Source organism: Chionomys nivalis, chromosome X, assembly GCF_950005125.1.
Source record: "Chionomys nivalis chromosome X, mChiNiv1.1, whole genome shotgun sequence".
Taxonomy (NCBI): Eukaryota; Metazoa; Chordata; class Mammalia; order Rodentia; family Cricetidae; genus Chionomys; species Chionomys nivalis.
In genome coordinates this window covers 76,121,767-76,193,855 of record NC_080112.1, presented here as the reverse complement: position 1 = coordinate 76,193,855, position 72,089 = coordinate 76,121,767, and the positions used below count along the sequence as shown (strand labels likewise).

At 37.6% G+C, this 72,089-nt stretch overlaps 1 protein-coding gene across 1 annotated transcript; it reads left to right on the top strand.

Moving 5' to 3' along the window:
* Positions 1–42,339: 42,339 nt before the first annotated feature.
* Positions 42,340–70,581, top strand: Cysltr1 (cysteinyl leukotriene receptor 1). Its single transcript, XM_057759826.1, has 3 exons — positions 42,340–42,742; positions 64,817–64,902; positions 67,504–70,581. The coding sequence occupies exon 3, from the start codon at positions 67,530–67,532 to the stop codon at positions 68,550–68,552; it is 1,023 nt and encodes a 340-aa protein (XP_057615809.1). The 5' UTR covers positions 42,340–42,742; positions 64,817–64,902; positions 67,504–67,529; the 3' UTR covers positions 68,553–70,581.
* Positions 70,582–72,089: the final 1,508 nt, after the last annotated feature.

The window sequence follows — 72,089 nt, the reverse complement described above, 5'->3', positions numbered from 1 at the left end:
AATAAAAAAAAATCTATTTTTTTATTTTTGACAATTTCCCGTACTTATTGAAAGAAGATCTAAGGGTCTAACATTCTCGGAAAACAGCATGCACATCCATATACCCACACAAGCACACACTGACATCACAGAATTAAAATTTAAAAACTCCTTAAACAACATTGTTTTCATTGATGAAAGTTTTTGTCTTGTAGCATTCACCCTGTAATACAGGTGATGAGACACCTAATGGCTTACTTAGAGCTTTTCTTCATCATGAATTGGTTCATGTAACAGGAAGCGAGTATATAGACTTGAAGTCAGAGAAATCAATCCTTCTAAATTGGTTGTATCATTTGTGAAGATTTAGGAAATACTGTCCTGATAAAGGAAATATTTCACTGGGAGTAGGTCTAGAGAATTTACAACCACACACCATTTCCAGTTCCCAATCTCTGCTTCATGCTGCAGGTTAAGGATTGCCAGTTCTTAGCCTCCTGCTTTAGTTGTCCTGTGTGGCATTTGCTTTATGGTGATCCTGTATCCCTCTGGAATCAATCTATTTTTTTCAATTTCAGCCTCTTTAAAATAATCCATCTCTGAAAAGTCCAAATTCTCTCAACTGATGACTCTTGTTAAACAAATAAGTTTTCTCTGTGAGTTCGAGGCCAGCCTAGTCTACAAGAGCTAGTTCCGGGACAGACCTCAAAGCTACAGGGAAACCCAAAATAAGCTTTATACTTCTTATTAAAAGAGGGAAGAACCAGAACACAGCCATAAGCAAATGAAATCAAAACCAAGCTTTAGCAGTGCAAATAACAGTGTACAATATCTGGGGCTCACTTGCTGATGATCTTCTGGGTACCAAAGGGACAGTCATCACTGCAGCATGTGCAACTTGCCACCTTGTCTCAGGATGACTCCACACCACACCTGGTGCTTCCTTGGCATCTCTGACATTCTCGAGTCTGTACAGCAACTGATGCAGCTTCTTCATCAATGTTGGCCTTTCACAGTGGCAAGCCTTAGTTTCTCTCCGGGAGACCTTCAGTCCTGCAGTTCTCATGCTACCAAAACCAGTAATGCGTCAAAACCTTGCACAGACTATCAAGTTTAGCTGCCGTCTTGAAATGGGTTTCTGGCCACGTCTGACGGAAAGCTTTGTGTGTTGACATTGACAAAATACTCCCAGAAAGTTTCAACTTAATGATTCAGTTTCTTCTTAATTACAGCAGAATTCTCATACCCATCTAATTAGCACTGATTGTTCCAGCATAATAAGTTACTTCTGTGGTTCTGGTCTCTTATTAATTACAGCTTATTCTTCACCCCCAGATGAACAGAAACTACAAATTCATAATTAAACTATCACACAAACTATTCTGATAGTCTTTGCTTGCCTCTGAACTTTCACAAGTCGGGCATCCATCATCTTCATCACTCACCACATTCTTATCTTCAAAGTTCCTACAGAACAGCCCATTAATCTCTGAGCACTGATGGCTTTTCCAGATCAAAGTTTGAAGGACTTCTACAATCCTGCTCAAAATAATATGGTCAGGTCTGTCAAAACAATAGCCCACCCTTGGTACCAATTTCCAAACTAGTTCTTTCTTTCGCTGTGCAAAACATCATGACCAAAAGCAAGTTGAAGAACAAAGAGTTTATTTCATGTTACAGATTAGCATCATGAAATGAAGTCAGGGCAGGAACTCAGGCCAGAACCCTGGAGGCAGAGGCTATGGAGGATTGCTGTATACTGGCTTGTTCTTTATGACTAGCTTAGTCTGCTTTCTTACATAACCCAGAACCTTCTGGCCAAGGGTGTCACAGCCTGCAATCAGCTGGGACCTCCCACATCAATCATTAATAAAATTAATGTTCCAGCAGACTTGCTTATAGGCCAGTCTGATGGAGGCACTTTTCTCCTTATTCCCAGATGACCTTATCATATATGCCAAGTAGGCAAAAATACCTTGTTTGCCACACTATCCATGTATCCAAGATCCGAGAGTCAGCTATGACTAATATTGCAAAGCATCAGTATAAAACATGTACTTGACCACAGAAATTTCTATTAGTCAATGCTAAGTAGTAGAAAAACAAAGTGAGACTTTGACTTGTACCATCTATAACACCAGTAGTCATATCAATAACGAATTGTATTTTATGCTTAATAATGACCTACTATATACAAACTAGCTTTTTATTTTAATTCATCTAATTCAGCTATTATTTAGTTAGCAAACTGTATGTGCTTATTACTTTATTTTTTTCCTTTTTTGTTTTTTTTTTTTCAGACGGGGTTTCTCTGTGTAACAGCCCTGGCATTTTGGAGACCAGGCTGAACTCAAACTGACAGAGATCTGCCTGTCTCAGCCTCCTGAGTGCTGGGATTAAAGTCATGTACCACCACTGCCCCGCTTACTTTTATTTTTATGTGTTTATTAACAGTTCAGTGAAGAAAAACAGATTCAAACATGACAGGGCTATAAGCCCATACTAGTAATGTGGTGGTTTGAATAAAAATGATCCCAATAGGATCATATATTTGAATGCTTAGGGAGTGGCACTATTTAAAAGAATTAGGTGGTGTGGCCTTGTTGGGGTAGGTGTGGCCTTGCTGGAGGAAGTGTGTCACTGCGGGTGGGCTTTGAGGTTTCAAAAACTCAAGCCAGGCCTACTTAGTCTCCCTGCTATCTGTAGATACAAATATAGAACTCTCAGCTGCTTTTTCAGAACCATGTCTGTCTGCATGCCACCATGCCATGCTTCTCACCATGACAATGGAATAAACCTGTGAAACTGTAAAGCAGTACCAATTAAATGCTTTCTTTTGTAAGACTTACTATGCTCATGGTATCCCTTTACAACAATAGAACCTTAACTAAGACAAGTGCAATGTTCCAAGTAGGTAGAAAAGAAAGTGTCTGACTTTGCCTGAGATGGAAGGGCAGGAAGAAACTGAGTTATGTCTTGAAAATGCATAGCACTTTTGTAGAAAAGATATGGGAAGAAGAAAATTCTCTGTATAAGGAAACAGTATGTGTACATACACTGTGGTGCTCATTTTCACTTCAGTGATAGGTTTATCATATTTTAAGCATTTTGTGTAGGAGTAGGAGATGATTGGTGACTAAAAATGAGACTATGAAAATATGAAGAGACTTACAATCCCATAGGCAGTTATGCTTTTCAAATTCTGTCAGTCACAATTCAACCACAAAAGTAGAAGAACAAGTAGGACTACATATTATTTCAGGAAAATAGCTTATACAATAGTACAATCTAGACAAGTTCAAAATGTATTGGGCAGTCTTGAACTCTTGAAGGGCAAGCTGAAGCTGTAATCGAAAGGTTGAGTTCTACACAAAATATTGTAACAGAATGAATGCCCTGATAGTATTTATCATGTGCTATATTATGTCCCCAGTGTGTCATGCAATTCACGAAATCTTGGTGTTACCTTTGTGCATTTTTTCATACATTCAAAGCATTCTTCCTATTTCTAACTTCCACCAGAACAATTTTTGTCTAGTATAGACTTCACCACTGCTGGAAAACCTTTCACTTCCTCAGGACAATAAACCAGAGAAGGAAGGGTCTCATGAAGAGGCCTACTATAAATATTATGAGTTAGAAATGAAAAAGAGAAGCACTGTCAAAAATGGCTAGTTGCTCAATCAATGCCCCCCACCACTCTCTCTGTGTGTGTGTGAATTGATTCCAGACCTTTATACACACTAGGCAAATGTCCTACCACTAAACTACATTTATCACACCTTAATGGTCTTTCATTAAATTAACCAGCTTATTTATAGACAGAATGTCTATTCAGAATCTCATTCAGGTATAATTTACAGTACTTGATATTTTGTTTTAAAAAAGAAAAAAGTACTGTGCATGAATAATATTTAGAAAATAATGTCACGAAACATCTGATTTCATTGACAATTTAGCCTGAGGTGTATTTCCCTGGGACCAGACAGGCTTGTCACCAAGGCTTTCTTTGGAAGTTGTTACATTTATGAAATGCAAACTCTTTCCTACTAAGGGAAATTTGGCCATTAGTAAGGATTTTGTTTTCAATTAGAGGTTCAGGAACAAGTTTAACCTTTTAAAGGAATTGAACATTGTGTCATTTCTTGAGAAGTTATTGTCACTGGAGTTGGAACAGAAAGAAAATAATTCTCATTTATTTCAGTGTTACTAAAATACCACTGCATAACATTGGAAAGTTCCAGAATAACTAACCTATTGGAGAATGGAAAAGCTCTAGATGTTATTTAGAATTTACATTTACATGAAAATTATATAAATTGCATGTAATTATATGAATTGCAATTGCATGAATAGTTAAAAGTTATTAAAATCTTTCACATGATTTCATGCACCTGTTCTTTGTTGCCATGTGAGGTGCTCAGTTCACATTCCAGTTTGTTTTGTTTTGTTTTTCCATTAAAACATGCTTTCTGTACATAATGATTTTGAGGCCAGTCTAGACTACACAATGCCAAAAGAATTAAAAACATGCTCTTTGGATATTCTAATTTGAAACACTCATTGGGAGTGATCATAAATCATAGTTACCTGGATTAACAAAAAAAAAAGGAGAGAGAGAGAGAGAGAGAGAGAGAGAGAGAGAGAGAGAGAGAGAGAGAAGAAAAAAATCATGCTGTCATGGGCATATAAAACAAAAGAAATGTAAGAAATGTTATTAGGATGGAGACTATCTGTTTTCTTCCTTAACATTTCCTTCTTTCTGTTAACTTTGGGTCTAGTTTGTTCGTGTTTTAGCTCAGTAAGGCATAAAATCAGTCTTTTTGCTCTCTTTCTCCTCTTTTAATGTAATAATTTTCAACTATAAATTTCTAATTCAACACTTATTTTCATAAGCTGTGCTTTCATTTTCATTTGTTTCTGGATATTTTCTAATCTCTGTGTTAGCTGACAGACTCAAATCTCTTAGCATGGAGGAAAGTACTAAATTGCAAATATGGTTTCCTTTGCTCTTTCCTACTTATAAAATGAGACTACAGATTGAGTCACTATTTCTCCAAAACCACACTGTGCAGAGGTGGGGGTTCCATGGGCATAGGATGAGTTAAATTCACACAGAATTTCTGCTACATTGAGTATGTTTGTTTGATTACTGTCTGGCTTCTAGAGTTCTTATAAAGGTATTTAGGGAAATTTTCAGTTATTTGCTTAGTATTTCTGTGGGGATGTATAGAGTCAGTTTCAAGACTTTACTATGCTTCCAAATCTTGATGATTTCAATGTCACTCTTACTAGGCATCATGAAAGGTAAAATTCACAAATTGTGGGATGTTGATGTCTTATTAATATGAATGTCTTGTACTTTGTTACCTGAATTACTCTATGTGCTAGATAAGTGAATATATGACTAAGAACTGTAATCAAGTATTTATAACCTTATAAACCAATAAACCATATATTCAACCCAAGAATCTACTCGTATGCCTGTTGTAATGATAGCAACTTGATCAGGAAAATCTCCAAGGTAACTACTATGTCTTTCTGTCTGTTCACAAACTCCAGTGCTTGAAGATTACATAAGGAATTGGTGTTTTCAATTTGAAAAACAGAGATATTTGTTCAGATACATTTGTATACTATACATCTCTCTTTGCAAAACTAGGTTTCCTTAGAGTCTCTGTTTTTACTTCTCCTAAATTGTCCTTTTGTCTATGATTAACTGTCTCATTGACATAAAATATTATAAATTTCTGTTTGGTTCCACTAGAGAACTTTTGGAAACATAAATATCCTTTACGCCTTTCCACATGTCAGTTGCTCCCATGAAGAAATGACTCGACCCATCCTTCTCTCTTTGGGTTATTTAACATGTGACAGTTTTTATTTATGTTTCATAATTTGTACAACACAAGCACTTGAGAAACAGAAGCAAAGAATCACAAGTTTAAGGCCAGACAAGCATCCATAGCAAGTTCCAGATCAGTCAGAGCTACATAGTGAGACTCTGTCTCAAAAAAATGACTAATTCTTTTTCAACCACACCGGAGAAGAATTCTTGGAGTTTATATTTAAATTAGGTCTGAGGAAGTTATTATTAACTATGATGACAGAAAAAACTAGATTCATCAACAAGGTCCAGTCAGTTCTTTTTTAAACAGTTTAAGATTCAAATAAGCATCCTGACATTTCTCTAGGTAATCGAGAGAAAAAAAATGGGGGAAAAAGAAAGAAGGGGAGAGGACGGACAGGGAATTATTGCTACAAATGGGTAGATTTTAGTTCCAGTTTGACACAAAAAGAGAATAAGAGCCTATGTCTTGACTTTCATTATGAATCCTTTAAAATATATTAAAGATGTTGTGCTTTGATTTTGCATTTTTCAAAGCTTTCAAAGCATAATTTGCAGCCAAAGAGGAAGAAACTCCTCCTCACAACCAAGGAAGAGGGATGTTTTGTTTTCAATACCCTTCTTCCTCTTCCTTCCCAGAATCTGAAAGGCTCTGCAAGACCCACAGCTGACCTCAGCCCAATTGAACTTGTCTTAAACTCTTAGCCAAACTTCTCTTGTTCAAGTAGAAAGTGGTTGGCACGACATATACAAGACTCTGACTTTTCTTTTTATGTAAGACTTTACTTTCTTTAAAAGAGAGGAACATATCTGTTTTTAACTGCCAATGTCAAATTAAAAAAACAGCTTAGTTGAGGCAGGACCAAGCTCCTCCCCTTGCTTCAAAACTGGGCAAGGTATTCCAGCATGGGGAACAGGTTCCCAAAAACCACTTAAGCACCAGGGACAGGATTTGATCTCACTGCTAAAAGCCCCACAAAGAGACTAGGCTGCACAACTGTCACACATGTAGAAAGCCTAGGTCAGTCTCATGGAGGCTCCCTAACTGTTGGTCCAGAGTCCATGTGCTTCAACGAGCTCAAGTCAGCTGTCTCTGTGGGTTCCACTGTGATGACCACACTGGTCTTGCCTCAGCAAGTGGGCTTTGTTCAAGCCCATGGGAGGCTAGCCCATTTCTGAATGGAGAGGGAGGAGGGGTGATTAGGGAGAATGGAAAAGTCTAGCTGAGTTAAAACCCTGCTTGGTCGTGCATACTTGTAATCCCAGAACTGAAGAGGCTGCAACAGGAAGTCAAGAGTTTGAAGCCAGTGTGAGATACATAGAAAGTTCCAGGTTGTCTCTGGCTCTAGAAAAACAAAAACAAACAAAACAAAAATCAGCCACAAAAACAGCCTAATCCAAGCCAGGCGGTGGTGGCGCACGCCTTTAATCCCAGCACTCGGGAGGCAGAGGCAGGCGGATCTCTGTGAGTTCGAGACCAGCCTGGTCTACAAGAGCTAGTTCCAGGACAGGCTCCAAAACTACAGAGAAACCCTGTCTCGAAAAACCAAAAAAAACAAAAAACAAAAAAAAAAAAAAACAAACAAAAAAAAAAACAGCCTAATCCAGAGCATTTGCCAGTGCTGGCTAGTTTTATATTAACTTGACACAAGATAGAGTAATTTTGGAAAAGGGATCTCCAACTGCAAAAATGTCCCCACCACATTGGTCTGTGAGTGTGGGGGTGTCTGTAAATGTCATAACCAGCAGAGTAGTGATCAGTGTGAGACAAGAAGAAGTCTGACTTTCTAGAGTCTAACATCAGCAGTTGATTTAGGCACATGTAAGTTCAATACAATTAGGAAAAAAAGGCTTCCTGGTATAACACAAGTCCGTGAGTACAAGGAGGCATAATTATATTGAAACTTTTCTCAAAGTGCACATCGCTTCTTCCATGAAGATGAGTTCTAAAGATAGGATACATATGTTATCTTAAGAGCCTAAAGAAAGGATCTGGTGTTACATAGAGATCACCTAGACTATTAACCACTCTCATCCTGTTTATGGAAGCCCCTCGACATACAGATAGTGCAAAAGTCACCGAGACTGTCAATTGTCTCCAGTCCTGCTTGTGGGAGCAAGCCTGGGGGAAAACTGGTGGTACAGACAACCCAGAGATCACCTAGACTGTCAGCCACCTCTGGTCCTGCTTGTAGGAGGTTGGGAGAACTTGGTATGATCTGGTCCTATGGAGAGTGCAAAGGCCATAATTACCTATCTCAATTCCCAGCCTCCTGACGAAAAAAAAAAAAAAAAAAAAAAAACAGGGTTATGCATCTCTTTTTTTGAAAGGACAATGCTGTGCATTTAACATTCCTAGGTTCCCTAGTCCTTATCCGTGAATTCCAGGACCTTTGTGCTCCCAACACCTGGGCAAGCCTGTGGTGTATTCTTTTGATTGATGCGGGAGAGCCCAGCTCACTATAGATTGTATCACCCCTGAGCTGGTGGTCCTGGGTGCTATAAGAAAGTGAGCTAAGCAAGCCAGTAAGAAACCCTCCTCCATGACTTTTGCATCAGTTCCTGCCTTCAGATTTCTACCTTGAGCTCCTGTCCTGACTACCTTGGATGGCACACTACAAGGTAAAACATGAAATCAACCATTTCCTCCCTAAGTTGACTTTGGTAGTGATGTTTTTATAGTAACAGTAGAAACCGCAACTAAGAAACTACCCTTCAAAGACTAAAATAAGTAATAAATGTGCATTTGCTTATATTTGCATTAAAAAGTGAAGGTACACTTTTATTAGTGGTAACTGAAGAACAAACAATAAGAACTGAACAATTGGAAAACAAAGATGAAAGATAATTTACATGATATAAACTAGTTTACTTTGTTTTAGATTCATTTTGTTCATTTTTTTATGTGTAAGAGTGTTTCCTTGCATGTGTGAATGTTAGCATATGTGTTCCTGATACCCTCAGGAGTCAAAAAAGGGGTCACATTACCTAGAACTAGAATAAATCACCATGTAGGTGAAAGGAACCAAACCTGGGTCCTCTGTAAGAGCAGGCAGTGCCTTAACTACTAAGCCATCTTTTCAGTCTCTATACATTAAATTGTATATGTATATATACATACTTATTTTTCAGTTATGTGAATACCTCAGCTATTCAAAACATCAAATAATATGTTAAAAGTTAAATGTAATTTTCACTCTTTGGGCACCTTTGATTTTCTTCTTCATGACAGTATACCATCTGTATTTCTCGAATCCTCTACAACAAAAATGTATGGCTTACATTAAGCAGAAATATACCTCAAAACTTAAATTACGTGAACATGTAGTTTTGCTTCCTGAGAAAGAGAAGCAGATGAAACCAGGCTGAAATAATCACTCATGGATTATTTATCCTCACTCTTAGTATTATTTACCTTCAAAATAGATGATACCATCCTTATACCTGGGTTCCTACAGACCTGTCTCCTTTTCCATTTACCTCTTAAGGCTCCATTCTTTAACCATGCAAATACAGCATCAAAATACACACAGTTATATAATTCAGATAAAATGTGAAGATACCTAATTAAATTGTAATCTAAGATAAATAATTTTAACATGAAACTACACTAAATTCTCCCTGCTTAATTGAAATTCCAACCTCACTGCTTGGCTTTTGGTTTTTTACTTTAAGTTTTGCAAGTCTGACAACTCCAGAAATGAGCATACTGAACAAAGGATGCCACCTTGTAAAGAGCCGTAGAACATCAAGAAGGTTGCTTAGACAGGACTCGTTAATAAACTTGTTGGAGTGGGAATGAGGGTTCGGATCCTCAGCTAGCAAGCAATGTTAAGAACCTGCCTTCTAAGGAAAACGGAGTCTCTAATGTTTAGAGCTCTTCTTTGACTTAGCTGGAAATTCAAGAAGATGGCTACTCTGGACGTTTCTGCCTTTAAGTCATCTGTATCTGGTTAAAGCACAATGTCTCACTGTAGAGACCAGGCAATTATGAACATTATATGATTAACAAACATTAAGCACTTACAGTATGTTAGGATCAATCTATGTAATTTATATGAATAGATCCATATTCTCTTCATTAATGGTTGTACATACATCTTTTTACTGCCTCTTTTTACATATGAGGAAACAATGTTCAGCAACAATAAGTTATCTAACTTAAAGGGTAAAAATATGGTAATTTTGGAATTCAAATCTAGATTCCATGGTCTTCTAGAGTCTAGATATGTGACAACTTTGTACTCTACAGTGTATTCTGAAATGATAGGCAATCAGAAAAAGAAAAATCCATATGGCCTGGGCTGTTTAGGAAGTACCCAATTGAAGGTGCAGGGATTATGCAGGAGCTTGAAAATAAAGCAAATTTTAACAGGTATAAAGAATGAGAAGAAACTGTATTTTCACTGGAGAAAACAGCTTGAAGAGAAACCTAGCAGGGAAAATTAGAATGAAGGATGAAGATTTATACCAAATGGGTAAATTCATTTATACTAATAGAAGTATGTAAATATAGCATTAAGTATAATTCAAATGTATCTGCTTGAATATTTTAATGAGTTGAAGTGTTAGAATGAAGGATATTCATAGGGATATTGCAATTAATAAGATGGAAGTAATTTTGTTTTCCCAGATATAAACTCAAAAATTGCCTTATTTAGCCGGGCGGTGGTGGCGCACGCCTTTAATCCCAGCACTCGGGAGGCAGAGGCAGGCGGATCTCTGTGAGTTCGAGACCAGCCTGGTCTACAGAGCTAGTTCCAGGACAGGCTCCAAAACCACAGAGAAACCCTGTCTCGAAAAAAAACCAAAAAAAAAAAAAAAAATTGCCTTATTTATTGAGACACAAAGTAAGATAGAAAAATAAAACCAAATTTTAGTCTTGTCTTAATACTTGTTTTGACAATATACAATAGTTAAAATTTTTAATTTTTTAATCTTCTTTCATGAATACTGTGAAATAATCTTTTTCTATAGAGGCTAAATTATCACCGAGCTAGTCTAATTTGGCACTTTTGTTGTCTTTGAACTGACTACACAAAATTTTTAATGTTTGGGGTTGTTTTACCTCACAAGTAGGATTCCTTCCCATTACTTCCCACTTTCCAAATCTGCCCTACCTACTCGGTCAGAGCCTGACATATAGTTGACTTTTATGAGTCCGTTCAGGGTGTTGTGCTTAAAAAACTTGAAGAAACAATGACAATTAAATCAGAAACTACTTCATGCAAGGTAGATTGCTTCAGGAAAAGAGCATTTCCAAACTTTCTAAAATGTAAAAGATATTCCTTAATGGGTAAATTCTGTTGTATATATTAGAAAAAAGGGTTGGAACCAGACACTGTGGCAATCTGTGTTCCCTGTGCTTTGGAAGTTGAGGCAAAATAATCAGGAGTCCAAGGCCAACCTGGACTGCGCCACTGGATGTGGCGATACATACCTTCAGGAGGCAGAGGCAGGTAGATCTTTGAGTTCGAGGAAACTTGGCCTATACAGAGAGTACCAGGGCAGTCAAGGCTGTTTAAGACATTGTCTTAAAATAGCAATATATTTTCTTTTTCATATTTATCCATTTTATGTGTGAAAGTGTTTTGCTTACAAGTATGCCTGTGGACCACATGCATGCATGGTGCCCACAGAGGTCAGAAGAGGGTGTCAGATCTCCTGGGGCTGGAGTTATGATAGCTGAGATTTGCTGTGTGGATATTGAGAATTGGGTTCATGTCTTCCACAGGAATAAGTGCTCCTAATTGCTGAGGCATATCTCCAACCCCCGCTACCTTATTTTCAGCAACATTGTGATTAAATTAGAGACCTGCACCATGGAGGTGCTACAAACACGGTCAAAAGTCTATAGGTGGGGGTGGGGTGGTGCATGGGCCCAAAGGACTGACATACTAACATTGTTTACTAAATGAATTGTCTTCTAAATGTTTGTGGCTACATACATAGACAAATACCGGAGCAGAGAAGTTTCTTTTTGCATAGGGTGACAACTAACTTATACATGTACCATAGCATCTCTAGTACCCCTTCCCACAAAGGCCCAGGGAACATCACAGAAGAGGGGACAGAGTAATTGAATAGCCAGAAGATGAGGAAGGGTATCATGAAATGTTGCCATCCTGATATGACATTACTTTTGTGACCATGAGCACATAGCATCTATGGAAACTTCCCATCATGGATAGAGGAGATGGCTAAGAGGCCCCATCTCCTCCCGAGGAGCTAATAACTTGCAATGGCTGAGGAAAGAGATAAGTGTAATTTTTTTCTAGAAGTGTAGCAACTGGGAAACTAGGAGGGAAAAGGAATAATTCTTATTTTCTGTTTAGTTTTGATCTAACCTATTAAAATAATTCTAACTATCCCCTCTGTGTAATTTGGATTTTTATTGGTAATGATGTGATCTCACCTGAGACGCAATTCATCTCAAAATTCTTGCTAAATATTTCTACTAAAGTAGAAATAATAATAATTAATATTTTACATTAAACTCTGTAAAGTTCTCGACTGGTTAGGCTTTTTGTTTACTTGCTTGCTTGTTTCATAGCTTGACAAAGCTAGGGTTATCTAGGAAAAGAAAATTGCAGTTAAGAAAATTCCTCCATCAGACTGGCTTCTCAGCAAATCTGTGGGCCATTTTCTTTATTAATGATTGATGTGGGAGAGTTCAGCTCACTGAGGGCAGTGCTATTTCTGAATAGGTGAGCCTGAGTTACATAAGAAAGCAGGTTGAGTAAGCCATGAAAAGTCAGTAAGAGTATTTCCCCATGGTCTTTACTTCAGTTCCTGCCTCCTGGTTCCTGCCTGAGTTCCTGTCCTGACTTCTGATGATGGACTGTAAGTTGTAAGCTGAAATAAACCCTTTCCTCTCAATGTTGCTTTTAGTCACAGTGTTTATCACAGCAAAAGCAAGCAAACAAAGATAAATACTTTCACAAACATGACCTAATTGTTTTCTAACATGCTTTGAGTCTAAAAATCTACAAGGCACACCTCCAGTTTAGCCAAGTCATTATCATAACTGACCACTGAGAATGGCACCAGCATTGGTAAGGGAGATATATACCTGTCTCCACAATCTACAATGACCTAAATCTTTGTCTCAGCTCCAAAAATAGAAAAGGCAATTGTATTCTTCTTAGCAATCAAAAAGTCCCTGAATGTGATGAAAGGAGGTAGAATAGACACACAGCACAATCCAAATAATAAAATCTTTGTGATTTTTCACATACATAATTATTGCTAGATATTGCAGCTCATGTTTGTAGTCTCATGGCTCCCTGAGACCAAAAAAAAAAAAAAAACCCTCTGACAATTTTAGATGGAATCTTTTTCTAAACTCTGTTTTCACTATTATGTACCTCTTAAACTAAGGATACAGTAAACAATTTATCTTTTATAAATAAATACATGATATCAGCAGCTTCTGAGATGTGCAGAGTAACTGGAAACTAGGCCTGATCACTATCACTGTAAATTAGGTTAGGTTTCTCAAGCCTGTACAGTCACAGAACAATATCATGACACTGACTACAATATTTTGATTGTCTGCTCAGATGAGTCCTAGACAGTAGAGACATAGTACAGTGTAACTTCTAAAAGGTGTTTTCCACACTAATGCTCAGTTGTTTAGTTAATCCAAAAACAATCCTTCAAATATTAAAATGGCTCCCATTTGCAACTTACTTATCAAAAAAGACCATAGTCCCTCCTAAGTGGTGATAAAAGTCTTTAAGGCCAGTACTCAGGAGGCTGAAGGAGAAGTTACTGTGTTATGAGGTAATTCTAAGCTGTACAATAATTGCCAAACCAGCATGGAATAAATTGAGAGACTTTATCTCAAAAGCAAGCAACCCTCTCATAACCTGTAGGACAAACCTGAATCTGTCTTGGTCCACTCTTACTATATTAAAGTCTACAACAGAATTTGGGTAGGTTTCTATAAGAAATGCTGAAGAACATGTTTTAATATAGAAAACATTAAAATTTGGATGAAAATGCGTACATCAAATGACATGAAATATCAAGAAATACAGGTCTTTCTATTAATGAGTTGTGCATATTTCAGTACATTGAATTTATTTCTCCTTCTTCCCCTAAAGATATCAATAGGCAATGTAATTTCAGACCTCTGCCAGAGGATATATGTGGGCTAATGGCAGGGGCAGTCAGGTAGGGAGTGAGATGGAACAGCATACTGTCAAGGTATTATCTGCCATAAGTTATTTTTGCTCCCTTACTACATGTCAAGTGCTGAAATAATATTGCTAGATGGTTGAATTGAAAATGTTAGGATCCATATCAAACTTTAATATGACAGTGAGGCCTAGGAAACGAACTTGAATGGTATTCCAAGCAAAAATAGGAAGAAAGAGGTGGCAAAAACAACAATAGAGACTTAGAACAGTTAAGCATAAAGACTGATTCAGTAACCATACTGAGATGGTGGAGATAAAGAAAGTTTGGGTCCTTGAGGAAGAGGATAAAGCAGGATATTGAATTTTAAGAAAATCCCCTCAGTTAATCAGCAACAAAGATAAACAAGCATATAATGCAGCACAAAAAGTCAAGGGAGCTAGAATGCTATTTTGTAGGGCTGCATGGATTTTACATATTATACAATCCTGATTAAGGTTAAAGGGCCAATGGCAACATTCCAGCTTCCTCCCAACAGCATTTACAAGAAAAATCAGCTTGCCAGAACCACTTAAATTGGGTTGGGTTTTTTTGTTATTGTTAAAGAATAGCAAACATTTAACAGACTTGATTATTATCCCTAAGATGTCTGAAAGAACATTGTGTGAGCAGCAAGAATCTCTATTTGTCAAGTAGTGAAGTAACTTCTAACCTTGGTAGAGCTCTTAAGATGTTTTCAAGCATCAAGCACCTGAAGGGGTATTCAACAATGAATGCACTGCTGAGATTTTTCAGCTTCCTGCCCCACCCTTTCCCAAGCAGCATGTGTGAAGTGCATTCATAAAGCACTACAGAGATTTAAACAGTGGTGAAGAAACATTATCTGACTTCCCCATTTCTCAATCTTCACAAATAGTGAAGAAAATATTGATAAAACATTTCTCAAATGAAATTCAACCATATGCTTACGGTACAAAACACAATCTAAGTTTCTCTGCCACCGAAAGCTATCATGACATTTCGTCATCTCTAGTGTATAATGTGTTACCAGCAAGAATATTTAGTACAAAAGTCTACAAGAAGCAACGTGTTTTCCTATTCAAGTTGTTCTCAAACGTGTTCACCCTGTTTGGGGAGTTTTCTAGGATGAGCTTCTGTGTGTTATCATGTATGTTAGTAAGGCATCTAAACTTAAAGGTTTAAGAAAACCTTGGGCACAGAAACACTCATTGTTCTTCTGAGCATATTCTGACATATTTCTGGCATGCCTCTGCTCCCTTTCTACTAGTTGATTTTGATTGATTTGTTAGAGTGCTGAAAATTACAGGACTTAGTGTAATCGGGAAGCTGTGTTTCCAAACGTCAGCATTGTAACTCGACAACTACCTTCCTATGAAAATCCATGAATCACAAAAGGGACTTGGCATACATCATTTTTATAAGTGAAGGAATAACTGTTATAATTTTAAAAACGGCAGATCCCAAGGGCAGGCCAGTACAGATGCCTGAATACTAACAATAACTCAAGGGAAATTACAGTCTGTGTGTATCAGTGGTGTTGTTTTTGTCTAGATTCCCTATATAGACCATGATTTCACTTCTCTAGACCAGTCTGATTGTGGTGTTCCTGAAAAAGATGAGGGGAGCACTCTCTTAGCTCTCTCCCCTGACTTCAATATATCCTTGGCTTTATTGTGTTCTTCATTACTTTTATAAGAGTAGATGGACACAGTTATCTGCCTCAGTTAGAGGTTTCTTGAATGGCCCCAGGCTAACAGGTATAATTCTGTTTGACACTCATAGTAATATAAAGCAATACTCTTAGACCAAAATTTGTGCCTACAGTAAATGTGTATATTAATTGGACGCATACAAATATGAATGTATCCTTGGGGTACTAGCAAAAGCTTCCTTCCTCAGAGGAGTATACAATTAAATCATGATTACAGTGCATGTGCATCTAAAAGAATTGACATTAAAAAATACAACAGCTTGTAGAGACCCGTTCTAGGATAAGAGAGATATATAATGATAGTGGAAACGTATTCATTGCAGCATGATGTTAAATAAAATATTGGAAAAAATCTATGTTGAACAATATAGTACTGTTTAAATAAAACATCTATAAGACAAAATAAAAGAGTACTATTAAAATTAGATTATGCAGCATTATTTTTAATATCTGAAGACTAAAAATAACTAATTGTTCCCCACCCCCCCACTCCCCTCCCCCTCCCTCTCCAGTCCAAAGAGCAGTCAGGGTTCCCTGCCCTGCGGGAAGTCCAAGGTCCTCCCCCCTCCATCCAGGTCTAGAAAGGTGAGCATCAAAACAGGCTAGGCTCCCACAAAGACAGTACATGCAGTAGGATCAAAACCCAGTGCCATTGTCCTTTTAAGAAAAAGAAAAAAAAAGCCGATATGAAAGAGCTCTATATGATATGATTCCAACAGTATATCATTATGAAAGAGACAAACTATACAAATAGAAAGACCAGCAATTACCATGAGGTTATAGAGAATAAGGGATAAATAGATACAGCCCCGAGGATTTTCAGAATAATGAAAACAATCGGTATTGAATTATGATAATGGATTAAAGTCTATACATTTGTGTCACACCATAGAATACTAAATTTCAAAAATAATCTTTTTTTTTTTCAAGATCCTACAAATTTATTGATGTTTAAAATGGTATGTTCAACTAAAGCAAGTAAGTAACTGGTTCTAAACTCGATGCCCTGGTAGAGCCCTGAGACATGGGATGGGGCATTTGAATGATGGGGCTTAAAGGCTATCACGAACTATAATTCTATTTACCCTCCAAGTGTTTTGAAAAATGTCCAAAATCCTACTCTACAAAATGAGCATTTTATAAACTCATCTTTAATATAGAAGATTCCAATATAATAATTTCCTTTAAAAAGGTAGCAATCCATTCCACTGTTGTCAACTGATATCTCATTGTGGCTTTGGTTTGATTTACTGATGGCTGTAAGTTCTACATCTAGTCATGTGGCTTGCTGACTGGCCATTCTTGGCTCTGCTTTAGATTAGTTTCACATCAATCCTTTGACTATTTTAAATTGGGTTGCGTGTTTGAGTTATAAAAATGCTTCATATATTCTGTATACTATACCTTTAAGAGATGATTTCCCCCATTCTGTAAGTTATCTTCTCACATTTTTATAGTGCTCTCTGATATACAATTGTGGTTTTGTTTGTTTTTCAAAAATAATCTTAAGATAAGCTATAAACAATGGGTAATGGCATATTATTCAAAATTTGACAGCTGCAATGATGAAAGACATTGTCTATGATATATCAGTACATCAAGACTGAGGGCGCACGCAGGCACGCGCACAGATACACACACACAAATTTTCCTACTTCAATGGGTCAGGAAGTAAAGAAGTGGAAGGAGCAAGCTCTACAATCCCCCTTCAAAAACACATCCCCACTGGGAACATTTTGAGTCTCAACTCTAGTATTCTGATGCTGGCCCCTCTGTTCCTGCTCACTTCATAATGCAACATTCATTTGGTCCTTGTCTAAGAATCCCAGAAGTCTTATCTATTCCAACATTGCTCAAAAGTACAAATCAAAACTCTGATCCTCTAAGACACAAGGCAAATACAACTGGGAGCTCCTACAAAAACAAAAGATCAAGTTCCTTATTTCCAGGATACAGTGGCCAGCATAAACATTCTAGTACAAAAGGAAGAAATAAGAGCATAGAAAGGTGATACCATACCCATATAAGATTGAAATTCTGAAGGCAAACATGAAATCCTAGGTCTCTGTGTCTACAAAATATTATAGCAAGGAACAAGTAAGCCCCTAAGAACTTACAAAACCTGCCAGTAACTTGCTGAGTACAGCACACATGGATACTCTATTGGGCTGGCTATGGATGAGGCCTACATAGTCCCTCGACAGACATTCCAAATCCCTTGTATCTCTGCTTCCCAGAAAGTATTCACTGCTTCTTTGGCTTCACTATCGCAGCTACAACATCATGTTGTTAGTTACTCTTTCAAGGGACTTTAACCCAACCACATACACCACCTGGCCTGCCAGGCTTTTCTTTGAAATATTGGTGGAAGCTTCCATGATCCAATAACTCCTGCATTTTGCAGATCTGTGAAATGACTATCACATAGATGATGTCAAGGTTTGCTCTTATAAGGTACACATGAAGATCTTTGAACATCAGCTACAAAAACCTCTGAATGCCTCTCTGGCAGCAGATGGGGCATTCCCTGAAAGCTCCTGTGTGAGCACATGTCCCAGAACTCTCTTCTCAAGTGAAAATCCCTACAAATGTGCACCCTGAGAGCTTTGAGCTCACCTTTGATAAGTGTGGTCATGCCAACTCCTAAGGTACCTTCAAGGCAGGCATTCTTTTCTATTTTTATGTTGCAAAACTAATGAATTTGTTTTAATACATAGGCATTCAGTGGACAAGTGCTAAGCTCTTTAGCAACTACATCCCTCTGTGCTGCCTTTTGTTCATTTAAGAACGTACTGTATACAAATCACTGAGTGAGGTGATAAGCATACAAAGCTGAAGCAATGGAAGTTCCCCTCAAGTTCATGGTCTACCAGAGAAGTCAAGTGTTCTTGCAATTAAGCACTCTAAGTGCTGTAATAGATAATGTGAAGATTCCTTTGGCATGTTATAATGTCAATATATGCCTCAGCATTTTTGATACCTTTGATTAGTAGAGTAGATAAATATGTGAATACAAAAATATTATATAATATAAATATAATAGGAGGAATCAATCAAAATTGGAGAGGCTCAATTAAGATTATTTAGGGGGAAAGCACTACCCACACTTGTGAATGATTGAACATGAACAAAAAACCTACACCGCCAAAAGAAGTACAGGCCGAAACATGCAAAGAAACATTGGCCTAATGACAATATATCATCATCATCGTATATATGGAGTCAGACAACCCAAGGTTAAAATAAGCAAATCAGCTCCTATCCAAAGAATCAGTAAGTCAATCATCAAAAATAGAAAAATGATAAAGCCTAAACAATAAAAAGACTGACAGTCTCCCATCCAAGTACTAACCAGGCCCAACCATGCTTAGCTTCCAAGATCAGACAAGATCAGGCACGTTTAGGGTGGTAAAAATGATATGTACTCATTCAGAAGTGGATATTAGACATAAAGCAAAGTATACCATAAAATATCAGCCATGGTCCATATCGGTTATAGGAGTCCAGCGAGAAGACAAATGAGTTAAAGAACTGCAACAGGGCATCGAAGAATTGCGCAACCTCTATAAGATACTATGCATGTATCAAAGGCAAATGTTAAATTGGTAATTGCAGGCTGGTGAGATGACTTCAGAGGTAATGGTGTTTACCACAAACTCTGATGACCTGAGTTTAATTCTCAGAATCCACATAATGTGAGAAAATAATTGAGTCCCACAAGTTGTCTTCTAACCTCCATCATACTATGGCACAGAGCACACATACATGCACACACATGTATATACATAATACCAAGCTAAATAAGAAATAAATATAAATAAAATATACAGCTAACAGCTATGAAAAAGGGTGATCCAGGTATAATAATAAAGTAGCTATGCTATAACATCAAAATTTTAAATTATACCTTAAAATACAAGGAAAAATAATGAAGTTAAAAGAACAGCAATCCAAGGTTGACATGGTACACAGTAACAACTCCAAAGGAGTCTTTCTTGAAGCACATAAGCATAGATTTGAAGCTAATTAGAGCAAATCAAACACTTGGAACTTAATCATAAGGAGTTACAGGAACAGCTAACCAGACAACTGAAAAGGTAGCAGTAATGTGGAACCATTGAAAAGGACAAGCAATAGGTTGCAAGGGACAGAAGAAAATATTTCAACTTCAGAAAAAGAAGTCTTCAAAAAAACCCTTCAAATAATTACAGAATCATTTTTGAACTTTAAAAGGACTGGCTCATTAAAAAGTATGCCTTTGTTCACATTAGTAGCCAATAGTTACCTGAGTCTGAGGAAAAGCTAAATGGCTTACAAGTGTTGAGTTTTGTGCAAGGCTCTACATGATCACTAGGATGAGCTTATAAGTGACTGAACAAGTGAATAAATAAGTGGACATAAAGCCCCATTGCAATCAGTACTTCTTTCTCTCTACAGTATAGACAAAAGCATAAACTAAAAGACAGCAACAGAGAAATAAGAAGTTAATGGCCATAAATTTTATTTAAAAATATAACTGAAAAGTAGAAACTGAGCACTTAACTGGTGCACAAATGAAAGATCATCTCCTAAAAGTTTCTGAACCATTGTATGAAATATTATTTCCAAAATGAAGCAGAATGAATATTACTTTTAACAAAAAGATAATCATAAACTAGACACATTTAGTGGGTTCAACCCATGCTTGGAAAAAATAAATTTTAGTTCTCATTCAATAAGGAAAACAACTTTAACTCCTTCCTCTCTTGTTGATTGACATGTAAAGGTTATATAGTTCATGAATTTGACAGAGTTGGCATAGTTCTTTTCTGATGATCACTGGATAAGGCACTGATGATGTGGGATTCCCCTCTGTATGCTGTGAATATCACTGGTGAACAAAGAAACTGCCTTGGCCTGTTGATAGGGCAGAACTTAGGTAGGTGGGGAAAAGTAAACTGACTGCTAGGAGAAAGGAGGCAGAGTCAAAGACAAACCGTGTAGCCCTGCTGGAGACAGATCCCAGAACATTACCGGATAAGCCACAGCAATACACAGATTACTAGAAATGGGTTAAATTAGTATGTAAGAATTAGCCAATAAGAAGCTAGAGCTTGGTGGCTGGAGAGATGGCTCAGAGGAATAGAGCACTGGCTGATCTTCCAGAGGTCCTGAGTTCAATTCCCAGCAACCACAAGGTGGCTCACAACCATCTGTAATAAGATCTGGTGTCCTCTTCTGTACTGCAGGATACATGAAGGAAGAAACCTATATGCATAATAAATAAAAATCTTGACAGACAGTTCCGGGCGGCGGAGGCATCGGCAGGCAGGCCTAGGCGGCGGAAGCACCGGCGCGCAGGCAGGCCCGGGAGGCGGAGGCACCGGCAGGCAGGCCCGGGTGGCAGAGGCACCGGCAGGCAGGCCTGGTCGGCGGAAGCACCGGCGCGCAGGCAGGCCCCGGCGGCGGAGGCACCGGCACGCAGGCAAGTCCGGGCGGCAGAGGCACCGGCATGCAGGCAGGCCCGGGTGGCGGAGGCACCGGCAGTCAGGCCCGGCAGGCAGGCCTAGGCGGCGGAAGCACCGGCGCGCAGGCAGGCCCAGGTGGCGGAAGCACCGGCAGGCAGGCCTAGGCGGCGGAAGCACCGGCGCACAGACAGTTCCGGGCGGCGGAGGCACCGGCAGGCAGGCCCGGGCGGCGGAGGCACTGGATGCAGGATAGTGCGGGCAAGAAACAGTGAAGCCTGCACTGAGAGCAGATTGCCCCGCTACAATTAAATCAAACCCAATAGATAGCATCGGTAAGAGGAGATGGGCAGACGCCAAGGCAAGAATTCACCCAACAATCTGAAAAACAACATGAAAACACCAGAACCCAATGATCTTACAACACAAGGACTTGAACACCCTAACACAGGAGAAGAGGAAAAAACTGACTTTTTTTTTTTTTTTTTTTTGTGGACATGAATCTTTATTACTCTTGAATGAAAACCCAGCAGCGCTATTTCTGGTCATATGATTCACAGTGTTGGGTTGACAACGCTAGAAATTGCCATGAACCTATTTCTCACTTCAGGATTCATGCAAAATTGTGAAATGGGATTCATACACCTCCATAATCAATAAAATAATGTACCTATAAAATATTATGTGTGGGAAGAGTAACAATTTTTTTTTTTTTTTTTTTTTTTTTTTTTTTTTTTTTTTTTTTAGCAATAGAGTCCCTTAAACAACATGTAAAAAACGCCCTCATAGAAATGGATGAGAAGTATAACAAAAAGTTTGAAGAAATGAGTAAATACGTAAATGATACCCTGGGAAGCCAAGAAAAAACGACGATCAAACAGGTAATGGAAACAGTCCAAGAATTGAAAACTGAAATGGAAGCAAGGATGAAAACACAAACTGAGGACCAGCTGGATATGGCAAATATAGGTCAACGAGCAGAGACTACAGAAACAAGCATAATCAATAGAATACAAGAGATAGAAGAAAGAATCTCAGATTCTGAAGACAACATAGAGAAAATAAACAGACTGATCAAAGAAAACACCAAAACCAACAAATTCTCATCACAAAACATTCAGGAAATATGGGACACAATAAAAAGACCAAACCTAAGAATAATAGGGATAGAAGAAGGAGAAGAGGCACAGCTCAAAGGTCCAGAAAACATTTTTAACAAAATTATGGAAGAAAACTTCCCCAACATAAAGAAAGATATTCCTTTGAATATTCAAGAAGCATACAGAACACCAAACAGACTGGATCAAAAAAAAACGTCCCCTCGCCATATAATAATCAAAACACAAAATATACAGATTAAAGAAAGAATATTAAGAGCTGCAAAGGAAAAAGGCCAAGTAACTTATAAAGGTAAACCGATCAGACTTACACCTGACTTCTCTATGGAAACCATGAAAGCCAGAAGGTCCTGGATAGAGGTACTACAGAAACTAAGAGACCATGGATGCAAACCCGAACTACTATACCCAGCCAAGCTATTGTTCACTATCAATGGAGAAAACAAGACATTCCAGGATAAGAACAAATTTAAACAATACGTTGCCACAAATCCAGCCCTACAGAAAGTAATAGAAGGAAAATCACAACCCAAGGAATCCAACATTGCCAACACTGCCTACAATAACCCAGGCATCTAGCGACCCTTCAACAGCACAACTCAAAGAAGGGAGACACACAAACTCTTCTACCAAAAGCAGTAAGAATAACCAGAGTTAACAACCACTGGTCATTAATATCACTTAATATTAATGGTCTCAATTCACCAATAAAAAGGCACAGGCTAAGAGATTGGATACGAAAACAGGATCCAACAGTCTGCTGTTTGCAAGAAACTCATCTCAACCACAAAGACAGGCATCTACTCAGAGTAAAGGGTTGGGAAAAGGTTTTTCAAGCAAATGGTCCTAAGAAAAAAGCAGGTGTGGCCATACTAATTTCTAACAAAACTGACTTCAAACTAAAATCAATCAGAAGAGATCGACAGGGACACTTTATACTCATAACAGGAACGATTCAGCAGGATGAAGTCTCAATCCTGAATATCTATGCCCCTAATATAAAAGCACCCACTTATGTAAAAGAAATATTGCTAAAACTCAAGGCAGACATCAAATCACACACACTAGTAGTAGGAGACTTCAACACACCTCTCTCACCAATGGACAGGTCAATCAGACAGAAAACTAATAGAGAATTAAGAGAATTGTTGGAGGTAATGAATCAAATGGACTTAACAGACATCTATAGAACACTCCACCCAAATAGGAAAGAATACACCTTCTTCTCTGCAGCTCATGGAACCTTCTCGAAAATTGACCACATACTTGGAAACAAAGGAAACCTCCACAGATACAAAAAAATATCAGTGTCCACCTGTGTCTTATCAGATCACCACGGATTAAAGTTAGAAGCCACCAACAATGCTACCCCCAGAAAGCTGACAAACTCATGGAAACTGAACAGTTAACTACTGAACCACACCTGGGTCAAGGAAGAAATTAAGAAAGAAATTAAAGTCTTCCTTGAATTTAATGAAAACAAAGAGACAACATACTCAAACCTATGGGACACGATGAAAGCAGTGCTAAGAGGAAAGTTCATAGCACTAAGTGCCCACTTAAAGAAAACGGAGAAAGCATACATTGGGGACTTAACAGCACACCTGAAAGCTCTAGAAAAAAAAAGAAGCAGACGCGCCCAGGAGGAGTAGAAGACTGGAAATAATCAAACTGAGGGCAGAAATCAACAAAATAGAAACACAGAAAACAGTCCAAAGAATCAATGAAACAAAAAGTTTGTTCTTGGAGAAAATCAACAAGATTGACAAACCCCTATCCAAACTAATTAAACGACAGAGAGAGAACACGCAAATAAATAAGATCAGAAATGAAAAGGGGGACATAACCACAGACACAGAGGAAATTCAGAGAATCATTAGATCTTACTACAAAAGCCTGTATGCCACAAAACTGGAAAATGCAAAAGAAATGGACACTTTTTTAGATAAGTACCATATACCAAACCTAAACCAAGACCAGGTGAACGATCTAAATAGATCTGTTAGTCGCGAAGAATTAGAAACAGTTATCAAAAATCTCCCTTCCAAAAAAAGCTCAGGGCCAGATGGTTTCAATGCAGAATTCTACCAGAACTTCCAAGAAGAGCTAATACCTATACTTCTTAATGTATTTCACAATATAGAAACAGAAGAGTCATTGCCAAATTCCTTTTATGAAGCTACAGTTACCCTGATACCAAAACCACACAAAGACCCAACCAAGAAAGAGAATTACAGGCCTATCTCCCTCATGAACATCGACGCAAAAATTCTCAATAAAATACTGGCAGCCGGGCGGTGGTGGCGCACGCCTTTAATCCCAGCACTCGGGAGGCAGAGGCAGGCGGATCGCTGTGAGTTCGAGACCAGCCTGGTCTACAAGAGCTAGTTCCAGGACAGGCTCCAAAACCACAGAGAAACCCTGTCTCGAAAAACCAAAATAAATAAATAAATAAATAAATAAATAAAAAATAAAATACTGGCAAACCGAATCCAAGAACACATTAGAAAAGTTATCCATTATGATCAAGTAGGCTTCATTCCAGAGATGCAGGGCTGGTTCAACATACGCAAATCTATCAATGTAATCAACCATATAAATAAACTGAAAGAAAAAAACCATATGATCATTTCATTAGATGCTGAAAAAGCATTCGACAAAATTCAACACTCCTTTATGATAAAGGTCTTGGAGAGATTAGGGATCCAAGCGTCATACCTAAATATAATAAAAGCTATTTATAGCAAGCCGACAGCTAATATTAAATTAAATGGAGAAAAACTCAAAGCCATCCCACTAAAATCAGGAACACGACAAGGATGTCCACTCTCTCCATACCTCTTCAATATAGTGCTTGAAGTTCTAGCAATAGCAATAAGACAACATAAGGGGATCAAGGGGATCCATATTGGAAAGGAAGAAGTTAAGCTTTCATTATTTGCAGATGATATGATAGTATACATAAGCGACCCCAAAAACTCTACCAAAGAACTCCTACAGCTGATAAACACCTTTGGTAATGTGGCAGGATACAAAATCAACTCCAAAAAATCAGTTGTCTTCCTATACACTAAGGATAAGGAAGCAGAGAGGGAAATCAGAGAAGCACCACCTTTCACGATAGCCACAAATAGCATAAAATACCTTGGGGTAACTCTGACCAAGGAAGTTGATGGAGGAAGGTCATTGGTTAAATAATAAAAAAACTGCCTAGGTCCATTGGATAGGCCAACCCTTAGGTGGGTGGAATAAACAGAACAGAATGCTGGGAGAAAGAAGCCGAGTGAGTGAGTCGCCATGATTCTCCCACTCCAGACAGACGCAGGTTAAGATCTTTCCTGGTAAGCCAGCTCGTGATACTACACAAAATATTAGAAATGGGTTAGATCAATATGTAAGAGCTAGCCAATAAGAGGTTATAGCTAATGGGCCAGGCAGTGTTTAAAAGAATACAGTTTCCATGTAATTATTTCGGGGCATAAACTAGCCATGCGGGCTGCCGGGTGGCGGGGACGCAGCCCTTGCCGCTCTTATTACAACAGGAAGTGAAAGATCTATTTGGCAAGAACTTTAAGTCTTTGAAGAAAGAAATTGAAGAGGACACCAGAAAATGGAAGGACCTCCCTTGCTCTTGGATTGGGAGGATCAACATAGTAAAAATGGCAATTCTACCAAAAGCAATCTATAGATTCAACGCAATCCCCATCAAAATCCCATCAAAATTCTTCACAGATCTGGAGAAGACAATAATCAACTTTATATGGAAAAACAAAAAACCCAGGATAGCCAAAACAATCTTATACAATAAAGGATCGTCTGGAGGCATTACCATCCCTGACTTCAAACTCTATTACAGAGCTACAGTACTGAAAACGGCTTGGTACTGGCATAAAAACAGAGAAGTCGACCAGTGGAATAGAATAGAAGACCCTGACTTTAGCCCACAAACCTATGAACACCTGATTTTCGATAAAGGAGCTAAAAGTATACAATGGAAAAAAGAGAGCATCTTCAACAAATTGTGCTGGCAAAACTGGAAGTCAATCTGTAGAAGAATGAAAATAGATCCATATCTATCACCATGCACAAAACTCAAGTCCAAATGGATTAAAGACCTCAATATCAGTCCAAACACACTGAACCTGATAGAAGAGAAAGTGGGAAGTACTCTACAACACATGGGCACAGGAGAACACTTCCTACGTATAACCCCAGCAGCACAAACACTAAGGACATCATTGAATAAATGGGACCTCCTGAGACTGAGAAGCTTCTGTAAAGCAAAGGACACTGTCACTAAGACAGAAAGGCAACCCACTGACTGGGAGAAGATCTTCACCAACCCCGCAACTGACAAAGGTCTGATATCCAAAATATACAAAGAACTCAAGAAATTAGACCGTAAAAGGTTAATCAATCCAATTATAAAATGGGGCACTGAGCTGAACAGAGACTTTTCAACAGAAGAAGTTCAAATGGCCAAAAGACACTTAAGATCGTGCTGAACTTCCTTAGCAATCAGGGAAATGCAAATCAAGACAACATTAAGATACCATCTTACACCGGTCAGAATGGCTAAAATCAAAAACACCAATGATAGCCTCTGCTGGAGAGGTTGTGGAGAAAGGGGCACACTCATCCGTTGCTGGTGGGAATGCAAACTTGTGCAACCACTTTGGAAAGCAGTGTGGCGGTTTCTCAGGAAAGTCGGGTTCAACCTACCTCTCGACCCAGCAATACCACTATTGGGAATATACCCAAGAGATGCCCAAACATACAACAAAAGTATATGCTCAACTATGTTCATAGCAGCATTGTTCGTAATAGCCAGAACCTGGAAACAACCTAGATGTCCTTCAATGGAAGAATGGATGAAGAAAGTATGGAATATATACATATTAGAGTACTACTCAGCAGTAAAAAACAATGACTTCTTGAATTTTGCATACAAATGGACGGAAATTGAAAACACTATCCTGAGTGAGGTAAGCCAGACCCAAAAAGAGGAACATGGGATGTACTCACTCATATTTGGTTTCTAGCCATAAATAAAGGACATTGAGACTATAATTCGTGATTCTAGAGAAGCTAAATAAGAAGGTGAACCCAAAGAAAAACATATAAGCATCCCCCTGAATATTAACCTTCATCAGGCGATGAAAGAATACAGAGACAGAGACCAACATTGGAGCACTGGACTGAAGTCTCACGATCCAAAGGAGGAGCAGAAGGAGAGTGAGCACGAGCAAGGAACTCAGGACTGCGAGGGGTGCACCCACACACTGAGGCAATGGGGATGTTCTATCGGGAACTCACCAAGGCCAGCTGGCCGGGGACTGAAAAAGCATGGGACAAAACCGGTCTCGCTGAACATAATGGACAATGAGGACTACTGAGAACTGAAGAACAATGGCAATGGGTTCTTGATCCTATTGCACGTAATGGCTTTGTGGGAGCCCAGGTAGTTTGGATGCTCACCTTAATAGACCTGGATGGAGGTGGGTGGTCCTTGGACCTCCCACAGGGCAGAGAAACCTGCTTGCTCTTTGGGCTGAGGAGGAAGGAAGACTTGATTGGGGGAGGGGGAGGGAATGGGAGGTGGTGGCGAGGAAGAGGCAGAAATCTTTAATAATTAAATAAATTAATTAATAAAAAAATAAAAAATAAATAAATAAAAATCTTTAAAAAAAAAGATGAAGCTAGAGCTAACGGGCCATGCAGTGTTTTAATTAATATAGTTTCTGTGTGATTATTTCAGTTCTGGGCAGCCGGAACAAACAAGCAGCCTCCTTACTACACACTGATCTATGAGTATACCAGTATATCATTAGGAATCATCTTATTGATATTCTTTTTAGATAAGTAGCATTGAGGTTTACCCTAGGTCTCTAGGGTATCTAGTCTCTGGTTCTTAGTCACCCAAGCAGTATTGGATATGAGTTCCACCTTGTGGAGTGGGTCTTAAGTCAAATCAGACATTGGTTGGCTTCTCCCACAAGTTCTGTACCATAGTTGCTCTAGCATATTTTGCAAGAAGGACAGATCAAAGGTCAGAGTTCTTGTGATTGGGTTGAGGCTTACATTTCTTTTTTAGTAGCCTACAAATATCTTCCTGAATCAAAGATACTATATGTAGGAGTGAAGGTGTCCATGTTCAATGAGGTGGGTGGGTGCTGTCCTTAACAATGGGACTCCACTGTCAGTTTGTTAAGAGTAACCATTGTCTTAACAACAACATGGGTCCTTCAGGAATTTCCATGGGGCCCCTTTGGTCAACAACTCAATTGAATGAAACCCAACCCATTTCTGAAACCCTTGTTTGGTGACAAGGGATGACCAATTGGGATTTCATATTTCCTATTATTAGGAGACCTCATTAAGATCACCTTCACTATATTTTAAGAACTTTCCACTACACTAGATTTCTATATCATCCTTCAAATGCCCCTCAATTTCTGCTGTCTCTCCCTACATTCCTTCCTTCAACCTACTCTATCTACCTCCCCTCCCCACCTTATCCTCCCATTTCCATCTTCCCTTGACCTCAATCCACCCATATAATCTACTCTATTTCCCCATCTCAGTGAGAGTCATATATTCTCCCTAGTCCCTTCCTCTATACCTAACCTCTCTGGTGTGTGGACTGTACCTTGATTATCATTTATAATAATTTATAATTATCATTTATCATAATTTATAAGTGGCTAATGTCTACTTATAAGTGAATATATACTGTATTTCTCTTTCTGGGTCTGGATTACCTCACTCAGAATGATTTTTTTCTAGTTCCATCTATTCACATGGAAATTTCATGATGTCATTTTTTAACAGTTGAGTTATACTCCATTGTGTAAATATACTACATTTTCTTTATCCAGTCTTCTGTTGAGGGCTAACAACTATTTTTTTGATTGGACGTAAGGCCCACTCCAAGAAATAGAGCCCATATCTAACATGTTAAAATGTCCAAGAACCTGAGACTAGATAACTCATAGGCCTCTGGGAAACCTCCTATTGTTCTCCTAAAGGAATATAACAATAAAATGACTCCTAATGACAAATTGTAATACCTATGGAACAGAGCATTTCTCAGTCCTCAAAAGAGAAGTTTCTTCTTGCAATAAATGGTAATTAACAAAGAGATTCACAACTGAACAGTGGTAGAGAGTGACAGAATTTGAAAGACTCAGTCTTAAAGATGTCTTTGTCAAACCATTCCTGTCAAGGCTCAGGAATCGTTACAAAAGAAAGGGTGGAAAGACTGTAAAGAGACAGAGGTAGTGAGAGACTCCAAGGAAAAAGCTCTTTCCAGATAGAACAGAACTACTCTTGAACTAGAGAATGTGGCAGAATGAGCAGGGCCTGCACAGATTCAAAAGGACTGAGAAAGGGAAGTAAACATAGACCCCTAGCTCTCACAAAAAAACAATTATATTGATACCTACAGGAAAGAAAAAAAATCAGTATTCCCCAGTAGAGGGTTGCTCGATGTATCAACTATATTTCAGGGCGAGCCCCATGCCCAGAAGTACTTTTTCAACACAAACAGACTTCATGATTTTGTTGTGTGTGTGTGTGTGTGTGTGTGTACTATTTGTTTTGTTTTATTTTGATATTTTTATGTCTGACTTAACTTCCAGTTTGTCTTTCTGTTTTGATTTTTGGTATCTTTTAGTCATTTTCCAGGGAGTTGTTGTTTCTGTTTTTGATTTTGAGAGTGAGGGAGAGAAAGGACATAAAGTTAGGTAGGTAGGGAGATAGGAACGTCTGAGAGAAGTTGAGGGAGGGTAAATATGATTGAAATATGTTGTATGAAAAATATAATAAAATTTTTGAGGGGACAAATAATTATACTAAACCATATCATAAACCATAAAACAAACCTCAGCTAACTTAAAATAATTCAAATAATAGAATGGCCTTTGGTCACAATGGTTTCAAACTGGAAATGAATAACAGAATACAACAAAAAGCTTTATTAGCACTTAAAATTAATACACATATAGGAAATCAATTGACCAAAGTTTATAATTAAATTTTAAAAAATCTTCTGTATGTGATTATATCAGTGTCAATATTCTGAATGTCATATTGTACTATAAACTTTCGGATGCTACCAATGAGGGAAACTTTATGAAGTATATATTTTTGTTATTTTCTAAAACTACTACAATTCAAAAAAACATAAACTTTTTTGCTGTTCTTTTTTTAATTGATTTTTCTCTGCTCTCCTCCCTGCCTCTCCCCTCCCTTCAGCCCTCTTCCAAGGTCCCTGTGCTCCCAACTTACTCAGGAGATCTTGTCTTTCTCTACTTCCCATGTAAAATAGATCTATGTACGTCTTTCTTAGGGTCCTCATTGTTGTCTAGGTTTTCTGGAATTGTGATTTTTGGGCTGTTTTTCTTTGCTTTATGTTTAAAAAACACTTATGAGTGACCACAGGTGATAATTGTCTTTCTGGGTCTGGGTTACCTCACTCAAAATGATGTTTTCTAGCTCCATCCATTTGCCTGCAAAATTCAAGATGTAATTATTTTGTTCTGCTGTGTAGTACTCTGTTGTGTAAATGTACCACATTTCCCTTACACATTCCTCAGTTGAGAAGCATTTAGGTTGTTTCCAGGTTCGGGCTATGACAAATGATGCTTCTATGAACATAGTTGAGTACATGCCCTTGTGGCACGATTGAGCATCCTTTGGATATATACCCAAAAGTGGTATTACTGGGTCTTGAGGAAGGTTGTTTCCTAATTTTCTGAGAAATCACCACACTGACATCCAAAGGGGCTGTATCAGGTTGCATTCCCACCATCAATGCTGGAGTGTTCCCTTTACCTCACAAACTCTCCAACATAAGTTGTCATCAGTGTTTTTGACAAAGAAGAAAAAAAAACCCAATCAAATGGAAAAAAGAAAGGATATTTAACAAAAACATAAACTTTTAATAAGAAACCTAGTCAAGCCTGAAGAAATAGCTCATGAATTAAAAGCATATACCATTCTTGGAGAGGACCCAGGTTCAATTCCCAACACCCACAAGGAAGCTAACAGCCACTTCTAGGCACTGTGATACCCTCGTCCTACTTCTGGAGTGCCTTAAATATGTGATGAACATACTTACACTTGCGCACACATATATACAGACATCTCTACAATACTCTGCTTAACTAACTGAGCTATGGAAGGGTATTAATGGACAATAAATAAGCCTGGGTTTCTAAGTGCAACAAGGCTCTCAGCAGTATTCGCCATACTCAAAAATGAAGCAGCAGTTATGCAATGTGGAATACTTACTTAATATAGAAGGCTCAGCTCTTTCCAAGTAAAACAGGAAGGAAGGAAAGGACTTATAGCTAAGAACCAAAAGGAGTCAAATGAGAGGGTGCTTTTTATCTTGGGAACAAAAAGGCCAGCTCTTCCAGTGTCCATTTTGACTGTTCATGGAATTCATTTGTTTGATTGATTGTTTAAACTAGACTGGACTCACAAAAGCCTAGATAATGAATAGATATTTGAAACAAGAAAGTGTTTCATTTAGAAATCAAAGCAGATTAGAACCATTTCAGAGGAGGGAGAAACCATGATATTTTGGTGCAAAAGAGAAAGCTCAAAATTGCCATAGCCAGCACTAAGATGACAGCAAATAATAATCTCAGAATTATGTGCTCTCAGATTCAAAACACTTTAACAAGCCTCCATTGGTTAACAGTGAGAAAGAGAAAAGTAATAGTTCATTCTCTGTATTAAGAACTTTAACAAATACAAACAGGTAAACTTCTACTTTTTATTGAACATTTGACATTTTATTTTTTCTTGTCTTGTGAGGAATGTGTTCAACTAAAAAGTTAGTTACTCTCTTAGGGGTTTTTTATATTGGTGTGAAAAGACACCATGACTATGAAAACTCTTACAAAGAAAGGGGCTTAGCTTACAGTTTCAGAGGTTTAGTACCATATCATGACAGGGAGCACAGATAGACATGGTGGTAGCTACATCTTGACCAAAAGGCAGCAAGAAGTCAACTGACTGTCACACTGAGAAAAACTTAAGCAAAACAGACATCAAAGCCCACCCCCACAATGACACACTTCCTCTAACAAGGCCATACCTCCTAATAGTGCCACTCCATATGGGGGTCATTTTCTTTCAAACCACAACAATTATCCACAAAATTTTACCCAGCTTGTAAATTAAATACATTTGAGATTGATGTACAGTGGCATGTCTTAAGTTAAGAATAATAAAACTAAATAAACTGAGACCTGATTTCATAAGCATATCAATTGTACATCTAGAGATCCAACTGAGGCATGTGAGGCACACATCATCTTTTCTGTTCTTTAAAATTCAAGAAGAAAAATTTTGTTTATGGGCTTCTTTCTTTTAATTAAAGTCAAAACCACAATCATGAAATCTAGTCTCCAGCTGGTCAAGCATAAAATGCCTCTGAATAGAATATAGACCCACATATTTGTTAAAGTCAGCTGGACTGGGACTGATGAAGCATGTGATCAAACCGGACTCTCTGAACTTGGCAAACAATGAGGGCTGACTGAGAAGCCAAGGACAACGGCACTGGGTTTTGATCCCACAGCATGTACTGGCTTTGTGGGAGCCTAGTCTGTTTGGATGCTCACCTTCCCAGACCTGGATGGAGGGGGTAGGACCCTGGACTTCCCACAGGGCAGGGAACCCTGACTGCTCTTTGGACTGGAGAGGGAGGGGGAGGGGGATGGGGAGAGAGGAGGGAAATAAGAGGAAGGGAGGAGGTGAAAATTTTTAATTAAAAATAAATAAATAAAAATATAAAAAATAAAGATGATAAAGAAAATCATTGTTGACCATCTGCAAGCAAAAGTAAAAATATGTCCCGAAAAATCAAGTGGCTATGGAAATATTTTTAAAAGTCAGGATCCTATTTTGTATTTAAATTGATACCCAGTATTATCTGAGAGCTTACTTGTTCAAATCACCAAGCCAGCAATTCCAAGGTGTGGAAAAATTCTTAGGACTTGAAACCATATGTTATTTTTTGACACACTATCTAATTACGGGTTAATAATTTTACAATATAAATAATCCTTAAAGAACAAGAACCATAATGTAAATCAAAAACTACATTTGTTGAAAATATAAATTTGTGATAGAAAATATTAAATTTGATCCTCATAACATAAGACAGTGGTTTCACTTTGCATAAACCAGGGTATCTGAGGAGCCAAGAAGTTGAATCAGTTATCCAAAATAATGACTAGTCAATGGTAGAAAGAAGATTCAGCCCAGATCTTCCTCCAGAGTTTAAGGTGTTAACTATCCACTCAGGTAACCAACCTCTTGGAGTATAATTACACTTTCTTCTGTTTCCTGCTCCATGCTCTTTGGGAGCAGTTCTAAACAGAAAAAAATTACAGACACTGAATAATTGATTAAATTAAAAATTTTTTCCATTTCTATTTCTGTTTCCATTTTGGTGCTAGAGATGGTACAATGAAACTTGTGTATGCTAAGCAAGCACTATACAGAAAGCTCCAAACCCAGCCTTAAAATGTAGGTGCATATTTTGTCTTTTTAAAATATATTATAAGCTTTTTGTTGCAAGCATAATAATTGGACTCAGTTCCTTGCATAGTGGTCTATATCCTGTTTGTATTCTTTTGAAAGTCTGGGCTTCTTGTCAAGAGGTTAAGGACTTAGCCACAAATCAAATGTTAAACAAATTTGCTTGTTTTCTAAAGAATTTACTGGTTGCTGATGAGATAAAGGAAAGAGGTCAAAGATAATTTATGAGCACATCCCTGGGGGGACTCCCCGGCTACTAGGAAATAACCATGAGATTATTTTTATAGCTATTTGCAGTTCACAAAGGCTTTAACATGAATTGTCCTACTTTGATTCTCATCCTAGTGATGAAGTATCATTATTTCTCTCCTTAGTTTCACTCTATACAATTAGAAAAAGTGACAATTATATCATTTAAGTTATCATTTTATTATTATTTTATGTGCACTGGTATTTTGCCTGCATGTATGTCTCTGTGAGAATGACAGGTCCCCTGATGCTGGAGTTACAAAGAGTTGTGAGCTGTCACGTGAGTGCTGGGAATTAAACCCTGGTTCTCTGGAAGGGCACCCATGGCTCTTTACCACTGAACTATCCAGGTATTTATTATGTACTAAGTCACACAAAAATGGATACAATAAACCTTCTTTGAGTCAAATGAATGCCTTTATTTTACCTTCATGCACTAGTTTTTACAAATAGTGCTTCAATAGTCCTTAAGCTATAGTTAGAAAGAAGGGCAAAGACAGAGAAAGACAAATACAATTGGCAGCTGCTGGTTAACATAGTTCCAGACATAAAGGAGTTTCTCAGTCCCTTCCACTGTCAGTGTAATGTTCTCCATAATCCCAAGTCAAATCATTTCAAAACCTTATAACAAGTCATGTAACATTTGGAATGAAATAAGACATTTAGTAGGAAGATGAAGAACATTTTTTAAATGAAGAAATGTATCTGCACTGTCCTGCTGTGGGACAATGGTCTTTTATCCTATCACTTGTATTATTTTTTAATAAAAACACTGATTATCCAGTATCTAGGCAGGAAGTATAGGCATGGGGACCAGGCAGGAAGTAGAGGTGGGGCAATGAGAATTCTGGGAAGAGGGAAGGTTTAGTCTTCAGTTGTGACCCAGCCTCAGAAGAAGCAAGATTTGACTGCTTTGCCAAAAAGGGTATCAAGCCACGTGGCTAAGTCAGACAAGAATTATAGGCTAATGTAAGTTATAAGAATTAGTTAATAAGGATCCTGAGCTAATGGGTCAATCAGTTTATAACTAATGTAGACCTCTGTGTGATTCTTTGGGACTTAATGGCTGCAGGACTGGGTGAGACAGAAAAACCTTGGTCAACAAATGGCACCTAACATGTGGACAACTGCATCCCCATAAAGCCTGATAGAGCTTGGGAAGTTATTCTAGATAGAAAAAGAATAGAGTTAAGCATGGTTTCTTCTTAGAAACACTTTCTCGGGTGGGCTCTGGTAGCTAGAGGAAAGCACTCTCATTTAAGATAGGCTTACTGACTCAGCTTTAGCTACAAAACTTTGCAGCTCTTTTAAGAGATCCTGCCATGAAACACTTAAATGGTGTTGATGAAAAGCTGATTTCATGCTTTTTGGTGGTAGCAGGGACCTTGAAACACCATAGAATTGTGGCAATAAACATGGATCCAGCCAGTACCTCTGCCTTGAGAGAAAAAAGCTAACAAATGGGCTAGATCCATCCATCAAAGCCACAGCTTTAATCCTAGCCATATTGCTTAGCAAATTAAAGACTCATGTAGTCAGATAAAAAGAAATATATAGTAAAGGTATATTCAAAGGCAAATAAAATTCCTAAATGGTTTATAGTGTGTTTAAAAATATATGTAGGCTTGGAAGACAAAGGAAAAGGGTAAAGTCTTTAAAATAAAAAAGAAAGAAAGAAAGTAGTTGGGTGTAGTGGCACAAACCTTTAATACAAACACTTGGGAGGCAGAGGCCGGCAGATCTCTTTGAGTTCAAGGTGTGGTGGCATACGCCTTTAGTCCCAGCACTTGGGAAACAAAGGCAGGCAGATCTTTGTGAGTTCAAGGACAGCCAGGTCTACAGAGTGAATTCCAGGACAGCCAAAGATACACAGAGAAACCTAGCCTCAAAAAACTAAAAATAAATTTAAAAAAAATGGAGTTTAAAATAAAGACACATAAAGATGGAAAATATACAGAGTGTCTGGATACTGTGTGTTATTGTGTGGTCTTTGAATTGTTTGATGATTGAGAAAGGAGCAACAGCTGCTAAAAATATTTGTTTATAAATTCTGCTGAATTAATCCAAGACACGTATTTTGGAAATACCTTGACTTCAAAATTGAAGTCAAAAGATATGTTACTTTGGAGAAAAGGGTTTGTTTTTGTTTCTACAGGAAATGAGAGGCTTTGGATTCATTCTGGGTTATGAAAAACAAGGTTTGACCAAGGAAGACCTCCTGAGAAATCTCCAATAGGAGCGGACAGCCCAAATGTCTGAGTTATACATCCAGAACAGACTCAAGACTGCTGCCTGAGATGATTAAGCCTCACAGAATATTCCAGTCAGTCAGGACTTGATCAAAATTCTAAATTTTTTAGGTCCCCATAAAATTATCAGTGCCCCTAACCAGTAGGAAGCAGCCTAGAAAACTATGCCCACATTCCTCTAAAATGAATTATGAATGCTTGCCTTTGTTTAGAATGTTGGTTACAAGATGTTATGGATAATGGTCTGGACAAAAATCTAAACAAAGGATATTAGATTCAGAGTTCTTGTTTTTTTTTGTTTTGTTTTTTTGTTTTTTTGTTTTTTTTTTTTTTAGGAGGAGAAGTGCTGTGGGACAATAGTCTTTTATTCTATCACTTGTATTAATTTTAATTAAAATGCTGATTGGCCAGTAGCCAGGCAGGAAAGAAGTATAGGCAGGGCAATGAGAATTCTGGGAAGAGGGAAGTTTCAGTATTCAGTTGTGACCCAGCCTCAGAGGAAGCAAGATTTGACTGCCTTGACAGAAAGGTACCAAGCCATGTGGGTAACTCAGACAAGAATTATGGGCTAATGTAAATTATAAGAATTAGTTAATACGGAGCCTGAGATAATGGGCCAATCAGTTTATAACTTATGTAGACCTCTGTGTGATTCTTTGGTACTTAATGGCTGCAGGACTGGGTGGGACAGAATAACCTCAGTCAACACTGTCCTTTCTGGGCTCTTGTCTTTAGGAGAGAGAGAGACAGAGAGACAGAGAGACAGAGAGAGAAATGAACAGAGATAGGCAGACAGACAAACATAGGCTTGCTTCAAACTTGGTATGTAACTAAGGATGACCTTGAGCTCATCATGTTGCCTCTGCCTCCTGAGTGTTGAAATTACAGATAAATGCCATCACACCTACACACGTGGTTCTGAGGATGAAACTTAGGGCTTTAAACACGCCAAGTAAACACTCTACCAATTCCATACTTTCATTGGTTGAATTTTAAATTCTGTGAAATAGGCATAACTGGTGATATTATCCTTTTTTTCTAATAAGAACACTAAGACTCACATAAAAGAAAAAGTTTATGGATGCTCACCTTACTATACCTGGATGGAGGTGGGTGGTCCTTGGACTTCCCACAGGGCAGGGAACCCTGATTGCTCTTCAGGCTGACGAGGGAGGGGGACTTGATCAGGGGAGGGGGAGGGAAATGGGAGGCGGTGGCGAGGAGGAGGAGGCAGAAATCTTTAATAAATAAATAAATAAAAGAAATAGTTTATCTAAGGATGAAAAACTCATTTTTGGAGAGCATGGACTTCATTTCATCTGCCATATAAAAACACTGAGCTAGATTTAGTCTGCAATCAGACATGTTAGCACTACAGCTAATTTTCATCATAGTTTACTCCACGGTTCTATCTACCTTCAGCATTCTATATGAATGGAATCCAAATGACTACAAATTCATGAGTTATGCCAGGCTGTGGTGGTGCACGCCTTTAATCCCAGCACTAGGGAGGCAGAGGCAGGTGGATTGCTGTGAGTTCAAAGTCAACCTGATCTACAAGAGTTAGTTCCAGGACAAGCTCCAAAGCTACAGAGAAACCCTGTCTCAAAAACTAAATAATAATAATAATAATAATAATAATAATAATAATAATAATAATAATCATGAGTTACAGTGTAAATCAAATCCAGATCCAAGTTCTCTGTCTCCTAAACCTACCTGCTGATTCACCGTGGGAATCATACTTTAAAATCATAACATTTCCTCTCTACATCCCCTTAATGAGCCATTTTTCCAGGAGAATAAGCTTCTCAGTTCCTCTAGCCCATCCTTGAATAATCCAGAGTCTGATTTTTATATACAATTTCCTCCACTTAGAGTGGGTGACATTCCCTGTGAAAGTTAGTACTGCTTCTTCTCTTCAGAGAAGTCTGAGTTAAAGTCATCTGAGAGGACCTTTGCCATGAATCACATAAAAAAAGAATAACTAAGTAATTCCAAGTCACTTTAAATGTCAAGAGATTTGAAGAGCTCCAGACTTAAACTCTCCTAAAATAACTCTAGCAGACTTCCGTTATAGCATCACGTTTACTGGGAATTGATAGCAAATTACTAGGAATTTAACAAAAATTTAAGTGGTTGTCAGGCAGATAATCCCTCTAGCTAATGAAAAGCCCCTAGCCATTAGGTGGTCTTTGGCTGATCCCATTCCTACAATCACCAGTTTGGAGCAAATGCTAAGATGAAAGCAAGTCCAGCTGGCCCTGTGCTGGCTAGTTTTATGTCAACTTGACCCAAAACTAAACTAATCTGAGATGAGGGAGCCTCAGTTGAGAAAGTGCTTCCATAACACTGGGGTATATGCAAGCCCGTACGATGTTTTTTTTTAATTAGTGGTTGATGTGGGATGGACCAGCCCATTGTGGGTCGTGCCATCTCTGGTCTAGTGGTCCTGGGTCTATAAGAAAACAGACTGAGAGAGACATGTGGAGCAAGCCAGTAAGCAGCTTCTATTTTGCATAACTTGTTCTTTGTATTACAATGTGTATTTATTCCTTTGGGTCTATCAGGGAAGAGAGAAAAGAACTATACAAAGGACCTCCCTCATGTTAATCAAATACCTTCCTCCATCAAAATCTTCAAAGTCCATGCAAACTCCACTTTGAGTAGTGTTCACAGATATGTACTAAGAAATAAATACATAGTGGCTTGAAATAAAATTGTTTACTCTTGATCTAGATTCTTTTGGAAAATTTATCAATTACTTATATATAACCTTATACTAGTGATGTCTTCTACCACAAATCAGGTATTACTTATAATACTTGTTCAAAATCATTATTTTAAAATACAGTAGTCACATCCATATGTAGCTATGCTACTGATCACCTGAAGTGTAGCTAGGGGCATAAAGGATGGGTTTCTATGTTTTATTAACTTAAAATTCAAGTTTATATATCTACATGTGACTAGAATAGAAAAATGTATGGGGAATTAGCTTAGATGATCAGCATCATCTGTCCTATGTTGTTTATGCTCTTCTGTTCTTCAGGATTTTCAGTTTCACTCTAATGCAGTCACACTGCCCTTAATTCACTAGAAATAACAACTCAACACTGCTTTGTACTTACAGGTTAGTTCCTGTAGGAGAAAGAATAAATTAATTGCAGGAGACCATGTTTCATAAGCCAGACTAACTTTTTCTCCATTTTCTGTAAACAAAAACATAAATGTATTATGCCTTTCCAATGTGTGTGTGTGTGTGTGTGTGTGTGTGTGTGTGTGTGTGTGTGTGTGTGTTAGGAAATCTGTTGGTAAACTTACAGGACAAGCAACCAGGACAGCTAACTAAATTGTAAGGGGCTGGAGAGAAGTGTGTACAGACATCTTTTATATTCTTCATAGTATGAGTGTATATGAATTTCTCAGATTCTTTCTGTTCCTTTAATTTTCATTAGTTTATTTGGTTCTCTATTTATCCTTGTTTGTCTTTTTATTTGCCTCTGTTTTCTTAAGAGAGGGAGAAGGAAGGAATGGAGATGGAAGCACAGGGGATTATGGAGGATCTGGGAGGAGATGGGGGAGCAGAAACTGTCATCACAATATATTGCATAAAAATAACTTTATGATAAAAATAAATTTTTTAAAAGTAAGCCCATAGGGGACATCCTGTGAGAGCCTCTTTTCCTTTGGCCTAGTTTCTTTTCTGCAATATGAGAAAGCTGAATTGCGTTATTTATGAAACAAACTAACCAAAGCAATGAGCTCACACCTGGAGAAATCAATAATAAAACAGGTGTGTCAAGTCTGTTTGAATTAAAATTAATATGAAATCTAAGGCCCCTTTCATTTTAAGACCCCTTTTAGCTCTGAGTTTGTGTGATGTCCATAGAAGATCTAGTGGCTTACAGTTATTATGTGAATACTGCATACTGAAAATCCTTTAACCTTCTACCCAAGTTGTGCTTTACTAACACAGATTTCCTCATAAACACATATGCAAGTCCCCATTTTCTTCGGCACTTCCTACTTGGTCTTCTCTACCATTTTTTCTGTTTAGTTTATTTTTTTTTAATTTTTTTTATTTTTTATTTTTATTTTTTTTAAAGTCAGAACTAAAAAAACCTAGGAAAATTGTAATGAAAAAATTAAAAATGCTGCAGGATCCCTGATGGCAGTACGTAGCAGAAATGCTGCAAGTCCCCAAGCGGTAGTAGCGGGTTATGTGGCAGCAGGCAGTGAACCCTGAGAGCAGCCAGTCCCAGGCAAAGACAGCTGCCAGTTCTGGAGCAGTGGCTGGTCCAGGACAGGGAGACACATGGCAGCGGTGGTGGGCAAGAGACAGAGACATGGATAGGCATGCCATGCAGAGTGAGGTTGAATATTTATTTAGTCATTACGGAAGGGAGGGGAGAAGGGGAGAAGAGCGGAGGGGGGGGGAGAGAGAGAGAGAGAGAGAGATGGGAGAGAAGGGAGAGACAGAAACTGCCTCTCCAAGAGAGAAACAGAAAAGAGAGGCTAAGACTGCAAGTGGGAAGGAAGATCTGCCTGCCTCAGCTAATGGGGGAGGGAGAAGGTGTGGCTACACTCGGGGATCTGCAGCTGACCCTGCCTGAGACTGACTGCTCTCAGGGCCTGCTGCCTGCCGCCACATGGCCCACTACCACTGGTTGGGGACCTGCAGCGTTTCTGCTGCCTACTGCCACAGGGATCCTGCAGAATTTTTAATTTTTCCATTACAAAAATGAGAAAAGATAGGGAGATAACAGCAGAGAAGGGTCAATTTGCCCAATTCACTATTTTCAGACAGCATGGGGAGATAGATGTGATGAAATTGAATGGAGAAGAAAATGAAGGATTTTTGAGAGGAAGAAAGGAGAAGTGGAACATAGTCAATTATAGAGAACATGGTAGGAGTCAAGCAGCTATATAAGACCCCATGGAGCTGAATGTAACGCTGTTCTTCTCATCACTCAGAAACAGAGACACAACTAAAGAAGTGAACATGTAGGGGAGCACCTTCCAATGGGGCTATCTTATAGCTCTTTACTTTACTATCTAAATATAAATCCCCTCTACCATAAGTCGACATGTCCGTAAATGACTCACACTAGAGGAAAAGTAAAAGTTCATATTTTGTGTCTCTTACAAACTTCATTATAGATCTCTGGGGAGCCCAACTATACTGAAGAAATACTAATGGAAATACCAGTTAGTAAACTTCCCCAAAATAGTATTAGAGTCTGGTCTTGAATCCAAATATTATCGTCTCTTTTAAGTGTACTTGAATGACCTTTTCTCCCAATCATCATCATTGCCACTACATGCAAAGATTCTAGGGAAGAGAATGAAGAGTGATGATAAAGTGATTATAAAGACTATGAATACTATAAGAATCGCTATAAAATCACTTTGCTACCTAAAGAGACAAAATTGGAGTGATTTTTTTCTTGAGGCCCATTAAAGGCCAGAATGCCATTGTTGAACCATTATCTGACAATTTACAAATCCTTCAAACTAGTTATTAATAATGAGGGTATGCTTACAAAGTGTATATGTATACTAGTTATTAATAATAAGGGTATGTTATATATATATGTATGTATTATATCCCAACAGAATTTTCATAGGAAAATTCAATGTATTTTATTTACCCAGTTTATTTTATAGTCTTATCAATTTGTTTCCAATATCAAAATCTGGTCTCAGGCTCTTATGAGCACACACTAGATTGGCATATCCATTTTCTCCTAGGACATAAGGCAACAAAAATTAATGAGCTTTTAAATTTTTTTATAGAATCGCAAACGTCATGAAGAAGGGAAGCACACACAGAGAGGGAGGGAGGGAGGAGGGGAGGAGGAAGGGTGAGAGAGAAAGAAAGAGAGAAGGGAAATATATCTTATCTTAAGATCGAGTTTCACATAATGCCAGTTATACTAGCGTATACTACTAGGCTTATCTTTCCCCGCCTACAGATAGCCTAACCACCCTCCAGACATAAAAATCAGCCAGAACTCGGCTCAGCAGCACACACTCCTCCTTACTCCCCACCTCAGAGCAGCTGCATGACTTCCTGAGGATTCTTTTGCAGTAGCTAGAGATAAACACTCATTTATGCATATAACCTGCAAGTCTCCAGTTTCTATTCTTTCTCCCTCTCTGTTTCTTCCCTTCCCCCACTTTGCACCAGGGAAGTTAAACTCTGGCGTGGTTTAAGCAGCTTGAGGACTAATCAGAAAGAGGAAGAAGAATCGGTATATACTGGCTAGCAAACGTGCCACGTCCTGACGTCTGTCTCTCCTCTTGAAAAGAAGCTTTTCCTAAAGAGCAAGCACGCTGTGAATGGAGTGGACCATCCAGAGGATCCAGATTTGTTCTGCAGCTCACTACCCAGGGCTAGCTCTCCAGGGGACTTACAGGTAAAGCTTTCTGAAGATTTGCATCTTAGGAAGAAAACTTGAAAGGACCTTAAACTGTGTTCAGCTAATGGCAGATTTTACCAAAAACCTCAGAGTTTGGAGTAACTGCTCTGCCTTATCTGCTTTAAATTAGACTGATAATCTGAATTCTTTCTGCTTTGGTTCTTGGCCAGAGATCTGATCATCTGCCAGGCGCAGTACAGCAAACTGTCGAGGCGACACCCCCCATGCCTCCAGCGCCTTTACAATTTAGCCAGAAGTGCAAAATAGACTTTAAGCTCTTCTGTAAGGCTGCAGAGGAACTTTTCTAGGCAGTGGTCGCTGCCTTTAAGGTGGAAAGAGAGTGCCACAGTGACTGCTGCAGGTAAGCCCAACAGTAAAGGCTGACATAGAATTTTCACAAGGAAGTTTTCCACGTTTAAACGTCTCAGCATCCTATAATTGAGGGGGAATGTTTCTCCCTCTCCCTCCTTGCCCTCATTCTCACTCTGGTTTTCATGCTCCCTTGTTTTGACAAATGAAAAGAGACTCAAACAAGTTAAGAGATTTCCTTAATGCACACTTCACTGCTATAAATTGGCAAGTTGACTAAAGACTACAAAAAGAAAGGCATCTCAGCTGCAGATTAATAGAAAAAATTCCTATGATCTACTTTATAACAGAATAAAACACACTCAGTTAACACAGAGCTAAGAAATCATATGACTTAATCAAATGTTTGGCGTAAAAGCATTTTTTCTTCTGAGCAGTCAGAATTACTGACTATTTTCAATGGTATCCAGATAGACTGGCAAGGACTGCCTCTTTAAATCCAGTGCATCTAATTCCCTGTCTCTACAATTGTTTTGAAATCAAAGCTGACATGCCAAGTATATTTAGAGGGCAGCTAACTTGGATTTGTTTGTAGAGTATTTTTAAGAATGATAGAAAACACTTTATAATATTTTATAAAGTACCATGACCAAAGTATATTTTAGCTGAAATTTGTGTCTAAACAATTGTAACTTTTTTATTGATTTTATTGAGCTCTACATTTCTCTCTGCTCTCCTCCCTGTCTCTCCCTTCCCTTTCTACTCTCTCCCATAATCCCCATGCTCCCAATTTACTCAGGAGATCTTGTCTTTTTCTACTTCCCATGTAGATTAGACCCATGTATGTGTCTCTTGGGGTCCTCATTGTTGCTTAGGTTCTCATTGTGATTTGTAGGCTGGTTTTCTTTGCTTTATGTTTAAAAACAAACCACTTATGAGTGAGTGCATATGATAATGATCTTTCGGGGTCTCGGTTACCTTACTCAATGTGATGTTTTCTAGCTCCATCCATTTGCCTGCAAATTTCAAGATGTCATTATGGTTGTCTGTTGTGTAGTACTCCATTGTGTAAATGTACCACATATTTTTTATCCCTTCTTTGGTCGAGATGCATTTAGGTTGTTTCCAGTATCTGGCTATGAGATTCCATCTTACACCTGTAAGAATGGCCAAATTCAAAAATACTGATGACAACTTATGATGGAGAGGTTGTGGGGTAAAAGGAACATTTCTGCATTGCTGGTGGGGGTGCAAGCTGGTACAGCCCCTTTGGATGTCACTGTGGTGATTTCTCAGAAAATTAGGAAACAACCTTCCTCAAGGTCCAGAAATACTATTTTTGGGTAGATATCCAAAGGATGTTCAATTGTTCCACAAGGACATGTGCTCAATTATGTTTATAGCAACATTATTTGTCATAACAATTGTAAGTTTATCATAACTGTGGCATCAAGTTTAAGTCACCAAAATACTATTTCCTCTCAATATTTTACAATTAATATGCCAATTGTGACTAAAAGCTACCTGTGCCTACATAGTAAATAAGCGCAATCATATATACTATATTTACATCTATCTCTCTCTTTTTAAGATGCTGTTTCCCATTCTCTGCAAATCCTAATTATGCTAGCCATTCAGGTCCTACAAAAAATAATCTAGACCATGATCCTATCAATCAAAACAGAAAAGTTCACAGATCAGGCCAAGGTTGAATCTGCCATATCAATGTCTTCCTAATTTACTGCCATCCATTTTCACTTCCCATTACCTGCTTTCTCTTATCTTTAATCAAACTTCTGATGCACTTACAAACTCTTTATCTGAGAAAAAAGAAAGATTCTTCCATGGCTCATGAACTTAAATTTTCCTTTGGGGTATCAAGGACTGATAATGAGGAAATCTAACGGGAATACACTGATACTCAAGGGACATGCACAACTTTGGGACTTTGATGCCATGAATGGTAACTATAATAAATTCTCAATTAGCATAGCTCCCTGTGGACTGCAACTTTTATCTTTTGAGTGGGGGCAACAGGAGGAATTGAACCCAGGCTTCTGAGTGTGCTTAGCTACCACGGAACTACTTACTTTCGTCTATTTTACTATTTCTCCTTTCCTACCTCAAATTTATTATAAGCCAATAAAGCAAGTATTGTTCAAGCTCAATGCAAACAAAGTCTTACCTCCAAAGTAGGTAAGACATAGCCCCTATGTTTAGGGGAAATTACAGTGCTGCTGTGACTATAAAACATAAAGAATGTAACAATGTGAGATAATTAAACCAGTAAGTTCAGAGGTACCAGGTTATTAATTTAGTTTTTTAGAAATTAAAATACAATTACATCATTTTCCATTTCCTCCCTCTAATCCTCAAATATACCATTTCTCTCTCTCTCTCTCTCTCTCTCTCTCTCTCTCTCTCTCTCTCTCTCAAATAGGTTATTTATTTTTTAACTTCCCCAACCAGAAATAACTAGCAGTTTGTCTCATACACATTATGAACACAAATATGACCATTAAATACTCTAACATATTCAAACACTGGAAAGGTCTGCCTCAAGGTCTCTTTCAGCTGGAATTCGTTAAGTGTTTTTTGTAACCTTCCAGTAGATACTCCAAATTGTCCTATGGATATCTCAATAGGAAGGAATCTAGACCAGAGAACTAGGAGTTCATCCTAGCTTTGGATTTGGCATTCAACCAGCTTTGTTCTTTCTAACAAGTTACCAATTATCAGTATTTTTTGGTTTCTTTGCATATCAAATGCCATAAGATAATGATAGGGGTGTTTTTTCAAATACATTACAATGACATAAGTGAAAGCAACTTCACAATTCAAGTCATCATCCAAAGGGTTTTGCTTAAAGTGCATTCAATTCAGAAACAGAAACATATCACACAACCGAATGCACATGGGAGAGCACAGGGCTCGTTGCTTCCCACTCTCTATTCACCTGTAAGGCAAAGGCGTGCTGCTATGATCTAGCCCCAGGTTTGCCATTAGAAGTGCATGCCAGTAGCTGTATGCTTTAAGGTGAATTCTGAGAATAAAATAGCATTTAGGAAGTATTTACTTGCTCCATACTACTTTTATTAGCCTACCTTCATTAAACCTGCTGATTCTTACAATCAAAATCTAAGTATCAAAATAACATTTTTCCATTACATTTTAGAATGTAATACAAGTACTCTGCTACTGTGTCCTAAAACCATTTGTATAGCAGATAGTCATAATGCAAACTGTTTTCATACAAATAAATACATACATTATATATTTATGTATATAATATACACAAATATGTATCATATATTGAATAGCAAAATAGAGACACCTTACAACTACTTTTACCCTTAACTCAATGTCATCTGGGTTTTTGGCCATGTGAACACATATATAATATGATTCAACGACTGCTGAGAAAAACTTTCCTAGCATGAGCAAACACCTGACAAATATGCTATTCACCTCTATAGAAGAGATTGATTCACAAAGTGGAGGGCCAATCTGTTGGTATTTACTGAGGAAATACAACTTCTATAAAGTCTGGCAGATTCATTGCAAGTAGTGGCATGCCCAGAAAAAAAAACAATAGAGGAAGCCATTTAATCCAGTTAGATAAATATGGACATCATAAGTACATTAATCCATATTACAATTGTGATCCTAAAACATCCTCAAATTACAATTACCTCTGCTTTTCAGAATTCTTCATAGATTAGTAGAGGGCTCTTGTTTAAACATAGCTTGCACTGCAACTTAATCTTGTACTCTGCTTATTCGTGCTGTTCTACCTCGTGTTATTACATCATGGTTGGTTTCCCTTTTGATGAACAAAATGTTATTTTTATTCTAATGCTTGTGGAATGAATACATTCCAAACATTTGAAGTTCCACTTTAACCAAATTGGCAAAAAACAAAAAAGAGTTGAGATACAGACTTAAGGAGTCTTGGAGCCAATCAGGGATTTTTGTTTGTTCAAAGTTTTTGGTTTGTTTGCTTGGTTGGTTTTTGCTTTTTTATTTTTCATCAATTCCATATCTATAAACATGAGTGAAGAAGGAAGGGGAGCAGAGAAAATGTATATCTCAATAAAAAACAATAAAAATGAGTGAAGAATATAATTTGGCATCAAAATTTTCAGTTTTAAAGCCCAAGATTGAATAAGTATTCTCATCTGTCAGATCTGTAGCCTTTGCTTTTGCATAGGATTATACTTGTGCTGTCATGAACTAAAACAGGCTAAATGAAGCTGAGCTAACAATAACAATGCTCAAATAGCTCTGGCATATCTTATGTACTTGTTCCAAAGTTCTTAGGTAGTCTCTGGGTGTCATGCTGCTTTTCATCCCAAGATGATTAACCTTAATGCTTGATCTTAACTTGAATTTTTATTTAACATAAACTATTTTCTTGATAACAGATAGTTTGCCTCCAAGAGTCAGAGGTCCAAATACTAAGAGGCTAAGAGCATGACTGAGAACTAACTGTGAGCAACAGTGTTTCAGAAGATTCCAAACTGAGGTTAATTGGCACAGAGTTATTTAAGTCTGGAAGACCCTGGTCCATCTAGCTTGTCCTTACAAAATGTTCAAAAAGATGTAGATTTTCTGTACCATATTTCTATCATTCAATTAAGGGGTAGACATACCCACCACCACATACCAACACTTATGCACTCATCAAGATCTCGGTAACCTTTCCATTCCTTGCATTTCCCTTCTGGTTAGTTCTTGCCTACAACTTTGACCTGACTACTGTGTGCAGGGAGATACACAGTATCTTCAGCTCTGAATGCCACCAACTAAGGTTCTTTGAAGCTTCATAGTGTCCTGTGTTTACATTTCAACTATCCAACAGTAGAGCTGCCTGTCTTAAAATAAGCTCTTGTTAAAGCAACATCTGAGAGCTGTCACCAGTGCCGTCTCAGCACAACTGGAGCTTTTGATACCAGTGGAAATGCTGTTAATCATATTCTTGGAAATACCAAGAGGGAAAAAAAACTTACTTATTGAAATGATAGGCTAGGTACATTATTCTCTCTCGGACCCAAGATCTTTTATTATCACCGTGGGAAAAAAACATAGCTACAGCTTACTTTATATAGGTAAGTCCTTATGAAAGATGGGTTACCTTGCTCCAAACAATCAATAGCCTACCCCTCAAGAAGCATTTTTATTCCATAGTTTTATGAAATCAAACACTGGGATGGGGCCTTGAGGTTATTGAGCTCAGGAAGACAACTGGCTTTTTTTTTTTTCTGCTGCCCAAGAGGATTTCACTAGGAACACAAGATTCCTACATGTTGAAGTGCATGATATTAAAATATTGATGGCTATATTATAGGTACAGATAATAGGCATAATGTACGTACCAAATGAGAGAAGTGAAGGATTAGGCAGCCAAAATCAGTATCAGAAAGTAAAACCTGAATTGATTCTCATATGAGTAGAAATAAACAAGACTTTTGTATTTCTATAGTGTTTTCAGTTTATAAAACACTCATATTTGCTGCTTTTCCTATTAGTTTGCATATCCATCTAATATTAGTGAGTGGCTGCTCTATCAAAAGATTAATACAGCAGAATTCCTATTCGGTCTGACTTAAGACTTACAAGTGAAGCAACACTACAGTATTTTTCATGTCACAGTACTAAGTTACATAGAGAAGAAGAAGGCACTTGGGACTTATTCAAACAAACTGGGGCTATGCTGAGCTGCATCTTCACAAATGTATTACCTAGATCTTGCCACTGCCCAGCAAAAAATGGAGGAAGTATCTCTTGGAGGAGACTGAGCCCCAAGTCTCAGCCTACTCCACTTCCCCTTCTATTTTGGCCCTAGCCTAGCCACCCCACCCCTGCTGGCAGACCTCCAACAGCACACACACAGACCATCATTTACTAGAAAGGTAAGGGAAGTCTTGAGGAAGCATTGAACCCAAAACAATTATAAAACTGCATCCAGCTACTGATTTAATCTTTTGATCTCTGTTTTCAATTTCAAAACACACATCATCAGCCTCACCCAGGCTCATAATCATAGACATCATTATATCTTAGATTGTTATCAACTTCAGACCTAATCAGTTTTGAACTCATAGTGCTCTTCACTTTTTAAATATTTTTCAAGTATTTTTAATAGCCTCTACCCCTTTAGAGGCATCCAAATTTCATTTCTACTTTACACAATTATTTATATTTCTGCACAACGGCACCCACATTCCACCCCCCAAAAATGAGATTCTTGCTTTGCTCCCTAGACATCCATCTTTAGAAGTTAAGTGCACTAATAAAAAAGCACTCAAAACTTTTGTTACTTTTCTGAAATTGACCAGTTAGGAAAAAGGAGCAAAACTTAACAAAGTACATTCACTCTTATTTCTGGGTTCATATGTGCCCAAGTAGTCATGCAAACAAGAGTACACACACACACAAATTACCGCACAATGATAGATGAAGTAGTAGAACATGGACATGGGTACATTCACAGAGGATTCAAGGACCTTGAAGTATAAGCAATGATGTCTCATTCTCCCAGGCTCATCTGGGACGTACAAAAAAAGATATTGTATTCAAGTGCCTTCAAGTAGACAACAAATGAGGAGATAAGGATCCTGAACTAAGGTGATAAAATAGAGTCAAAGATCTATTTCAAAATCAGACCCAACAGAACTTGATGAAAGATAAGGGTGGGGTGGCATCAAATATGACTACTAGATTTTATGCACCCATAATTATAAAGCTACTTATATAATAAAGAAAAATACAACAAAAAAGTCTCTTGAGGAGGTAACTTGAGAGGGAACATAGTTGAAAAATTTAAAAAGTCAAATGATTCATGCATAGCAGTTGAATAGAAAGCAGAAAATGAGAGAGTAAAGTTTAAGCAAGTAGATTCTCGGTAAGAGATTTCTGTCATCCACATGAAAGTTGATAAATACTACAGAAGAAAAGCAAATAACAGAAAACTGAGCCAGGACGTTGGTGCATACCTGTAATTTCAGTACTCAGTATGCTAAGGCAGGATTATGAGTTCAAGTCCAGCCTGAAATACATAGTGAGACCCTGTCTCCAAATCAAAACAAAGAGAACAGAGAAACAAATGCTAGCATTTTGCACATCTTGATCACAATGATGACCTCAATAGGCTATCTGCAAAATATCGCTGATGAGATTAAGAGCAACACATAAGGATGGATGCAGCCTTGTGGAAGCAGAATTGCTCTGGTTGTCATTGTATGCCAAACCAGGGTATGATAAAGGCTACCTTCCAATGCTGGCTTTCTCAGTAGTTGCTTGCCTGCCTGTCTGCCTGCCGGCCTGCTTGCTCACTTTCTTGCTTGCTTGATTGACTGATTGGTCGATTGTTGAGACAGGGTATCATTCAGCACCCCTGGATGGCCTGGAACTATCTACATAGCTTTTCTCTGCTTCCTGAGTACTGGGGTGAAAGGTGTGTGCCACTATGTTGGGCTAACTGTGTGTTCTTGAGCAAGTCATCACCACACTATTACCAACTCCAGGCTTCAGTTTTGACACATGTTCCACTGGAACATGATCTCAAAGACACCTCCAACTCAAACTAATGACAATTCTTGAAATAACTAAGGGTGTATTGCCCGTAGATGAGTTAATAACGTAAGTTTCTTTTAAACGTATGACATAGAATCTTACCAGTTATGCATGTGTTTCTGTTGCAAATACAAAAGATTCTGCCACCACTCAAGAGACAAACTGAGGAAGTAAAATGAGAAATTAAGTAGTTGAAAGAGGAAATGTGAAGATGTAACCTTTGTTTCTAAGGAACTTGCAATATAGTCGAACCTACTGCCTCAGTTCCAGCTATAGTAAACCATAATGCAGCTGCAACACTTAGACATTTTCCTTTTCTTTTGTCGGCATTCCTTTTTCAGTGTGTATCCTGTTGTAAGCATCTAATTACTCATAAGATGAACTTAACTCTTCTAGAATGGTGTTCAGGATCTTTATCAACTTTCTATGACCTTGTTCCTGTATTATTCCCCAAATTGATTTCTCACTTTTGATTTTCTTACTCCATTCAAGCATACCCACACTACCAAACATATGCACATGCATACAAATAACGTGCAATTTCAGATATTTTTCAGTATATTTCCATTACAATTCAGTTCAATCAAATTTCCATATCCACTAAATGTGACACGCTCTGTCACACCACTGTGCTTCACTCATTCTTCTTTCTCTTTGTTACTTTCCTTCCAATTCACTTTTACAAAAACTTTTCTAATATAGTCACTGCTCATAAATTATTTTATTATGTTTCACTTTCAATTTTTGGAATTTGGTTTTCTAAGGCAGGGACTTCGTATGTAGGCCAAGTTGGCTGAAAGACACTATATAGCCCATACTGGAGTTGAACTCACAATCTTCCCACTTTTTCAAGTTTTATGATTATAGTTATGAACTATACTATCCTGTTTATCTGTGTATCTGTATATTTCCATTGCAGCAACTTTAATGACATTGTACATTAACTTGATAATACATCTGTATCTTTCTCTAGAAAGTAGAAAAGCCTTAATGGTGAAGGTGTGTTATTGTTTTTCAAAGACCTAACAGAGAAAGTAGATGTACTAAATGGCTAATAAAATATCTTTCAATATAACTATCATATTACCACAAAGATAGAGAAGTATTTTTGGAGGATGTAAGAGATTGGCTTAAAGATGGTTTGAATTACATCTGATATGGAAGAGGAAAAAGAATACTTTACATGTGGCAATGTGGTCTGAGCAAAGAAAAGGAAAGCAAAAGACAAATGGAGCTAGTCAGAAGGCCATGTTTATAAGATGTCCATATAATTAAAAGGGAAAGTGACTATAAGGCTAAAAGGGAATATTTTTGTACTATTGAATAGTTGATGGAGGTGGGTCTTGTATTAATCTGTTGCTTTCATTGGTTAATTAATAAAGAAACTACCTGGCCCATTAGTTCCAGCCTCTTATTGGCTAGATCTTACATATTGATCTCACCCATTTCTAATATTCTGTGTAGCACCATGAGCTGGCTTACCAGGAAAGAGCTTAACCTACGTCTGTCTGGAGTGGGAGAATCATGGCGACTCACTGACTCGGCTTCTTTCTCCCAGCATTCTATTCTGTTTACTCCACCCACCTAAGGGTTGGCCTATCAAATGGGCCTAGGCAGTTTCATTATTAATTAACCAATGAAAGCAACAGATTAATACAAGAACCACATCCATCATTTCCCCTTTTTCTGTTTAAACAAAAAAGAAAGGCTTTCACTTTAACATAGTAAGATTACATATAGCAAAACAGTTATCAAGCAAGAATTAAAGTTACAATATTTATATCTATTTTATCTTTTATCATAACTAAGGAAAACTATAACTATAACTAACCATTCTTCAACTCCATCAAAGACTCCAGAAGGATATAATATTACCTAAGTAAACAAGAAATAAGAAACTTCAAACTCTAGAAATGACAGAGACATCTCGCTGCCTGGACAGTCACTCAAAGTTCTTTTGTACCATTGAGGCATCCATCTTCAGCCTAAAGGCCCATAGTATCCAACAGACATTTTCATGAAGCAGGAAAATTCCAAAGACAGTTCAGTCACTTTTTGCTGTGTCCTGCAGAATGTCTCGCAGACTCTTATGAGTCAGGAACCCCGAAAAACCATCTCACCTTTAGGCAAGTTCAGCAGTCCTCTCTCTGCGGGTTCTTTGTGTCCAGTTTATGCATCAGTCCATGCAAGAGCAGTTTCTTGCCCAAATGGCTATCAAACTCCTTAAGGAGCCTCTTTGGTGCCCATCTTCCTAGAAGTAGATTGGTGCTGCCAGGAGCAGACGTGTCTCATTATCATAAAAAGCCCTAAGTTATTAAAACATTAAATGCCATATTCTGCAGTCTTTGAAAGATATGAAGAATACCTATCTAGCTGAAATATATCTATGCACATCTAGAAAATCTAACTAACATGACTAAAAGCTTGACAATTATCGATGATTACCCATTAACAACCTATATACATTACATTTTTAAATGAACTATACAATCACAATACCTTAATCAAGATTAAAAAAATGCGTAAACATATAACAAAATTGACCTTTAAATCCACACCAATGCAAATTATTCATATCTATATCATATCCCCCTTTAAATGTAAAAGAACATTTATAAACAATATTTGGGAATATGGGCACAGTTTTTTCTCTCCAAACTGCTTCCTGCTGTATGGGGGCGCTGTTATTCAGGTCTTTTATGGGATAACCTGTGTGCCAGGGTCATTTCAGTTGGCAGTTGAGTGAAGTAATTTTTTGAGGATGTTCACAGTAACCTTTCAGGAGGGCGTGGTCTATCATACCATATTGGGATAGAAGAAATCCACAGGGTCGCATCCTCTGTGAAAACAAAAGAAGACCCTCTCCAAAGCATCATATCCTTAGACCCATATTCTGAAATCATAATACCCTTATATCCATTCTGGTTTAGCTTGGCAGCCCATATAATGAAATGTCTCTCTGCACTTAGCTCCTTTACAGTCAAAAATTTTAAAGAAAACACAATAATACAAAGAATCCAGACTCTCTGTGAATTTTCCATTTTTATGTGGCTTATTTTTCTTTATTTCTTTTAATCTATAACTATCTGTACTCTGTCTCTTTAAAGACTTTACCCTTTTTTAAGACATTAACTTTATTCTTTTTTTATGACAAATTAGCAAAATGTGTTTTACTTATTCATAAAACACAATATAAATTCAATAATTTATAGTGAATTATTAAGGTACAAGCTTGTGAAGATTTAAATTAGCTACCATACTTTGAGTGGCCTTTTTCATTTCTCTTTCTCTTTTATTGAAAATAGTTTTTTTCTCGCATAATATATCGTGATTACAGTTTCCTCTTACTCTATTCCTCCCCATCGTTTTCTACTGAATTAATTTTTGTAGACCATATAAGACACAAATCAAACCCCATTATTCTAACACCTTCATTTGAAAGGCTATAACTTTTTAACTTATTAAGCTTTCATGTTATCAAGATTATATTTATCAAAAGGCATTATTTTGCACTTTCTGTTTGTGTTGTTAATGTGTACATATATATGATCACTAGGACAGGACTGCAGAGTCAGGTCGAGTCAATCCTTAAACATTATTCTTTCCGAGTTGCTTTGGATAGTCTATGCCCTTTGCCTGTCTCTATTTTTAATCAGCTTCTCAGCTTCCTAACACTTGAGAACAAAAGGCAGTAAATTTGTTTAGTTTGTAAGAGAATATTATTTCAGTTTCTAAAATAGAATTTTTAGAACAATTTCAGATGCACTACAAAATTGAACATAAATATGATAGGAATTCATACATACATACATTTGTCTTGTTTATTCATTATTTGGGGGAGATGTTGAGATTTAACCAAGGCCTCAAAGACATTAAGCAAGCCTCCTACCACTGAGCCATATCCTGGCCCTCCTGGCCCTTATAATCATAGGCCCTTCATCCAGACTGACCATTTGTTAAAAACATTTTGCCTACATTGGTAGATCATTGACCTAAGTTTTATAAATGTTAATTAGGTACACTTCTGGTGTGATGCATCAAGACAAATACTGGGTAGTCTTGCCCAACCTTAATAATAATGGGAAGGTGCTCCCTTGCTCTACATCCTCTCCAGCATGAGCTGTTACTTGTGTTTTTGATCTTGGCCTTTCTAATAGGTGTAAGATGGAATTACAGAGTTGTTTTGATTTGCATCTCCCTGATGACTAAGGTTACTTTATTCTTTATATATATATTTTTCTCTCTCTCAAGCCTACGTACATTCATCCAACAGTGTCTGAATCAGTTCTATTGTGAATCTGTAATTTTTTTACTACCCAGGAGCATTTCTTAAAATATTAAGCACTTCTTAAAAACTTAAGTTGCACCATGTACAGATAATACGGTACCGCCTGTGTCCTGCCCAGTCGAAACCTTAACTGCGCTGTTATTATAATAATTATGGTAGTTCCTGCCTGAGACCAGCATAGTTCAGCATGGCAGAGCTGAGCCGCTCCTGCCTAAGAGCCATTTGGTGCCCCTGAGCCACACACAGTTCCAGGCACACAGCAGTCCACATTGCCATCAAGCAAGCCATAGCACTTTACTCCAAATGCTCCATTCAAAAGCTCTGTCTCCAGCAGGAGCCAGACAGAGATCATGATGGCAGCACATCCCAGAAAGCCGGCATTTTAAAACAGCCAGTTTTTTCCTGTTGGTGAGTCAGGACAATTTCTTTGCGGCACGCAACCCACAAACAGCAAAAAGCTGTCTTAAATTCTCTCTCTGTCCTTTTTAAGCCCTCTCAGCTTTTACATGGAGTTCATTACCACGCTGGGTGCCACTAGGCCCATTTGATAGGCCAACTCTTAGGTGGGTGGAGTAAACAGAACAGAATGCTGGGAGAAAGAAGCCGAGTCAGTGAGTCGCCATGATTCTCCCACTCCAGACAGACGTAGGTTAAGCTCTTTCCTGGTAAGCCAGCTCATGGTGCTACACAGAATATTAGAAATGGGTGAGATCAATATGTAAGATCTAGCCAATAAGAGGCTGGAACTAATGGGCCAGGCAGTGATTAAAAGAACACAGTTTCCATGTAATTATTTTGGGGCAAAAGCCATGCGGGCAGCCAGGTGCCGGGGACGCAGCCCCACCGCTCATATTACAACAAATAGTTCTTTGAATTGAATTGAGAGCTCATTTGATTCCCTTGAAAGGATAAGTGCTAGCTTTGTCTTATGCATCAATGTTTAGTGAAACACCTTGAGGCATTGGAAGCATTCACCGTGTGCTGCTCTAGAGGATCACCAGAACATTCCAGTGTCAGGCTTGGCCACTAATTTCCTCTGCTACTTCCAGCAATGCTTTTGCCTTCCTGGGTCATAAAGAAATTGGGGTTCCATTAGATGTTCTCTGGATGCTCTTCCATCTCTAATCAGGAAGGCAAAAATCATTCCAAACAGTTTTATTTGAAAATGGATTCTTCTCTCATACAATACATCCTGATCACAGTTTCCTCTTCCTCAACTCCTCCTAGCTTCTCCCTCCTCCCCATCTCCCCAGAACTACACCCCCTCTATCTCCCCCCCCAAAAAAAAAAAAAAAACAAAAACAGGCCTCCACGAGACAACCAAACACTACAAAACAAGATACAATAAGACATGGCAAAAGCTTTCATATTGAGACAGGACAAGGCAATCCAACAGGAGGAAAGAGTCCCAAAAGCAGGCAAAAAGAATCAGAGCTACATACATTCCCACTGTTAGGAGTGCCACAAATACACCAAGCTAACAGCCATGACATATACACAGAGGGCCTGAGCAGATCCATGCAGTCCCTGTGCCTGCCGCTTCAGGTTCCGTGAGCCCCTATGCTCCTTGGTTAGTTGATTGGGTGGGCAATGTTTTCTTGGTGTCCTCCATCCCCTCTGACTCCTCCAATGTTCCTTACCATTTTTCACAGGATGCCCCATGTTGCTAGGTGAGGGACCTGATGGAGATCTCCAAGTTAGACTCTCTCTGCATAATTCCAAACATTTTTAATTGTCAATTTTTAAATGACTATATAAAGTTTTAAATGTTGTTATGACATTTTGGAACAGAGTGTGATTTAGTGTTCCTCTTTCCCTCCATCTCTACCACCCTGCTAATACTCTGATCCCCACTTGTAGCTTCCTAACTCCAATCTTTTTTCCTCTTTCATGAACATCGAATCCTTTTTTATAGCCTCTTCCAGAAGCTTCCCTTTTACTGAGTAGCTCTGAGATTCCTTTTAATATTCTAATATTTGTTTCATTTTCACTGTCTTGTTTAGTGATCTCATTCACCTTATAGTATGTAGAAACAGTTGTCATCCCTTTTTTATTTAAAAAAATTTTCAGACAATGTTTTCAGATCATATTCTTTCTTCTCACATACCTCTTTTCAGATCCTTCCTACTCAACTTCATGTTCTTTGGAAAGGGTAGATAAAAAAATATCAATTGAAAACAGGAAGCTCATTAAAAAAGAGTCTGTTTTGTCCTAGCCAACTACTCCTAGACATGGGGCCTGCTCTGGAGTATGGTTTATATCCAGTGGCATTCCATTAGAGAAAACTGCTTTCTCATTTATGACCAGGCATCAATTCCAAATAGCTTCTTGGATAAGGATGGGATTTTGTGTTCACCTCCCTTTCTCAGGGCTGGACCTTTTTCTGATTTAAAACTGTGAAGGTCCTGTGCATGCTGTCCCAGTCTCTTTGAGTTCATGTGTATTAGTCCTGTTCTGTCTGGAAGAAGCTATTTCCTTGGAGCCATCCACCACCACTGGCTCTTTACAGTCTTATAATCTCTTCTGCATAAATCCTTAAAACCTTCAGAAGAGGGGTTTGATAAAGACATCCTGTTTAAGGCTGAGTGTCCCAAAGTCTCTTACCCTCTGTCACTGTCCAGACTGTTAACTGTCATTCACTGGAATAAGTTTCTCTCCTGAGGATTAAGGAATGCCTTGATCTATGGGTATAAAAATATGCCATTAGGGATCATTTTATTGCTATGTTCCTTATGTCTCAGTCTATGATCATGTCTGGTCTTGGATTCTCATGCTATCCTGAAGCATGACACTATTTGGTTACTCTTTGAGTACGATTTGATGTTATGATAACATATTTATAGTTCTTTCAAAAGTTATCACTGAGTGAGACTTACACTCTTGCTAGAGGCTATCAAGAGATTCTGAGATAGGAGAAAGTATGATGAATAACTTTGCATTTCTAATTTCTAAGCAAGTTGAAGTTTGCATTCTATCCCTACCTACCTCCTTCCCTCCCTCCTTTCCCTTCTCTTTCTCCTCTCCCTCTCAGTTGCCCCCTCCTCTTCACTTTACTTCTCTCTTTTTCCTCTCTGTCCTTCCTTTTTCTTCCTATCCTCCTTCCCTTAATCAACACATTCTTGACTGGTACATATACTTGCTAGCAACCTTAAAAACATCACCTATCTCACTTAAGTTTTTCAGAAATCTAACCCTACCCACTACTTGAAAACATCCACATAACTTTCTTTCTTTTCTTTTATTCAAGATATGAATAGCACAGAGGTAGCTAGGGCTAACTCAGTTGCTGTATTATTCTTGGACCAATAATGCAACATTTCTGTACATGACAGGGCTGGCTTGCTGTGGTTTTTGTCCTGCCCAGTTTCCCACAGCTGTTTAGCCCCAAGGAAAATCACATAAAGATCTCTATTAGTTATAAAGCCTATTGGCCCATTAGGTCAGGATACTCATTAGCTCTTGTAGCTTATATTAACCCATTATTCTGATCTATTTTAGCCATGTGGCTCAGTACCTTTTTCAGTGGGGCAGATCACATCCTGCTGCTTTGGTGGTTTGGGCAGGAGTGGGAAGAATCAACTTCCTCCTTCCCAGAATTCTCCTGTTCTCATTACATCATTTCTACTTCCTGTCTGGTTTTCCCACCTATACTTCCTGCCTGGCCTAAACCCTGGGTTTTACTTGTTATGAACGTAAGATAGATAAGATATACTCTTTCCTAAATAGATTTGATTAAACTAGTCAGAATGCATAGATAGATACATAGGCACTTAGAAAGCATTTTCATTACTATGCCATATAGCTATACTGTGTTTATTGCTTTATTATTCAGGGGAGGGTTTTTTTAATTGATTTTTATTGAGCTCTACATTTTTATCTGCTCCCCTTCTGGCCTTCCCCCTCCTCTTCAACCCTCTCCCAATGTCCCCATGGTCCCAATTTCAGGAGATCTTGTCCTTTTCTACTTTCCATGTAGACTAGATCCATGTATATCTCTCTTAGGGTCCTCATTGTTGTCTAGGTTCTCTGGAATTGTTATTTGTGGGCTGCTTTTCTTTGTTTTATGTTTAGTTTTAAACCAAGCTAATTGGGTTGTCTGTATAAAACTGATTAATTTCTTGTTAATACTCTTTAGCACTTAGTATAAACTTGCCTTGAGACTATATGTATAAACATCATTCTAGAATAAAGCTAAATTTAGAGAGTCAATATCAAACCTTAGCCATTAAAAACTGAGCTTGATCTCAGTACATTTAGCAAAATTAAGCTAACAGTTTGGAATAATTTAGATAAGCCTCAACGGGCGTTTCATATTATTCTGTTTATGATTAGACCATAAGTTTTTAATTGTGTAGGCAAAGCCAATTCAGCCCAATGAATGTTAATTCAATTTATAACTTTCATGTGCCATTTATTTACATAGCCACGGGGCTAACTTCCAATTTACCCTATCCACTAAGAACAGCTAACTGGTTAAGTGTGCCTGAGAGACACGTTACTTATTTTGCCACCCTCAGGGACATACAGTTCAGCTTGCTTCTTCAGATCAACTGTGCTTCCCTCTTGGGTTCTTCAGTGGAATCCTATTACTTTTCTCAGTAGCTTCTTTCAGCACAGCAAAATCCCTGCCTTGGAACAAACTTTCAGCTATATTCTCAGGTTTTTCTATCATTTAGGCTCCTTTGTCATCTTTTTAAATGTTTATGTTTAATTACTTTAAAAATGATATTAAATATCATTATCAGATCGTCGGGGTGTGTTTTAGTAATTATCTTCCTCCTTATCTCCCTTCCCACTCCCTCGCTAATCCTAGCCCCTCCTTTTATCTTCCCCCAAGTCCCTTTTCTTCTTTGGTATCCCCTGTGTCATTTTGTGGATTCCCCTGTTTCTTCTTCATCACCAAATTTTATCCTCTTTTGATGTCCTTTTAGATTTTACTCAACTTATACTCATTGACACACACAGAGAGAAAGACAGAGACAGGGAGACACACAAAGAGATACAGAGACAAAGATATCCTTGTGTTTGGTTTTGTTACCTTATTTTTTCATAAGTGACAAACAGAATATCAGAAAGATTAAGCAACTTGCCCAAGATCACACAGCTAAGTACAAATGCAACTATGATCCAAATGTAGAACTTTTATCATTCAAAGGCTAGTATAGTTTGACCTCTATATCTATTTTTCTTACCTACTTAGAAAATTAATTGAGGTTTGTTTTCTATTTTCTTGAAAACATAGTGGTTTGTTGTATCTGTAAAAAGTAGTTATACTTACCAGCCAAGGAGGAGGGCTAGACACATCCATTGTACTCCCGATGTGCTGACCCTTGTGATTTCCCCAATGCGAGAAACTCAACTACAGAATTTGTGATAGTGGGCAACTGTGTTGCCACTCTTCCCAGTTAGTATAGAAAAGAACAGTCTTCCTTCATAAAACAAGGAACTTATTATAAATAATACTATAGAATATAACTAAAAACCTCCATTGGCAAAAGGAAGGATAACTAAAAGACAGTAACTACTTGAAATAGAGCAAAATTCAGCCTTAGAAAAGAAGGAACTTTATATGGCATGGGTGGATACTGAGGGCATTATGTGAAGTAAAGTAAGCTAGCCACAGAAAGATAAAAACTGCATCATTTCACTTACACAATTTGCGTAAAACAGTTGCATTCACAAAATAGAAAAGCAAAAGGCAGTTGTCAGGAAATGAAGTACAAGAAGCTAATAGTCAACAAACATGCTGTTTCAATCAAGCAAGATGAACACATTACAACATAGTCATTTTTTGGAAACACAAAATCATTTATTTTTATTGTATTTATTTCATCAAAAATAGCTTTGCTTTCTTACAAGAAACATTTTCAAAGGTTGTCAGATCCAACTGACAAGTGCAGAGATGGCAGAAGCCACTGTGCTGAGCATAGTGAACTGAGAGCAAGTTTGCTTGCTTCTAAGCAATTTGAACTCAAAAATTACCTATAAAAATGACCTAATTCTGCACTTTGGATCCCAGAAAATTAAAAAATTTTCCAGAAATACACAGGAAATAACAGTTGTCTTAAGTGAAATGTGGAATATTTACATCACTGATTCTACTTAGTTTAAATAAAACAAAGTTAAAAACATTTTATACTTGGGAAGAAAATGATTTGTTTATTTAGGCTTTTAAGGCCCAAGAACAAATATTGTCCACATTCAGGAAAAGTCATACTTTCCCAGCAACCCAAGCTTCTTTCTTATAAACTGTGAAAAGTACATTTCAAGCAACTGCTAAGATCTATATGAATGGATAAATAATGAGTCATGGAATCCTAGAGCCATGTGATCAAGCAAGATGGGCACCTGATACAGGGGATGATAAAAAGGAACAAACAAAATAACTTCAGAGCTTAATGAACTTCAAAGCTAATTGTTTCTCCTTGTTTCGGCATTCTCAAATGTAAAACTGGGCTAACAGTGGCATGTACTTTACAGAATTATCTTCAAGTTTACAAAGTGAATGTATATAATTGTGTAGCATATTTTAGAAAGTTTGGTTTATAGAGATAACACTACCTGTATACAAGCATGTGTTATCAAAGCTATTTTCATACTATCAAAACCAGAAGTGTAACTTTAAAAGGGGTAAGCACAGAGAGGAGGATCGGTGAGCCCTGGCAAGCAGAGCAACTTTTAATCATAATTATCACCCAGTTTACAAAATAGCATCATATCTAGAACTATCTATTGTGCTGCCTTTAGAAAGTCTGAGCAAGCCATACATTCTAAACACAGCTAAAGTTGCAAACAATTTATGTCCGTGTTCTTTACTGCAGCTATAAATCACATATTACATGCTCTTGAGAAAATAATAGTCCTGATCTTTACAGATTTATTGAATGATAAATTAGAAGGGACTTTAGAGGTCGTAAAATCTAACCCTATTGTATTGCAAATAAGTAATGGTTTGACAGAGAGGAAGTGTTTTTTTCAAAGATCACTTAATTAATCACCCACTACAAACTGAGGTATGGTTCAGGTCTGCTGGCACCTAGTCCTTCAAATGTCCAATCATGGTTTTTCTCCATACTACAATTCTCTCTCATTTTGAACACACATAATAAAATGATACAGCAAATGGATTAACTCAAGTCTACCAATATTTAAAATGCACTATATACCAGGCCCAGCAGGAAATATAAAACTAATAAAATGTGCTTACTGCTGTTTTTGATAGTGGAACTTAAGTAAAAGTAATGAGAAGCATTATATTAAGTGACCACAGATGACTATGACAAAGTAATAAATAAAAGTCATTATAAAGGTACAATTATTATAAACGTAAAAACAATATGTCATATCACATCCATATTAGGGCAGAAAATATTAAATTGGGTTACGATGGTCAAGAACAACATTTTCTTTTACTAAAAATAGAAAACGCACCAGTGCCATTTAATGAAATATAGCAGCCTGGAGACTATATAGGTTAAAATAATATATAATTGATTTATATATACACATGTCTACAGATTTGTGTCACATCTAAAAACCTGTAAGCAAGTAAGTTGGGTCCTTGTGTTGTTATAATATTTCTGAGTTCTCTTATTTACTTTCTTAATTTATTCTCTTAATTTTTTAATGTATTCAAAGTCTAGCAAGCAAATAGTCCCTTATAGGAAAATACCCTTTCCTCTGTAAGAATAAGGGCCCTATAAACTTTACTGACTGAACATGAGTCAAGTAAAATAATTGAATGATTTGAATAGGAATCACATATCCAAGCTGGCAAGTATTGTTCAGTGGGTGCACTTATACAAACAACTATCAGTACCCGAGTTCAAATCCCTTGTACCCATGTAAAAACCCAGGCATAGTCACACACACACACACACACACCTATAACCCCAGGACTGGGGGTAGATAGATAAAGACAGAGGATTACTTGAGGTTGCTGAGTCAGCTCAGTCAATAAGCCACATCCCCAGGTTCAGTCAGAGACCCTGCCTTAAGGGAATAAAAGCAAAAGCAGAGAGTGATAGAAGACACCTAATATATTCCTCTGACTCCTATGTATATACCACACATGGCATATGTATATACTACACACAGACACAGGCAAACACACACACACACACACACACACACACACACAGAGAGAGAGAGAGAGAGAGAGAGAGAGAGAGAGAGAGAGAGAGAGAGAGATTTATGAGGTTGCTGGTAGGATACATGCAATGGTAAGGGTCTGGGTTTTATACCCAGCACACACACATACACACAAAAATTGCATAATTATTCTTTTACTTCAACACCTCTCCTGCATGTGCTTAAAAATGACAATCCCTGATGCTGGCAGAAGTTGCTATCAGAAACAAGATTCTGCAAGTAAATTGAAAGGGAAAGAGGGGCAAGATGTTTGATCACTGAGTACTGAATGCCTGCTATATGCAAAGCAAAGAATTCAAAAGGAAATGGGATTGCCTCACAATTGTGAACTTGAAGAAAAAAAACGACACTATGTCCTAGACAATATGACACTTACTCATTTGTGCATATAGATTATAATTGCACAACCACCACAAAGACGAGTAGCTGCTTAGTATGCTAAATTTGAAAGATTACACTTCTCACATATGCATTTTATGAATTCATAAGCTTTCTTTTTGTTGCAGTCTAAGGAGAAACTCTGGTTTTTTTAAATGAAAATTTATGACAGTGCCGAAATTTTCTTTCTAGGTTAGATGAACAGAATGACATAACTTCATAATCAGAAATATTTTATACATTTAACATTCATTTAGTGAATCTTTATAGTCAGTGTGTTAAGACATGGGCGAAGCAAATAAAAAAACAGTTACTGCCTGATTAACAAAATTTAAGAGTCAACTTGAGCAATTATCAATCAGCAACAGACACTTGACCAGACTATAGCAGGTTCCGAAGGTTGACTCCTTACCTGGAGAAAGAAGGACAATGGAAGAAGGAGAAGATATTAGAAATACCCCAAAAGAAATGGTGAACACATTTTATATCTTTGAAGTTCCTTTATTTTCTCTTTTTACTTCCATTTCTTTGTCAGAAGATTTCCTTTGGAAAGTTCCAGCCTGCATCTACTTTACAAAATAAACTGGAAGAAGGTGTTTATTTTATTAACACTGGGACCACACATAAAGAAAAAGTGGCAGTCTCTGGGGAATCTTTCTGGTACACAAGAATGAGGGTCACCATAACACAACAAAAATTGAGAAGTGTCAGGTTGCTACTGCCTCAGGAAAGCCTTTCTGTATTCATTTCTAACATATGTATTGTATCTGTTTGATTTACAACAGTAATTTTTTGAAAGGACACACACACCTTAAAGTTTAAGTATCCAAACTTCTAAAACTATTGCTCTCCAGAAGTATATGTGTGAAATTAGTGACCAAAGCCAAGTACTCTTTTGAGTCTTTTGAGTCTGGGGATCTAGTTCAATCCCCATTATCCATTCTTCTTTTAAACAAAATTGTGCTCCAAGCAAATTAAGAAAATCTTGTTTAATATTCTAATTCCTATTCCTAGAAAACTAAGTTCTTGGATGAGATTTCCCAAATTATTTCCTATTTAAGCTTTATAATTAAATATATAGAGAAAAATATCATTTCCTGGAAAAAATATTTTAAAATGTTATGTTCATCTTTGGACGCAAACATCTGTGACCACTCATGGTCCCTATTCCAAGTCTCCCTCCCCTTGGGAATGTAAAAAGATGAAGGGAAAGCAAGGAGGCATGGAAGCCAATGGGCAGCCCTAAATCTGTCAGTATAGCTTTGATGTGCCATCACACTCTGGACCTGCACTTAAGGCTGCTAAGTTCCCATGACCCTTCCGGGCTGCTCCTGAGGTCACTAACTCTTTTCTGTAATTTATGATTTCAGCTTGAGCGTACTCTGACGTTACAACGTAAGAACAGGGGCTACAATAAGAAGGAAACTTTGTGGAGGTACTACGGTGCCAGAAAGAGGTAAGGCTCCGGTTTCAGAATGAACTGTTTCTTCAATGTGTAATTTTCTTAAGGAAGTTGTGTTTCTCATCATCTGTACTGAAATAAAGTCGGCACCATTTGTGCTTACTGCTTCCTTTCATTAATCAATCCGTGATTCATTTGCTTTGTGTTAAAGTGACTTTTACTAGACTTACTACAACCTCACCAAACAACTGAGTTATTACTCCTCAGCACCCACTTCCTTTCCCAACTGTGAGCTGTTTGAAGGCAGGACAGGCTTCCAAAGGAATTCTCAGTGTCCATCTCCTAGGGGTCACATCATTAGGAAAATCACAGTAAATTATGCAAAACCTAATTAAGTGTTGCACAGACATTTTATGTCATTATATTTCAAATGGCTACTTTACACTAAGTGATTTCTACCCCTTTAAAATTTAGTCCTTGTTTGAAAATTCTATAATTTTCTTTTCATGGCTTAATATAAATAATTGGTTTCTGTGTAAATAAAGATTCAAACCCGAATACTGAAATTTATAAGGAAGTCCATTCTGTTTCAAAGAGCTCTGCTGGTTGTTAATGGAATTAGATAGCATTCATGTCTTTGTGTTCTTTTTCGTTGTTATTTATTAGCTCTATTTGGCATCTTTTGTTCAAGCAGCAGAGAACTTCAAATTTATTTGTAATGTGCAATGGATGAAGAAATATTTGTATGTCAACAGTATGGCTATTTTTAACCCTTAAAATTAAGCTTTATAATTTAGTTTCTTAGTACTTTAGGAAGCAGTTTGTTTACATCAGCATCTTTAGTCTCCAAAGTTGAAAAGACTTTAAATTATAGTGCCATGAAAGATCACTCTAAGTGGTTTCAAACGGATAATTATGCTTTCAAATGGTAAGGTTTCTATCATTCCAATTAACATTGAACATTTATGGACAAAGAAGATGAGTAACTGGTCCTGTATAAAGCGCTGCCTTATTTATCAACCAGAGTCCAGAAGAGAAGATGTGCAGGACAGACTGAAAATTCCCCAGGAGTTCTACAAGGATAGAACTTTCTTTGAAAGGACAATGAAAGAAGGCATAGTTAAGGAGGTGTTATTCAGTCTGAACAATGAAATAGGAAGGACATGAGATGGTAGATGTGGTTTGGATTTGGTCTGTCTACTGCTTTTGAGCCAAGGTCTCCCTATGTGGCCCAGGCTGATTCCAAATACATCATCTTCCTTCCTCAGCTTTCCCAGTGTGGGGATTACAGAAATGTACCAAGGTAGGCTTGAGACAGAGCTGTTAACCTACTTTCTAGTGGAAGTCAGTTCACAGTATATACAGATATCAAATCATCATTCATGAAGTGATTAGTAATTATTTCATGGCAACAATATAAGATCTGCTGTATATCATATTATAGAAACATATTTAAAAGCATGCTACATTGATTTCTAAAATGTTGTGAATAAAACTAAAAGGGGAAAAGCTATATCAAAAATCTCAATAGCACCATCTAGTGCCTCATGACATAAAATGGCTCAGTTTGCCTAAAATGGTATCAACAAAAATGTTAGGATTAATTTGGGGAAGTTTCCCTTCCTTTACCTGAATTCAGGAAACCAATACAAAAAGAAACCTGGAGCACAAATTGAAAACTAATGCTGTCGTTAGAAATGGTGGGCTGGTTTTTCTCTATAACCTTAGAATTATCCCTCTTTATTTTTAAAAATCTTATAACAATAGTCCTTGTTGAAAGTGGCATTTTAAAGGCTAGAAAAATATAAATAGCTGGAATGGCAAGATGGATGCTGACACATGAAGAACAGATGAAACTGTTCCTGGCTGGAAGCCTGGCAAGTTCTATCCCACCTGCAACAATCACCAGAGCTGTCTGCTTCCATATTCCTGCTATGTTGACAGGATCCATCCTATTCCACACTAGCAGTTCTTCAACTCTTAAGCATTCTCCGAGATACCTTGTTTACCAGGGAGTGAGAGATAAAGAAAAGTCAACAAATCAATAAGAGACTAGGTATTAAACTGCTATCACACACCCATATATGTAAAACGAGTATATTTAAAGCTTTTTCTCAACGTAAAAAATCATAAATTCATTCAAGGGCAATTTTATGGAATAGTACTGGAGCAGTACAATCTACAATATGAGGGAGATATTTTACTTAGGTATTGGGAATTAAGAAGACTTCTTTTAGGAAAACATAGATGAGAAAAGAGGAAAAAAGTTTTCTTCAGGTCTGGAGTACCCAGACCTTCCTCCTGGGGGCAAAGTTCAAGTGACTCTCTCCTCATTACCTGACAACAATTGCTTCCAGCTGTGGTGGGTGTGCATGTGAGCAGCACTAATTGGAGTCAGTGGGTTATTTTTTAAAAGGAGAGAAAGAGAGAAGATGAAATTGGAAGGGAGACACGCTGAGAGAGTTTGGATGGCAAGGCAGAGGCTGGGCATGATCAAAATACACATTGTGTATATGTATGAAATTTTCAAAAAATAATAAAAATCTATTTAATATTTTAATTACATATAAAATTATAGTGTCACTGTGAAATTAATTAGTGTGCACTATGATTTGAAAAGCTAGTTTATTGACAAGATCTTTTCATATGTTGTAGGCACCAAGTAGACATTCCTGGAGAACATGGATGAAGCTGAAAATCTGACAATATCTTCTGTCAGTAATAACACATGCCACGACACGATCGACGACTTCCGCAATCAAGTGTACTCCACAATGTACTCTATGATCTCTGTTGTGGGTTTCTTTGGCAATAGCTTTGTGCTCTATGTCCTCATAAAAACGTATCATGAGAAATCAGCCTTCCAAGTATACATGATTAATCTAGCCATAGCAGATCTACTATGTGTTTGTACATTGCCTCTCCGTGTGGTCTATTATGTGCACAAAGGCAAGTGGTTCTTTGGTGACTTTTTGTGCCGCCTCACCACATATGCCTTGTATGTTAACCTCTATTGTAGCATCTTCTTTATGACAGCCATGAGCTTTTTCCGGTGTGTTGCTATTGTTTTTCCTGTCCAGAACATTAATTTGGTTACACAGAAAAAAGCCAGGTTTGTGTCTGTTGGAATTTGGATTTTTGTGATCTTGACTAGTTCTCCATTTTTAATGACCAAATCTTACCAAGATGAGAAAAACAATACTAAATGCTTTGAGCCCCCGCAGGATAATCAAACTAAAAAATATGTTTTGGTCTTGCACTATGTGTCATTATTTGTTGGCTTCATCATCCCTTTTGTCATCATAATTGTCTGTTACACAATGATCATTCTGACCTTACTAAAAAATTCAATGAAGAAAAATCTGCCAAGTCGTAGAAAGGCTATAGGAATGATTGTAGTTGTGACAGCTGCCTTTTTAATTAGCTTCATGCCATATCATATTCAACGAACTATCCACCTTTACTTTTTACACAGTGAAGCTAGACCCTGTGATTCTGTCTTAAGGATGCAGAAGTCAGTGGTCATAACCTTATCTCTAGCTGCATCCAATTGTTGCTTTGACCCTCTCCTATATTTCTTTTCAGGTGGAAACTTTAGGAGAAGACTATCTACATTTAGAAAGCATTCTTTTTCTAGTATGACTTACATACCCAAGAAGAAAGCTTCCTTGCCAGAGAAAGGAGAAGAAATATGTAAAGAATAATTCAAACCCATCTCCAGTGCAGAACAATACCAAGTATTTTCCTAAATTGCAATTTAAAATAGTTTCCCATTAATAATTTACAAATTATTAAATATATATCATTTATAAATCCTATCATTTGATATTTTAAGTGTTCAAAATTCAGTTTATCACTGTGACCTAAGCCATAGATTTTTTTTTACTATTCCCCAGAAGGTAGAAAATATTTGAGGCTCTGACCTATAAAACTGAATATGAAATCAAGATATTTTCTTTTTAAATAAAGGGCTAATAAAGGATATGAACTTGAATTTGAGCCCAGCTCATAAATATAGGTTTAAAATTAACAAATAGTCATCAGTCATCCTAACTTGTCCCTTTGCATGCCTGCCATCAGATGAGACCTGGAGATGACCCAGAGGCTACAGAAATGTAAGATCAGCCTATTTCTTTGTAGTACTGACTAGCGAGGTAAAGCAGGACCCTATCTTCCAGAAGAGAATGTTCAAGTACTAGAACAGACCAGTATTCAGCCAAATAACTCTACAGGCTCCATGCGATTTACAATCTGGAAACCAAGGAAGATAAATACGATAAAAAGCCAGCTTGTCTCCAATTCTCGTCTGTCCTTGCTTGACTCAAACCCCCAAAAGAGAATGGGGTTTTTCTCGCTTATTGAGGTTCCTATTATGAATTCAATCCTAACCCAAAATATTGGATTAATGAATAAACCAACTGACATTGCTACATATGAACAAAAACAATTAAAATTCATCTGAAGAAAAGGAAAGAGATCTACTTTTCTACAGGAGTTTTATTCTGATCAAAATTTACTATATAAGATAGAAGAAAATTTGAATAGCTATCATTTTCTTAAGAAGTGCACTTATGTATATGTATATAAATATATGTAATCTATCTTGTTCTATATTATGCATTTATAGTTAGTTAATTATGAAATTTATTGTTGTTTATACTGTCTGCTTTTTTATTGCATGTTGAAAGCAATATCATTTATTTGCAATGATTTTTATAGTAGAAGCTTTGTTCTTAAAACAAACCATTGGAAATAGCTTGGTTGTGACTAAAATATGATATTTATTGGCAAAGTTTTGCTGAGGTTCATTCTGTTCTTAACTCTGAGTTTCAAAAGTCACAATACCTCAGAATAAATAAACGATAATAGTGATGGAAAAAAGGAAAACCGTGAATGGAGTTCTGTTTTCATCTGCCACATGTGAGTCATTTCTATTTCACTTCTACAGCTTCACTCTTTTGGGAAATAAAAAAAGGACATAATGAAGAAAGACTCCTAGGGAACAGAAATAACTGGAACTCTGATGAACATTTCTGAAACCTGGTAGTACCTATTACTTTTGCTCTATATTATTTCCTTTTGCTTGAGACAAAAAATTAAATACATTTGTCATAAGAAAACAGGTCTCATTTTCTATGTTTCTGTTTTGGGGAAATCAGCATAGAACACCTGCATGCTAACCTAGTCTCTATTAATAGTTATGTAACTTTAAGCGAGACCTATAAACGCAGAACCTCAATTCCTCAACTGTAAAATGAGAATGATGCTTGTTTTGCCTTTCTTGTGAGAATTTTAAGGATTAAAATACAATTAGACATGCTAAAATTTTAAATCTGTTAAATCTCATAAACTAGAAAGATTAGCTCTCATTATACATTTAACTTTTTATTTCATTCATCAAGTATCACTTCTGTATCCTCAAAAGCATTTCTGATCTTAAGCAAATGTCTCCATTTTAGTTTTTAGAATAAACATATTTGGTTTTGTGTGTTCTTCTTAAACTGTAAGCTGGTTTTTCTTGGCTATAAGGGATGTACTCACTCATATTTGGTTTCTAGTCATAAATAAAGGACATTGAGACTATAATTCGTGATTCTAGAGAAGCTAAATAAGAAGGTGAATCCAAAGAAAAACATATAAGCATCCTCCTGAATATTAACCTTCATCAGGCGATGAAAGAAGACAGAGACAGAGACCAACATTGGAGCACTGGACTGAAGTGTCACGATCCAAAGGAGGAGCAGAAGGAGAGAGAGCACGAGCAAGGAACTCAGGACCGCGAGGGGTGCACCCACACACTAAGGCAATGGGGATGTTCTTTCGGGAACTCACCAAGGCCAGCTGGCCGGGGTCTGAAAAAGCATGGGACAAAACCGGTCTCGCTGAACATAATGGACAATGAGGACTACTGAGAACTGAAGAACAATGGCAATGGGTTCTTGATCCTATTGCACGTAATGGCTTTGTGGGAGCCTAGGTAGTTTGGATGCTCACCTTAATAGACCTGGATGGAGGTGGGTGGTCCTTGGACCTCCCACAGGGCAGGGAAACCTGCTTGCTCTTTGGGCTGAGGAGGGAGGAAGACTTGATTGGGGGAGGGGGGGAATGGGAGGTGGTGGCGGGGAAGAGGCAGAAATCTTTAATAATTAAATAAATTAATTAATTTAAAAAAAATAAAAAAAGGAAAAAAAGTAAAATGATTGTGCAATGATAATTTTAATTGGCCTTTAAAGGTAATAAATATATCTTTCAATAACTTTCTATTACTAAAACATCAGTGACCCCAAATGTAGAAAAAATAGATGCATGAAAAGTCAGATTAGTATCACAATAATATAAACTCAAGGGATACATTCTAGTAAACATCATCACACAAGCCAGTAGGAAAATATTCTATTCTGCTTCATGTGTATAACCTGGGTTTGATTGGCTTTGCCTGATACAAGGATAGAAAGGTGTTCTTTGACACATCCCAAAGCTCTCTGTTACTCTAGATAAAAACAAAAGACAAATCATTTCTCGATCTTTCAGCTAAGATCAAGTACAGAAACAAAAGATGATTCCTAACTGCTCCTTTATTTGTTCATTGTTTAGCTTTTCTCTGCATTATATAGTGCCCCTTTATATAATTCCGTCCATCATCCCTGCTAATGCATAAGAATATATTTCTATCGTAACTAAAACAGTATTACCTAAATTTTTTATTAAACAGATTTGTGTAATATACCTTCTCAAGCTATATTTAATGGGGAAGTGGTTGCAGGCTCCCACATCTAACCAAGACTCTATCTGCAAGTGAAATACACAGGCAAGGAAAAATCAGCTTTTCCAACGGGGTCTCACTTCATATATTACCAACTACTTAACATGTCTAGGAGTAGTTGATCAACTTAAACTTAATGACATTTTTGTAGACTTTTTGCCTCATTTTGCTTTGTTAGAGTATCTTTTGTCAGAATGGTCTTTTGCTTATTATGATTTCTGTCTTTTTGTTCTGTTTGGTGTGTGTGTGTGTGTGTGTGTGTTGAATTTTTGGTTTTGTTTGTTTTTTGGGGGATGCTTGATTTTTGTTTTTCAAGTTTTTTGTTTTGTTTTGTTTCTTTTCAAGACAGGGTTTATCTATGTAACAGCCCTAGCTGTCCTTGAACTCACTTTGTTTTGAATTTACAGAGACCTGCCTGCCTCTGCCTCCTGAGTATTGGGATTAAAGGCATACACCACCATGCCCAGCTTTATTTGAT

Bases quoted from the DNA above. Each gene is read 5' to 3' on its own strand.
- Cysltr1 (XM_057759826.1), top strand. From the start codon at position 67,530: ATGGATGAAGCTGAAAATCTGACAATATCTTCTGTCAGTAATAACACA.